Genomic DNA, 72,089 nt, shown 5'->3' with positions numbered 1-72,089 from the left:
GAAGTCCATATCTGAACATAAGCATAAATTTCTTCCAGATCTTCAAAGAAGCTAAGGGAAATTAATAAAGAGAAAACAACATGCTTCAATTCACTCAGTCTTCATTCTAATAGTGTTAATTCTATGGATATTTTCAATAATAGAATGTTGAGCAATAAAATATGAAGTCCATCATGTAGGGTTTCTGACAAACTTGGCAGAAGGAGTCTCATAACTTTCCCAACCAATATTTAGATCTTTTCCATATCACCTTTACTGAATATCCTTTCCTTGTGTTGTTACAAATAATTGTAAGCTTCATGCCTTCAACACATACTAACATCCCACATAATGTCTCACCAGATATGACCAATAAATACCTCTTACATTACTAAATTTTTGCACCCTTTTTCTTCGTACAATAAATTCTACTCACAACATAAACAATTCTACATGGCCTACCATTACCAGTAATCCCCACAGGAACACAGTCCATCCTTAAAATGATGAAAACAACTTGCATCCCTCACAACAATTTCTCGCTTGACAATCCTGGAGATGAACTTGGTGGCATTGTGGTAGTCTCCACAAACACGAAGGTTCTTTGTGATCTAGATAGTTGTCCCAGGGCATGTGTTGATAAGGCCAAAAGAAATTTCCAACTTTTTGCTATGACTAAAAAGCATGTGTTCCTTTGCCTCCTCCTCAACATCATGAAGCACAAAATTTGTGTTAGGTATATACCCTAAATCCTCCATCTGCCCAGTTAAGGTTTGCAATGTTGCATAAATTTTCTCAGATTGAGGATGAGATGTGTCCCCTATAAGGAATGCATGTACCCTATTGTTTAGTTCAATCACACTACATCCTAGTGTCTTTTTTAGACCCTTGTCTTTATCAATAACCTTACCTTTTCCATGTTATTCCACCTTCCAACCACTACATAGATGTTTGATAGCAGTACATAATATCCAACATCTTTAGGCTACCAGTTCAAAAGATGTTCAACGACATGTTCTCCAAGCTCTATATTACGGTGAATTTTGGAGGCTTTGAGTAAGGATCCCCATACAACAACATCGGGTTCTGTCAATGTCATTTTGATGAGTTTAAGTGCCTCATATAAATGGTCAACATGGCTAAGAAGTTCAACCATGCATGCATACTACTTCACTTGAGGTGTGATGCTATACTCTTGGTTCATGTAATGAAAATAGTGCCAGCCTTCTTCTAATAAACCCACATGACTACATGCCGACATACCAAAGTGAAGGAGATGTGGTTTGGTTTTGGGACTAATGGTTGTATTTGTGAAAAGAGGGAAATCACATCCTAATCATGGCTATGTACTCTATATCCCCTAAAAATTTCACTCCAGACCATGACATTTTTTCATAGATTTTGTCAAAAACATGCTAGGAATTATCTATACTACTGCATTTGGCATACATATCTACAATGTTGTACCTAAAAAATCACAAATTGTCACTTCTAGCACCATGTCCAAGGTCAAGAAAGCATGAATAAAAATATCCCTAAATTTCATCTAGCAAAAGGTCTATAAGATACAATTAAGGAGCTAAGGTTTCACCATGCACCCCGCATAGTTTCAAAACAACCCAAAAGTTAACAATTTAGGTCATGGAATCACCACTACTTATCCATTTCCTTACACAAGATCATGTGTTTTCCCTTAATTCACTCACTTCCTTTGGGAAATCCTTCCTAGCAAGGTTATCAACTCAGGTCCAAGTTGTTGATTGTCTTTTGGGAGAGATGATGTGGTAGTATGTGGGTCAAATAGAACCAATGCACATCATGAGGATCAGAGTGTCCAAGTTTGTATCTTAGCCCAAGTCTCATTGATAATACAACCATACATTTCTAATCATAATTTTTGAATTTCCATCTACTAGCCACTAAAACATCTCATTTACTACAAGTTGACATGAGGTTTCAAGATGGAAGTTGGAGATATTGTACACTTGGAAAATAATTTGAATGTCATGGAGGATGGAAGTTGAACTTGGTTGAAACCAAAATCATGCTTCATATATCTTTTTTCTTGTATGAGAGGTGTTCTCAACAAAAAATCCATTGGATTAATATTTGGATACATATTGTCTAAGTGCTAGTGAGTTCAAGAGTTCACACATTGCAAGGGAACATTCACCCCTTCAACTATCCATTTCCTCCCTTATTTTTCACTCATAACCCTCTTTTATCCTAACAAATTTCTTTGGAAATTATATTTTTTGTAAGCTTGGTAGGACCTTTCTTTTCATTATCATAAAAAACAGGCAGATTACATCCATATGCTCAATGGTTAGGTGGCCTCAATCTGCCCAATGGGAAACCAAATCTGTTGGCTGCCTAACGACATGATAATCCATCCAAAAGAAAAAGAAAAAAGTCTATCCATCCATGCCAAAAAATTATGATTGTCCTTAAACTACATAAAATCTAAATATATGTACACATACTGAAGGTATGAAAGAGATAAAAACCACTGCATATACTAATAAGTAAAAGAGAAGTGATATGCCAGACTACTCTTCATCTACTGAGTCAACCAAAGTTCGATCCTTTACACTTGACCCGAGAAGTTCACATTGTGTAATGCATGGGATATTTTTTTTGATATGGCTAAGGCAGTCGCTTTGCTACTGTAACTAAAATTTGATTAGCTAAAAATCTTTGCTATAGTCTGGGAAATCTTGAGAAGTTGTGGCCAATCCTAGGGGAATGTACTCCAGGGATTTAACCAGGATACCCTCTAACAACCAATACAAGTGCATAGTCTCCTTATATTGGGAAACCTAACCCCGAGAATGCCCCAGATTAAGCATCAGGGTCTGCCAAACATCTAAGTCAAGGTCTAACAATCCCGCTATCTCATTTAACTTTTCTTCCCATTTATCAACGAGTTGACAAAATAGGGCCAAGCCTCAGTGATACATTATAGCTGCTTCTTTAATAATCCGAGAGGTGGACTTGCGTCCACGCCATTTACTAGAATATGTGTTGGGATTTTTGGAGGTATTGGCCGAATTGGAATTCTTTCCGTGCCAAGAGAGTCCCAAATGGTCTGACCTCTTCTAGAAGCCGATCAAGCTATGATGTAATGTTGATGACACAGATTAAAAGAACTGAAACCCCCAACTTGATACCCAAAATCTTGACCCGAAACGAGCCACAACCTAGGAGCATAGTGATGCAGTGGGTCACACGTGAGAGGACCTGAGACTGATGACCTAAACTCACGGTGAATGAACCAGAGCTACGTAAATTTCTACCACAGAATTCTGCTGCAGGTTGCAGGGACGCTCAATTCCAAACTTATGCCAAGAACATACACAAAATGAAAACTTACCAGATTCAACACTGAAAAGGCTAGGAGAATGCTACGTTAAACCTACCTTGCCACCTTCATAATTTACATTGATTGCTTTCAAGCATGCTATCACCGCTCCATGTGATATGAGGATGCGGAGGGTGGTGAAGGATCACCTTGGGATCTATGATATGTCCATCATATAGTACTGACCGCTATTAAACCACTCGCACCTCGATCAGGGATCTTTTGGCATTATATTGGTTGTATCCTTATACATTTTTAACATACATCATTGAGTATCAAGGGGACACTGCCACATGGTATATAAGGAAATATAAAGCACTCTTAAGCTTAATTACAAACCCATGTCCAAACACTTAATCAAAACCTCTTTGGTGATGATCATATTGGTCATTTCTTGGATTGTACACTCCAACAACATCCAAAATGACATCTATTGTCTCCAATACCTTCGGATCCCAGGTGCATAAAATCTAGGCCCTTGAAATTTGTGAGTAAGGCATATAATGAAGCATCCAAGTGCCTCATCATAGGGAAAAGTTCCATTAAGTGTACCAATCCTTTTCAAGGTTTTCTCTACCTCTTATTTAGACATATCCACAACATTCAACAAAGAAGTCACTGTCAAAAAATGGTTGATTGAATACACACTTTTAATAGTGAAACTCCAATATGAGACTACAAATTTTATAATTAGATATAGTAGTAGAGGGGACCAAGAGAACAACTTTGTGCAACAAGAGAACATTGATGTCTCTTAGAAATATTTATAGTTTATATTACATTTATTTATGAAATAAGATGATTTTGGTTGGGCTAGCTAACATGTCTTAAAGTGAAGGACCAACATACATGTTTTTTATTTGTGTCATATAACGCTACCATGTATCTAGATGCTTTCATGTATTAGATATAACCATGTCATGCACCATTATAGAATCGACTACAAATTTATTGTCTATGGAAAGTAGTTACCATAAATAAGAGTTCCACAAGTTTAAATCTTTAAGGGAAACAAATCTGAACTTGTTTGTGAATTGTAGGCACTGATGTAGGGATGCTCCCTTACACTCAAACTATGTAAGTTAAAGATCCATACTCATAATTTCTATTAGTTTCCAATTATGGACTTCCACTAGAAGGTATATATCCCTAAAAACAAAGCAATCAGATCAATGCTTGTTCAAATCCAACAATTGTGCCGAAATTATATATATATATATATATATATATATATATATATATATATATATATATATATATATATATATATATAGAGAGAGAGAGATATATATATATATATATATATATATATATATATATATATATATATATATATATATATATATATAGATAGATATATATATATATATATATATATATATATATATATATATATATATATATATATATATATATATATATAGATAGATATATAAGGTATTTATAGTAGGTGTGAAAGAAATTTTATAAGAGACAGAGTTCTAAATATTAAGATATGAAGAGAAATTACAAGGAATACTCAAGGGGCATCCATAGTAGATTCTTCAAAATATTGTAGGTGACAAGGTCTAGTTTTGCAGCATATATACATTGATGTGCGAGAGAATCATGCATAAGGACATGGATAGTTGATATCTAACTAATATGCCATGTTATTCCACATTGGCCACTTATGAATTTTTAGTCACCGTGATTTGATTTCTTACAATGTTTCCCAATAGTTCCCACAAAAAGAAATGGGTATGCAATAATAGTGCAAAATCATTTCCTGGCTCGATTTGCATATGGTACTTTGGACAACACCCTTATAAATTTACTTTTTTATTTCTTCAAGACGATCATGCAAAAAGTGGCATCTTAAAGGAAATGTCCCAGGTTACCCTCATGAAGAGGTTACGTCCCAGGTTGCCCTCATGACTCTAATGGAAAAATAATTTTACACTTAGCCTTCTAATGCAAAGGTAATTCAAGATCTTAAAGATAAATTTTTCAAAGAGGAGATTGACAGGTTCTAGGAAGATGTCAAAATTTCATGGATTGGGAGTGATTTCATTTTCAAACTGGTATACTGTAGAGATAATAGAAAATATAAAGTTTTTTTATGACAACACTTGCAGCTTGTGGACTCCTCTAGCTTCAACTCTAGGTGATCAACAATGAAGGATGCTATGTGTGATGGAATTCTTATAGTCTTCAAAATAGTATTGTGTATTATATATATATATATATATATATATATATATATATATATATATATATATATATATATATATATAGATAGATAGATAGATAGATAGATATATATATATATATATATATATATATATATATATATATATATATATATATATATATATATATATATATAAACACATATATCCGTCAAGTATTCGACATTTGAGATAGGTTTTCGAATATTAGATGACCATTGGCCAGAGTATTCGTCAAATACTCAACGACAAATCGACAAACAAAAGTGTCAGTACCACAACACTCCCGTTAGACCGAACTATCATCCATTGTGTATCTAACGATTCACCGTCGACTTGAAAGCATAAGAGCAACAACACTCTCATTAGACATAACTCCCATCCATTGTAAATCCGACCATTCACCGTCGGCTTAAAAGCGTCGTAGTGACAACACTTCTATCGCACAATTTACTTATGTCGTCGATTATCCGATGCATAAATGTCTATTTTTCTGTCGAATAAAGTGACCTATGTTTCAAATATTTGACTACGAATTAGTGTGCGCCCTGTCGAATATCCAATATTTTTACTTCGGATATCCAACGATTTGTAGCATCATAACTTTGACTTATAAACATCAGCTTTTTAATGACCATTTCGACCTTTTATGTGTCGAATAATTGACATTTGTACCATCGCATATCCGATGGTAAATAAAGTATCAACTATTCAACCGAATTCCAACAAGATTTGATAAACATCAATGTGTCAGATATTCAATGCTAATAAGTCACATATCCGACTAATAACTTTCAGTTTTTGGCCCTATTTATACTAGTGACTCTTAAACATCTATGAATTCTCAAATTATTTCATTGATAAAGTAATTTTGATTATGTGACATTTCAAGTATTCATTAATACACTTATTAATTCCTATCCTTTAACTAATACCTACTTGTAAAAGTTTCATATGGATGAGGTTGCATTGCTTTGCATAATAATGTATTTATCTATTTATTTTCCATAGAAAAAATCGTAATATTTATTAAAATAAAAGTGAAAATCACATTTTATAGACATAGCATGTGTGTATTCATTCCTGAGCTGAAATATGTCTGATACAAAATACATGAAGTAGGTCACACAGGCCTACCGAATAAACACAAGAGAGGGCACCATAAAATCCCAAGAATAGGTAGCCATTACAATAAAAAAAAAACTATCAGTAAAACCCAACAAGGATTGTGTAGAGACCGCAAACAATGGGGCACTAACATACTATGCCAAAACCTGAGAATAGAGAAGAACAAGGATCTAAATAAAAAAGGTGATGAATCCAAAGAAATGGATGGTGAAGCCCATCGCCAGCACCAAAGAGAAGATGTTGAAAAAAAAGAAAAATGGGGCCACTGATCCCAAAAGAAATCTTGCGACAACTAACACTACAGCGAAAAACCTCAAAGCACAAAGAAAATAGTATCGAGAAGACAAAACCATACCATGAACCTAGATCAATGGTAGGTATACCCCCAACCAAAAAAGAAGGGGCCATGGGGCCCAAGTCAGGGAGCAGTGCAGAACAAAAACTACAATGAGATGTGGAAAATTGTGATTACAACCCCATGTCAACCTACAAGCCAGAAACCACACTCATAAAAGATCATGTCAAGAGAAATGTTGTAGATATAGAGATTCCCCCTAGAGAAGACAAAGAAAAAACTAGCTCCATAAAAAATAGTGAAGCATGGACTGGGGGCGAGGGAGGATAGGGTTCCATCCTCTTTCCCCTCCGCTCAATGCACAAAAACCACTTGCAAAAGAGGTAAAACATGATATAAAATACTATTACCAGTAGTGGAATAGGGATTTCCACAAAAAATTACCAAGGAAGGCACATTGTTCTGCAACACTCACTGCTCACGTTTTCTCTAGACCTCACCGATCCCCCTACCTATTGCTCCATAATAATCTACTTATTGTTAATAATAATTTTGTTTCTTTTCATATATGTTAAATTTACTTTTTTTTCACTTTTTATTGGTCACTATTAATGTATAATCAATGTAAGTTTTCAACGGATGGAGAAATTATGTTCCTTTTTAGAAAAAACTTGTAAAGTATTTTCTCCTAGAATTTTATATCAATTTAACAATTTTGAGTGTAAATCTTGAAATATATTCAAGAATATTATTGTAAATATTGAAAGATATTCAAGAATATGGAATATTATATATTAAACTAATAATTTTATTCCATACTTTTGTTTTACATTCTATTACTATTCAAACCATTGAATATAGTATTTTCGTTTTTGTAAGTAAACATATCTGCATTATATTATCAGGCAAAAAATTACATGATTTACATTCAAGAGTGCATTCTCTACATCTGTGCGAGGAAACCAGAGATGGGAACTGAAAGGATCTACCCCAAGAATGAGAAACCACTAGAGTTAAGAGTTCTTATAGTTTGCAAAAGACATTTGATAGCTAACAAGAAGTATGTGCTTTAGATCTAGCATTACATTGCTTTGCATGAGAAACCAAAACTGGTATGCAGCCAAAACCATTAGCGAGCCTCGAGGCTCTGTAGCACATGTACACCATCCACACAAAAGTGAATACTAAAGGGGCCTGGCATGAGGCCAGATCAGAATGAGAGAAACAACTTGAAAATCACAATAATATTTGTGTGCTAGACTCTGCCACACTGGTGCCACATTGGACCTGGGCATTTCCTTGACCTTGCATGTTGCTAGTGTCCACTAGACGTTCCTACAGGATGTAGCAACTATAAGGGCTAGGATGAGGAGGGGAGGAAGGAGTAACAACGATTGAGGTGATGGGAGCATAGGAGGGAGGGTATGGGCTAGATGAGGAACGAACAGGAGGGGAATGCGAAGGAGAGGGAGCAAGAGAGGAGGAGGAAGGAGTCTTTTGTGGGAATTTGATGCAAATGGCTCTGGGTAGATGTTTGAGCAAGGAGAATGAGTGGCTCTAGTGGGATGAGAGCTCTATTATTATGCCCACAACATTTAACCTCTCTTGATCTCTCTACATAAGATGCTAAACAAGGAGGTTCCACAGATCCCATAGCGTCGAGAAGCCTCTGCGGTCTCCGCCTCCTCCATAAGAAGAACATCTCTTCTAATGGACATTGGTATGTCATAATTGAACATTGCAACAATGGTAGCATTTTTGAATATGGTGGGGATATGCCCATGGTCTCTTCCTCTATTGGGGCTTCAACCTCTCCCCCTACCATAATTCATTGTTTAATGGAAGCAAAGCAGGGTCCCAACGTCAGATCTAGAGGGAGAGATGGAGGGAATGATAGAGGTAGAATGAAACATGGAAAAGCAAATGTTCATGGCATAAGTCAATTATTACAAGGGCGCAGTAGCAAAGGAGCCTAGTACGAGGACAACAAGAGATAGTGAGTTAGAGTAAAGGCCATGACTACCACTTGGAAGGGGACGCAAGCCAAGTGGAAGCTACTAACAAGAGGACTTAGGAATTGTGCCAGTGGTCTCATAAAACTTTAGATTTATGAATTTTTTTCTTAAATGTCACAGTGCAATCATTTTATATTCTACAATAGAATTGATATTTTTCTAGAAACTCATATGGAATATTATCTATTAAACTAACAATTTTTTTCCATATTTTTGTTTTATATTCTATTACTAATCAAACTATTATTTAACCACAACTTCAAATATTGAATTAAAATAGTTAAAATTCTTATAAATTGAATTATTAATATCGATTTGTTGTTTAAATGTCATTGTACAATCAATTTAGATTCTATGATAGAATTGGTGTTTTGCTAGAAACTCATACCATACTAAGTAGGTTAATGTTTATATTTTATATATATATATAATATGTAGTGATTGTAGTAATTATTATTTCTTCCTTAAGATAATTTATTATTATTATTTTAGATTTTGTTAAAATATGGTTTCAGGTTTACAACTATTAAACTAGGTACACTGGCTTTTTATCTTTTCATAATTTGTTTCTAGGATATTTAGTATAGGATAGTTTTGTAGTTTGCGCATGTTATTTTATTTTATTTGTTTTAGGAATATTTTTCTTTAATTGCTAGGATTTATTGTTGTTTTTATTGTTTACTTTTAAATATATTTTGATTTGAAATCATTTTTTCTTGTGTTGATTTAATTATTATTTTTAGAGCATGGGAAAATTCAAATTCATCATTACTTTTGAAATTTTTATATAGTTAAAAAAATAAGTACTTTATTTTAAACATTTATATTAAGTTTCCAAATTATTAAGATTGATTGGCAATTATGGTGGAACATAACCACTTTAATAAATAATGTAATAACTTTAGAGTAAAGGAAATAATCTATATGTATTTACCTTTGAATCTTACCCACCTAACCACTTAAATATAAACTTCTTCTTTGTTAGATTTTGGGGAAACCTTCAAAGTTAAGTTGTAAAAACATGGCATCTACTTAGTAAAATAAAATCTCTCTCATAGTACCACATTGCTTGCTTTACCCAATTTGAGATGTAAATTTCACAAACAAATTAAAATTGTGAGACTAAATATAAATAAGAAAGTAGAAAGCATTGTAAATAATATGGAAAGTACAAGTAAACTCTTGATAAGTATGGACACTCACTAGTTGTGGGGAAATGCTTGAATGGTACTGAGACATCTTCATTGGGATATGGATGCTCACAGGATATGAAGCAATATCAATTAAAAAGAGATGGTAAGTACATGTGGTTATATGTCAACTAATCATAAACATTCATGGTTAAAAAAAAACTATTCAATAGTGTAAAGTCATTTAGTAAATAAATTACTCCAGTTAATTAGCTCACTGATAAAGACATGTAGATATCAATTATTTGAAGTTTAAGAGTTTCATTTATTTAGAACCAACATTTTGTGGGGCACATAACCTCTAATAATGTTTGATTTTGCTAACTCTAGATGGGGTGTTAGAATCATGAGATGGTAGGGATAGGTTGCCACTATCACATGAAGCCACATACATGTGCATATATTGAAAAGGTTACATGCAGTATGCATAAGATTCTTAACACATGCATGAAGCTCCTCCCTTGTTATGGTGTTTGTTGCTCGATTAGAAGCAATACTATCCATCATTATTTTGTATCTTCAATGGAATTCATTTCACTTAAGAGATCTATCATTTTTCTCTATCCAATTAATTCAACATTCATTCAAGGGTAGGCGAAGGTGCTCAACCATGGCACTATGATCTGGGTTTTTATTATGTATGGTATATTGGGAAGTATTTGGATGGATTTCACATCTTAGATGTTTATCTATAAAATGCTCCTCCTTGGCTCTTACATTCTCATTTTCATTTGTTTCCTATGAAGAGAGAATTTAGGATTATGGTGTTATGGTTTTGTGTCCTATGGCAATTTTTGGATATTGCACACATTAGCATCAAAGTTGGACATCTAGGTTGGCATCTCTAGACTTCCTCAATGGTTTCCCGACAACCTCGTAGTCCATTGTAATCCCATACTCAATCTCAACAAGGAAGGAATGAGAAATAACTACGCTTGTAGGTGCACTTGATCCAAATTCCACTTTCTCAACTAGTGGTGGAAAGCATCCACACCATCTTTCGCAAGTCTACAATCTTCTCTTCTAGTCACTTTATTTTAATTTTCATTGTGGATTTTTGTGTTTTCTGAAACATTCGGTCAAGGGGTTAGCACAGAGCTTTCTCATGGGTTTGGGCCATTCACTCCCCTTCATCCATTGGAAAAACTCTTAGGACAATTCCGTTTATACTAGGCTCTTCGCTTCCCATCCCAAGATACTCGAGGTTATCCAACCCCTAGTAAATAGCACTTGTCCTTCCAAGAGACTACCCTAATCTGTTTAAGCTTTCAAACATATTGCGTCAACATTCTCAGCTCTGCTTAGGTGAGGCTTATTACTAGGAGCATGTGTAGGCTATGGCTCAACTGAGAGCATAAATCTCAACTATCAGGTTTAGGGAACTCACCCCTCAACCAATATAAGAAGAAATGACTCAAGTGGAATGAGAATTGGGAGAAGAATATTTCACCCTAACTAATTTGAACTGTTTTTTAACGTTGCAAAGTGGTTGTTTGATGCTAGTCACACCCAGGGAATATACAACTAATATTTTTTTTATGAAACCAGCTCACGAAAAGATAGATCAATGCCTTAGAATTCAGCCTCTTCGAGGGGTAAACCTCCTTTACATTACACAAATGAACAATTATTGGATGATTCAAATGACAAAACCTCCCTTCTATATATAGGAGTCTAAGGGGTCATAATATAACCAAGCCGACCTAACAATAATAATACAAAGGCACAAAAGAAACAAAAGAGGGATTCTATGGGGCATGATAATAACATATGGGGACAATAGGGGCACACCAATAACAATAAGGGATACAATGACAATAGTAATGGGGGAATCACTAGTATTATAGGGACCTAACATGCCCCTCCACTTCAAAAAAGTGTTGTCCTCAACGCTTGAGTAGTTCTAGATGCTTTTGTATAAAATTCTCATCCTCCCATGTGGAATCTTCAATGGGTAAGTTCTTCCACTTGATGAGATACTCTGAAATTGATCGATTTCGTAGCTGTCGAGTTCTTATTTCTTTGACTACTTCAGGTTCCAATATGATTTTTCCTTCCTCATCAAGTTCTGGCAATATTGTTTGAACTGGAAGCTTGTCACCTATAACCTTCTTTAAGCATGAAACATGGTGTTGGAAATAATACTGAGAGGGGGGGTGAATCAGTATTATCTAGCAATTAATAAATCTTCCTTATTTGATCTTTGAATTATTTTTGCATGTCAGTACCATAAAATAATGAGCATGAACAAAGAAAAACAGATAGTCACACCAAAGAACACAAGATGTAAGGTGGAAACCCAATGTGGGTGAAAACCACCTGCTGCAATATGTCTCTATCTTCTTTCAAATTAGAAACTTCTTTTACAATGATTTTGTACTGGTGCAGACCTTTACCAGTACGCAGGCTGCAACCTGCAGAGAGCTACAACTCTCTCTCTCTCTCTCTCTCGTTTTCCAGTCTACTCCTGGAAGGGAGCTACAACCCCCTACTTCTTTTCATAAAGCATCAGATGATCAACAAGTACATAACAGTTACAGTCCACTACAGATATCAGATCAGCAATAACAGAAGTAACCCAGAACACCTTATCAACAGAGAAATTCAATCAACAGAACATCTTAAGACAGAGACGCAGTTTTTCCTTTTGTGGCCTACGACCAGACGCAGTTAACCTTCTGCTCCTCTGCGTCCACACGCAGATATCCTTCTGCTGCACTGCGTGCCCACGCACTGTTCCTTTAACTGCTCTGCATTCTGTTGCTTCAGGGACGCATCCAGAAACACTATCGCGCCGCGTCTTCTTGCTACAGGGACGCACCCAAAAACACTATCGCGCCGCGTCCTTTTGCTTCAGAGACGCACCTGAACCTTGATCGCTCTGCGTCCCCACGCAGATCTCCAGTCACTGAGATGCGTGCCAGACGCACCTGAACTTTGTCTGCCCTGCGTCCCCACGCAGATCTCCAGATTCTACACTGCGTCCCGGCGCGCTTTCCTTTCACTGTGCCTGCGTCCCTTCGGGTATGAATGATTTCAAGACTTTAAGTGTAACCCAAACAGTCAGATCTACAGATCTGATCTTGTGCCAAAGAGATCTCTGTCCTTTAGTAGATTCGCCTTTTAGATCTAGACCAGATCTCACCCAATAAGATATTCAACCCAAGACATACTCAAACCAAATGATCTCCTTTGCTTTATATAGGCAAGCTCCTCCTTAAAACATGGAACAATACCACGAGCCGAAACCATAATAACACAATACCGTCGGCTAGATACCAAGAGTAAAACACAAGAAACCCCCACGTGGGCTTTTCTCTGCCTCGAAAAGTGTGCACTGGGTGGATGCACCTGCTGAATGGCTAGCCTGCGACTCTGGACACGGTCCCTGCATGGTGTACCTGCGGGTACGCACCTTCTGAACTGATATCCTGCGTCTTTCTTAATTTTTCATAAATTGAGAGCCTTGTCATGGGAGTTGCCATCAAGTACAACATCTGTAACATATAGCCATACCAGAAAACATAATGCCAACAATCTCCCCCTTTGGACTTGATGGCAACCTTACAAACTTTAGCTTCATTCTCCCCCTTTGACATCAAGGGCAAAGGGGTATGCTCCCCCTAAGATCATGCTCCCCCTGAACCAGATCTGTAACAAAGAACCATAATCCTCCATGAAAGAGATAGAGACATATTGCAGCTATTTCCAAGATCTCCTTCTGACCATCCTCCATAATGCCAACAATGCATTATATGCTCCCCCTGAACCTGTACCATCAATCAGAAAAGGTTCAACAATAAGATGATGCATCAACAACCCCCAGCTTTTGCCTGAGGTACTCAAAAGTGTCCCTGGGCAATGGTTTGGTGAGAATATCAGCAACTTGTTCCTTAGAAGGAACATACTCCAACTTGACCTTCTGTTCAAGCACTTGTTCCCGGAGAAAATGATATTTGATTGGTATGTGCTTGGTTTTTGAATGCATAACCGGATTCTTTGAGATGCTGATTGCACTTGTGTTATCACATAAGATGGGGATAGGTGGTGTACAAGTGATTTGAAAATCCTGCAAAGTCTGCATCATCCAAAGAAGTTGGGTGCAACAAGATGCAGCAGCAACATATTCCGCTTCAGCTGTAGACAAGGCAATCGAACTCTGTTTCTTGCTGAACCAAGATACCAGTCTGGAACCCATAAAGAACGCACCACCACTTGTGCTTTTCCTGTCATCCACGCTTCCGGCCCAATATGCATCTGTATAAGCATGAAGAGTAAGATCTGTATCTCTAGGATACCATAAGCCATAATTTTGAGTCCCTTGAAGATATTTGAAAATTCTCTTCACTGCCTGAAGATGAGTCTCCTTCAGATATGCCTGAAATCTTCCAACTACTCCAACTGCATGCATGATGTCCGGTCGGGTACCTGTCAAATATAGTAAACTTCCAATCATAGATCTGTAGGTTGGTTGATGTACTGCTGGAGATTCATCATTTGCACTAAGACTACATCCTGTGACCATGGGTGTACATACTGGTTTTGCATCTTCCATGCCATATTTCTTCAAAATCTGTTTGAGATACTTGGTTTGAGATAAAAAGATTCCTCCTTCCTTTTGTTGGATTTGTAAACCAAGGAAATATGTCAGTTCTCCTAGCAAGGACATTTCAAATTCTTTCTGCATGACCGAGGCAAAGCTTTGACTCATAGCTTCTTCATTGCTGCCAAAAATAATGTCATCTACATACACAACAAGTATTAGCAATTTGTCATTTTCAACTTTTATATAAAGATTGCTATCTGCTGAACCTTTTGAAAAACCTTGTTGATGAAGATATTTGTCCAAGCGGTAGTACCAAGCCCTTGGAGCTTGTTTGAGACCATAGAGAGCCTTTTTCAATCTGCATACAAGATTTGGATCATTTCCAAGAATGAACCCATCTGGCTGTTCAATGTATACTTCTTCTTCCAAGTCTCCATTCAGAAAGGCTGATTTCACGTCCATTTGAAATACTTTGAAGTTTTGAAAACTTGAGAGAGAAAGGAACATTCGGATGGCCTCAAGTCTTGCAACAGGAGCAAAGGTTTCTTCAAAGTCTATTCCTTCTTGCTGCGCATACCCTTTACAAACAAGTCTGGCTTTGTTTCTAATTACTTCTCCATTTTCATTCAATTTATTTTTGAAGACCCATTTTGTTCCGATAACATTTTTATCCTTTGGTCTAGGAACCAGCTCCCAAGTGTTGTTCTTTTCGATTTGCTCAAGTTCTTCATCCATTGCTTTCACCCAACATTCATCTTTGCATGCTTCTTTCACATTTTGTGGTTCAGTAGAGGAGAGTAATGCCAAATAGCTTGAGGCTTCTGCAATTGTTCTTCTTGTTGTACACCTGCTTCTTTCTGCCCCACAATCTGAGATTCTGGATGATTCTTCTGAACATATCTGGATGGAGTCTTTTCTTCTATTCTTGTTTGCTCCTCTGGCTCTTCTTGAGGTTCTTCTTGAGGTTCTTCTTCTTCATCATTCTGTCTTTGAGGGTAGCCTTCATCTTCTTCGATGTCTTCATGATGGACTTGCCTAGGAATGTATCCCTTCTCATCAACCACTACATCAATGCTGTCAACAATTCTGCCAAGTCTTTTATTGTAGCACTTGTATGCTTTGCTATATGGAGAGTAACCAAGAAGAATGCCTTCATCTGCCCTAGGTTCAAGTTTGCCAAGCTTCTCATCAGTATTCTTGATATAGTATTTTCTCCCAAAGATTTTGAAGTGCTTTACCGAAGGAGTCCTGCCACTCCAAAGCTCATGATGAGTTTGAGTGTTGTTCACCCGGACATTTGTTTTGTTGAGAATAACAACCGCAGCATGTGCAGCTTCACCCCAGAAAGTTGCGGGAGTTCCTGATTCATCAAGCATAGCACGAGCCATTTGTTGGATTGTTCTGTTCATTCTTTCAACAACTCCATTTTGCTGAGGAGTTCTAGCTGTAGAGAATTCTCTCCTTATCCCATGTTCATCACAGAAATCGAAAAATTCATTTGAAGTAAATTCCCCACCTCTGTCAGATCTGAGGCACTTAATTTTGTGACCTGATTCATTTTCAACCAAGGCTTTGAAGGATTTGAATTTTTCGAATGCTTCATCTTTGTGCTTCAAAAGTCCCAACCAGACAAACCTGGAGAAATCGTCAATAAATAATATCAAGTATTCCTCTCCTCTAGGTGTTCTTTTTCTGAATGGACCACATGTATCTGTATGAACTAGCTCAAGAGGCATGCTAGCTGATCCTTCTTTCTCTGGAAAGTTAGTTCTGGTTTGTTTTCCAAACTGACATGATCTGCATATGGTGTTGTCAGGAATTTTGATATCTGGAAGATCATGAACTGCCTGATATTTGCATGCTTTCCTTATTTGTGAGAAGCTTAGATGTCCCAACCTTCGATGCCATAACCAGTGCTCTTCATCCTTGCTCAGATAGCATTGTTTTTGTCCTTCTTCAAATATGTACAGATTATTTGGAGTTCTTTTGCCTTTGAGTACTGTTTTACCTGTATCAAGATCACGAACAAGACATCCATTCGATCTGAAAATAACCTTGGTTCTTTGATCACACATCTGGCTGACACTTAGAAGATTATGCTTCAATCCATCAACATACAAAACATTTCCAGCTTTGACCTTTTCTTTTAACTGAGCAATGCCTTTTCCTTTTATAGTTGCAGGAGTATCATTTCCAAAAGAGACTTTCTTTCCCTTTTCTAGAGCAGAATAAGTTTTCTTTATCACCTGTCATATGCTTCGAACATCCACTGTCAATGTACCATAGATTTTCTTGTCCCTCTGCATAAAATGCTATTCCACATCTTTCTGTTTGAGGTTCCTTTATTCTCCATGTTTTGGTGCTTGAGGCTTGCTCCTTTTTCTGCTGAAACCTGCTCCTGCATCCAGATTCTTCATGACCAAAGTTATTGCAAATAGAACATTCGACTTCATTTTCAAGAACTGAAAAGTTGTTATAGGTCCCTTTTGTAATCCCTGTCATACTTCTTTGTTTTTGAGCTTCTCTAGTCATGATTGTTTTATATGCAACACATTGAGCTGCTTTGTGACCAAAGTTATGACAAGAAAAGCATTGTCCATTGAAGAAACTTCTGCGGTTATCGAATCTACCAGCCAACTGATTGTAATTTCTATTTTCATCTATTCTTGGACCAACCTGAGAAGATTTTACTTGTGGCTGGTTCACTCTTAAGATGGATTGCCCTTGATAGTTTCTGTTTGTAATTCGTCCCTGCTTTACCTGATGATCTTCATTGTTCTTTTGCTCATTTCTTCTTGTTGCATCAAGATAACTTTTTGAGGTGGATGCTTGAGAGGTTTCTCCATTGTAGCCCAGACCTGTCTTGTTTAGAGGAGACCGCTGCACATTGATAATCTTATCCAAAGTTTCAGATCCTTTGACAAACTTAAGATTAATAGCTTTTGTTTTCTCAATCTCTTTTCTAAGACCAACAATTTCTCCTTCTAGTTTTTCAAGATGTTTTTCCTTTTCATCAATTTGAAATTGTAGAGTATCAATGATCACATTCTTTTCTTCTATACATCTCTTGAGTCTAGTGATTTCATCATAAAGGTTATCCACATCTATAGCATCCATATAATTATCATCTTCAAATGCCATTAATAACTTATATTCATTACCTCGTTCATCTTCATCACTGTTTGATAGACCATCACTATCTTCATGGGTGTAGTAGCTTTTCTTATTTGCACTTTGTTTCTTGTTCCATCTAGCAGGTTCCTTTCCTTTATCCTTATAAGGACATTTTGCAGCATAATGACCTACTCTTCCACAAGCAAAGCATTTGAAAGGTAGCTTACCTCTGAACCTTCCAGAACCCCTTTGAAGATTTCTGACAAAATTTGATTCTTCTTCCTCCTCTTCTGGAACATGGCTTGCTTCATAGTAATCTTCTTTGCCTGATGCCTTGAAAGCAGCTTCCCTTTTGTCTGATGGACCTCCCTTTCTCATTTCATAAGCAGTTAGAATTCCATGTAGCTGAGACATAGTGAGAATTCGAGATTTTCCTTTTCTTCTATTGCAGATACTTTAGATTCAAACTTGGGGGATAATGATCTTAGAATCTTTTCAACTACTATAGCCTCTTTTATTTCTTCACCCAAATTTTTCATACAATTAACAATCTCATCTACCCGAAGAAAATAATTAGCCACACTTTCATCATTATACATCTTGAGAGTCTCATACTGAATCCTGAGAGTTTGAAGTTTAGCTCGCTTTACCTGTTCATCTCCTTCATAGCTCGTGACCATTTTGTCCCATATCTCTTTTGCTGATTTGAAGTGCATTACCTTCATGAATTCCGTTTGGGATATACTTCCTAATAGAGTACTGACTGCTTTTGCATTTGTTTCATACTTCTTTTTCTCAGCTGGATCTGTAGGAGTAGCTGAAGGAAAAGTATAGCCTGTTTCTACAATGTCCCAAACTTCTGTACCAAGAGATTGAAGATATGCAGTAACTCTCACCTTCCAATAATTGAAGTTTGTCCCATCAAAAATCGGTGGCCTGATTGATGCTTCTCTCTCGTAGTTGCTCATGATGAACGATCTACCTTCAAGCGATCAAGCTTCTTGAAGGACCTTCTCTGATACCAATTGTTGGAAATAATACTGAGAGGGGGGTTGAATCAGTCTTATCTAGCAATTAATAAATCTTCCTTATTTGATCTTTGAATTATTTTTGCATGTCAGTACCATAAAATAATGAGCATGAACAAAGAAAAACAGATAGTCACACCAAAGAACACAAGATGTAAGGTGGAAACCCAATGTGGGTGAAAACCACCTGCTGCAATATGTCTCTATCTTCTTTCAAATTAGAAACATCTTTTACAATGATTTTGTACTGGTGCAGACCTTTACCAGTACGCAGGCTGCAACCTGCAGAGAGCTACAACTCTCTCTCTCTCTCTCGTTTTCCAGTCTACTCCTGGAAGGGAGCTACAACCTCCTACTTCTTTTCATAAAGCATCAGATGATCAACAAGTACATAACAGTTATAGTCCACTACAGATATCAGATCAGCAATAACAGAAGTAACCCAGAACACCTTATCAACAGAGAAATTCAATCAACAGAACATCTTAAGACAGAGACGCAGTTTTTCCTTCTGTGGCCTGCGACCAGACGCAGTTAACCTTCTGCTCCTCTACGTACACACGCAAATATCATTCTGCTGCACTGTGTGCCCACGCACTGTTCCTTTAACTGCTCTGCATTCTGTTGCTTCAGGGACGCATCCAGAAACACTATCACGCCGCGTCTTCTTGCTACAGGGACGCACCCAAAAACACTATCGCGCCGCGTCCTTTTGCTTCAGAGATGCACCTGAACCTTGATCGCTTTGCGTCCCCACACAGATCTCCAGTCACTGAGATGCGTGCCAGACGCACCTGAACTTTGTCTGCCCTGCGTCCCCACGCAGATCTCCAGATTCTGCACTGCGTCCCGGCGCGCTTTCCTTTCACTGTGCCTGCGTCCCTTCGGGTATGAATGATTTCAAGACTTTAAGTGTAACCCAAACAGTCAGATCTACAGATCTGATCTTGCGCCAAAGAGATCTCTGTCCTTTAGTAGATTCGCCTTTAGATCTAGACCAGATCTCACCCAATAAGATATTCAACCAAGACATACTCAAACCAAATGATCTCCTTTGCTTTATATAGGCAAGCTCCTCCTTAAAACATGGAACAATACCACGAGCCGACACCATAATAACACAATACCGTCGGCTAGATACCAAGAGTAAAACACAAGAAACCCCCACGTGGGCTTTTCTCTGCCTTGAAAAGTGTGCACTGGGTGGACGCACCTGCTGAATGGCTGGCCTGCGACTCTGGACGCGGTCCCTGCATGGTGTACCTACGGGTACGCACCTTCTGAACTGATATCCCGCGTCTTTCTTAATTTTTCATAAATTGAGAGCCTTGTCATGGGAGTTGCCATCAAGTACAACATCTGTAACATATAGCCATACCAGAAAACATAATGCCAACAATCTCCCCCTTTGGACTTGATGGCAACCTTACAAACTTCAGCTTCATTCTCCCCCTTTGACATCAAGGGCAAAGGGGTATGCTCCCCCTAAGATCATGCTCCCCTGAACCAGATCTGTAACAAAGAACCATAATCCTCCATGAAAGAGATAGAGACATATTGCAGCTATTTCCAAGATCTCCTTCTGACCATCCTCCATAATGTCAACAATGCATTATATGCTCCCCTTGAACCTGTACCATCAATCAGAAAAGGTTCAACAATAAGATGATGCATCAACAACCCCCAGCTTTTGCCTGAGGTACTCAAAAGTGTCCCTGGGCAATGGTTTGGTGAGAATATCAGCAACTTGTTCCTTAGAAGGAACATACTCCAACTTGACCTTCTGTTCAAGCACTTGTTCCCGGAGAAAATGATATTTGATTGGTATGTGCTTGGTTTTTGAATGCATAACCGGATTCTTTGAGATGCTGATTGCACTTGTGTTATCACATAAGATGGGGATAGGTGGTGTACAAGTGATTTGAAAATCCTGCAAAGTCTGCATCATCCAAAGAAGTTGGGTGCAACAAGATGCAGCAGCAACATATTCCGCTTCATCTATAGACAAGGCAATCGAACTCTGTTTCTTGCTGAACCAAGATACCAGTCTGGAACCCATAAAGAACGCACCACCACTTGTGCTTTTCCTGTCATCCACGCTTCTGGCCCAATATGCATCTGTATAAGCATGAAGAGTAAGATCTGTATCTCTAGGATACCATAAGCCATAATTTTGAGTCCCTTGAAGATATTTGAAAATTCTCTTCACTGCCTGAAGATGAGTCTCCTTCGGATTTGCCTGAAATCTTCCAACTACTCCAACTGCATGCATGATGTCCGGTCGGGTACCTGTCAAATATAGTAAACTTCCAATCATAGATCTGTAGGTTGGTTGATGTACTGCTGGAGATTCATCATTTGCACTAAGACTACATCCTGTGACCATGGGTGTACATACTGGTTTTGCATCTTCCATGCCATATTTCTTCAAAATCTGTTTGAGATACTTGGTTTGAGATAAAAAGATTCCTCCTTCCTTTTGTTGGATTTGTAAACCAAGGAAATATGTCAGTTCTCCTAGCAAGGACATTTCAAATTCTTTCTGCATGACCGAGGCAAAGCTTTGACTCATAGCTTCTTCATTGCTGCCAAAAATAATGTCATCTACATACACAACAAGTATTAGCAATTTGTCATTTTCAACTTTTATATAAAGATTGCTATCTGCTGAACCTTTTGAAAAACCTTGTTGATGAAGATATTTGTCCAAGCGGTAGTACCAAGCCCTTGGAGCTTGTTTGAGACCATAGAGAGCCTTTTTCAATCTGCATACAAGATTTGGATCATTTCCAAGAATGAACCCATCTGGCTGTTCAATGTATACTTCTTCTTCCAAGTCTCCATTCAGAAAGGCTGATTTCACGTCCATTTGAAATACTTTGAAGTTTTGAAAACTTGAGAGAGAAAGGAACATTCGGATGGCCTCAAGTCTTGCAACAGGAGCAAAGGTTTCTTCAAAGTCTATTCCTTCTTGCTGCGCATACCCTTTACAAACAAGTCTGGCTTTGTTTCTAATTACTTCTCCATTTTCATTCAATTTATTTTTGAAGACCCATTTTGTTCCGATAACATTTTTATCCTTTGGTCTAGGAACCAGCTCCCAAGTGTTGTTCTTTTCGATTTGCTCAAGTTCCTCATCCATTGCTTTCACCCAACATTCATCTTTGCATGCTTCTTTCACATTTTGTGGTTCAGTAGAGGAGAGTAATGCCAAATAGCTTGAGGCTTCTGCAACTATTCTTCTTGTTTGTACACCTGCTTCTTTCTGCCCCACAATCTGAGATTCTGGATGATTCTTCTGAACATATATGGATGGAGTCTTTTCTTCTATTCTTGTTTGCTCCTCTGGCTCTTCTTGAGGTTCTTCTTGAGGTTCTTCTTCTTCATCATTCTGTCTTTGAGGGTAGCCTTCATCTTCTTCGATGTCTTCATGATGGACTTGCCTAGGAATGTATCCCTTCTCATCAACCACTACATCAATGCTGTCAACAATTATGCCAAGTCTTTTATTGTAGCACTTGTATGCTTTGCTATATGGAGAGTAACCAAGAAGAATGCCTTCATCTGCCCTAGGTTCAAGTTTGCCAAGCTGCTCATCAGTATTCTTGATATAGCATTTGCTCCCAAAGATTTTGAAGTGCTTTACCGAAGGAGTCCTGCCACTCCAAAGCTCATGAGGAGTTTGAGTGCTGTTCACCCGGACATTTGTTTTGTTGAGAATAACAACCGCAGCATGTGCAGCTTCACCCCAGAAAGTTGCGGGAGTTCCTGATTCATCAAGCATAGCACGAGCCATTTGTTGGATTGTTCTGTTCATTCTTTCAACAACTCCATTTTGCTGAGGAGTTCTAGCTGTAGAGAATTCTCTCCTTATCCCATGTTCATCACAGAAATCGAAAAATTCATTGAAGTAAATTCCCCACCTCTGTCGGATCTGAGGCACTTAATTTTGTGACCTGATTCATTTTCAACCAAGGCTTTGAAGGATTTGAATTTTTCGAATGCTTCATCTTTGTGCTTCATAAGTCCCAACCAGACAAGCCTGGAGAAATCGTCAATAAATAATATCAAGTATTCCTCTCCTCTAGGTGTTCTTTTCCTGAATGGACCACATGTATCTGTATGAACTAGCTCAAGAGGCATGCTAGCTGATCCTTCTTTCTCTGGAAAGTTAGTTCTGGTTTGTTTTCCAAACTGACATGATCTGCATATGGTGTTGTCAGGAATTTTGATATCTGGAAGATCGCGAACTGCCTGATATTTGCATGCTTTCCTTATTTGTGAGAAGCTTAGATGTCCCAACCTTCGATGCCATAACCAGTGCTCTCCGTCCTTGCTCAGATAGCATTGTTGTTGTCCTTCTTCAAATATGTACAGATTATTTGGAGTTCTTTTGCCTTTGAGTACTGTTTTACCTGTATCAAGATCACGAACAAGACATCCATTCGATCTGAAAATAACCTCGGTTCTTTGATCACACATCTGGCTGACACTTAGAAGATTATACTTCAATCCATCAACATACAAAACATTTCCAGCTTTGACCTTTTCTTTTAACTGAACAATGCCTTTTCCTTTTATAGTTGCAGGAGTATCATTTCCAAAAGAGACTTTCTTTCCCTTTTCTAGAGCAGAATAAGATTCAAGTTTTTCTTTATCACCTGTCATATGCTTCGAACATACACTATCAATGTACCATAGATTTTCTTGTCCCTCTGCATAAAATGCTATTCCACATCTTTCTGTTTGAGGTTCCTTTATTCTCCATGTTTTGGTGCTTGAGGCTTGCTCCTTTTTCTGCTGAAACCTGCTCCTGCATTCAGATTCTTCATGACCAAAGTTATTGCAAATAGAACATTCGACTTCATTTTCAAGAACCGAAAAGTTGTTATAGGTCCCTTTTGTAATCCCTGTCATACTTCTTTGTTTTTGAGCTTCCCTAGTCATGATTGTTTTATATGCAACACATTGAGCTGCTTTGTGACCAAGGTTATGACAAGAAAAGCATTGTCCATTGAAGAAACTTCTGCGGTTATCGAATCTACCAGCCAACTGATTGTAATTTCTATTTTCATCTATTCTTGGACCAACTTGAGAAGATTTTACCTGTGGCTGGTTCACTCTTAATATGGATTGCCCTTGATAGTTTCTGTTTGTAATTCGTCCCTGCTTTACCTGATGATCTTCATTGTTCTTTTGCTCATTTCTTCTTTCTGCATCAAGATAACTCTTTGAGGTGGATGCTTGAGAGGTTTCTCCATTGTAGCCCAGACCTGTCTTGTTTAGAGGAGACCGCTGCACATTGATAATCTTATCCAAAGTTTCAGATCCTTTGACAAACTTAAGATTAATAGCTTTTGTTTTCTCAATCTCTTTTCTAAGACCAACAATTTCTCCTTCTAGTTTTTCAAGATGTTTTTCCTTTTCATCAATTTGAAATTGTAAAGTATCAATGATCACATTCTTTTCTTCTATACATCTCTTGAGTCTAGTGATTTCATCATAAAGGTTATCCACATCTATAGCATCCATATAATCGTCATCTTCAAATGCCATTAATAACTTATATTCATTACCTCGTTCATCTTCATCACTGTTTGATAGACCATCACTATCTTCATGGGTGTAGTAGCTTTTCTTATTTGCACTTTGTTTCTTGTTCCATCTAGCAGGTTCCTTTCCTTTATCCTTATAAGGACATTTTGCAGCATAATGACCTACTCTTCCACAAGCAAAGCATTTGAAAGGTAGCTTACCTCTGAACCTTCCAGAACCCCTTTGAAGATTTCTGACAAAATTTGATTCTTCTTCCTCTTCTTCTGGAACATGGCTTGCTTCATAGTAATCTTCTTTGCCTGATGCCTTGAAAGCAGCTTCCCTTTGTCTGATGGACCTCCCTTTCTCATTTCATAAGCAGTTAGAATTCCATGTAGCTGAGACATAGTGAGAATTCGGAGATTTTCCTTTTCTTCTATTGTAGATACTATAGCCTCTTTTATTTCTTCACCCAAATTTTTCATACAATTAACAATCTCATCTACCCGAAGAAAATAATTAGCCACACTTTCATCATTATACATCTTGAGAGTCTCATACTGAATCCTGAGAGTTTGAAGTTTAGCTCGCTTTACCTGTTCATCTCCTTCATAGCTCGTGACCATTTTGTCCCATATCTCTTTTGCTGATTTGAAGTGCATTACCTTCATGAATTCCGTTTGGGATATACTTCCTAATAGAGTACTGACTGCTTTTTCATTTGTTTCATACTTCTTTTTCTCAGCTGGATCTGTAGGAGTAGCTGAAGGAAAAGCATAGCCTGTTTCTACAATGTCCCAAACTTCTGTACCAAGAGATTGAAGATATGCAGTAACTCTTACCTTCCAATAATTGAAGTTTGTCCCATCAAAAACCGGTGGCCTGATTGATGCTTCTCTCTCATAGTTGCTCATGATGAACGATCTACCTTCAAGCGATCAAGCTTCTTGAAGGACTTGCTCTGATACCAATTGTTGGAAATAATACTGAGAGGGGGGTTGAATCAGTATTATCTAGCAATTAATAAATCTTCCTTATTTGATCTTTGAATTATTTTTGCATGTCAGTACCATAAAATAATGAGCATGAACAAAGAAAAACAGATAGTCACACCAAAGAACACAAGATGTAAGGTGGAAACCCAATGTGGGTGAAAACCACCTGCTGCAATATGTCTCTATCTTCTTTCAAATTAGAAACTTCTTTTACAATGATTTTGTACTGGTGCAGACCTTTACCAGTACGCAGGCTGCAACCTGCAGAGAGCTACAACTCTCTCTCTCTCTCTCGTTTTCCAGTCTACTCCTGGAAGGGAGCTACAACCCCCTACTTCTTTTCATAAAGCATCAGATGATCAACAAGTACATAACAGTTACAGTCCACTACAGATATCAGATCAGCAATAACAGAAGTAACCCAGAACACCTTATCAACAGAGAAATTCAATCAACAGAACATCTTAAGACAGAGACGCAGTTTTTCCTTCTGTGGCCTGCGACCAGACGCAGTTAACCTTCTGCTCCTCTGCATCCACACGCAGATATCCTTCTGCTGCACTGCGTGCCCACGCACTGTTCCTTTAACTGCTCTGCGTTCTGTTGCTTCAGGGACGCATCCAGAAACACTATCGCACCACGTCTTCTTGCTACAGGGACGCACCCAAAAACACTATCACGCCGCGTCCTTTTGCTTCAAAGACGCACCTGAACCTTGATCGCTCTGCATCCCCACGCAGATCTCTAGTCACTGAGATGCGTGCCAGACGCACCTGAACTTTGTCTGCCCTGCGTCCCCACGCAGATCTCCAGATTCTGCACTGCATCCCGGCGTGCTTTCCTTTCACTGTGCCTGCGTCCCTTCGGGTATGAATGATTTCAAGACTTTAAGTGTAACCCAAACAGTCAGATCTACAGATCTGATCTTGCGCCAAAGAGATCTCTGTCCTTTAGTAGATTCGCCTTTTAGATCTAGACCAGATCTCACCCAATAAGATATTCAACCCAAGACATACTCAAACCAAATGATCTCCTTTGCTTTATATAGGCAAGCTCCTCCTTAAAACATGGAACAATACCACGAGCCGACACCATAATAACACAATACCGTCGGCTAGATACCAAGAGTAAAACACAAGAAACCCCCACGTGGGCTTTTCTCTGCCTCGAAAAGTGTGCACTGGGTGGACGCACCTGCTGAATGGCTGGCCTGCGACTCTGGACGCGGTCCCTACATGGTGTACCTGCGGGTACGCACCTTCTGAACTGATATCCTGCGTCTTTCTTATTTTTTCATAAATTGAGAGCCTTGTCATGGGAGTTGCCATCAAGTACAACATCTGTAACATATAGCCATACCAGAAAACATAATGCCAACAATCTCCCCCTTTGGACTTGATGGCAACCTTACAAACTTCAGCTTCATTCTCCCCCTTTGACATCAAGGGCAAAGGGGTATGCTCCCCCTGAACCAGATCTGTAACAAAGAACCATAATCCTCCATGAAAGAGATAGAGACATATTGCAGCTATTTCCAAGATCTCCTTCTGACCATCCTCCATAATGCCAACAATGCATTATATGCTCCCCCTGAACCTGTACCATCAATTAGAAAAGGTTCAACAATAAGATGATGCATCAACAACCCCCAGCTTTTGCCTGAGGTACTCAAAAGTGTCCCTGGGCAATGGTTTGGTGAGAATATCAGCAACTTGTTCCTTAGAAGGAACATACTCCAACTTGACCTTCTGTTCAAGCACTTGTTCCCGGAGAAAATGATATTTGATTGGTATGTACTTGGTTTTTGAATGCATAACCGGATTCTTTGAGATGCTGATTGCACTTGTGTTATCACATAAGATGGGGATAGGTGGTGTACAAGTGATTTGAAAATCCTGCAAAGTCTGCATCATCCAAAGAAGTTGGGTGCAACAAGATGCAGCAGCAACATATTCCGCTTTAGCTATAGACAAGGCAATCAAACTCTGTTTCTTGCTGAACCAAGATACCAGTCTGGAACCCATAAAGAACGCACCACCACTTGTGCTTTCCCTGTCATCCACGCTTCCAGCCCAATATGCATCTGTATAAGCATGAAGAGTAAGATCTGTATCTCTAGGATACCATAAGCCATAATTTTGAGTCCCTTGAAGATATTTGAAAATTCTCTTCACTGCCTGAAGATGAGTCTCCTTCGGATTTGCCTGAAATCTTCCAACTATTCCAACTGCATGCATGATGTCCGGTCGGGTACCTGTCAAATATAGTAAACTTCCAATCATAGATCTGTAGGTTGGTTGATGTACTGCTGGAGATTCATCATTTGCACTAAGACTACATCCTGTGACCATGGGTGTACATACTGGTTTTGCATCTTCCATGCCATATTTCTTCAAAATCTGTTTGAGATACTTGGTTTGAGACAAAAAGATTCCTCCTTCCTTTTGTTGGATTTGTAAACCAAGGAAATATGTCAGTTCTCCTAGCAAGGACATTTCAAATTCTTTCTGCATGACCGAGGCAAAGCTTTGACTCATAGCTTCTTCATTGCTGCCAAAAATAATGTCATCTACATACACAACAAGTATTAGCAATTTGTCATTTTCAACTTTTATATAAAGATTGCTATCTGCTGAACCTTTTGAAAAACCTTGTTGATGAAGATATTTGTCCAAGCGGTAGTACCAAGCCCTTGGAGCTTGTTTGAGACCATAGAGAGCCTTTTTCAATCTGCATACAAGATTTGGATCATTTCCAAGAATGAACCCATCTGGCTGTTCAATGTATACTTCTTCTTCCAAGTCTCCATTCAGAAAGGCTGATTTCACGTCCATTTGAAATACTTTGAAGTTTTGAAAACTTGAGAGAGAAAGGAACATTCGGATGGCCTCAAGTCTTGCAACAGGAGCAAAGGTTTCTTCAAAGTCTATTCCTTCTTGCTGCGCATACCCTTTACAAACAAGTCTGGCTTTGTTTCTAATTACTTCTCCATTTTCATTCAATTTATTTTTGAAGACCCATTTTGTTCCGATAACATTTTTATCCTTTGGTCTAGGAACCAGCTCCCAAGTGTTGTTCTTTTCGATTTGCTCAAGTTCTTCATCCATTGCTTTCACCCAACATTCATCTTTGCATGCTTCTTTCACATTTTGTGGTTCAGTAGAGGAGAGTAATGCCAAATAGCTTGAGGCTTCTGCAACTGTTCTTCTTGTTTGTACACCTGCTTCTTTCTGCCCCACAATCTGAGATTCTGGATGATTCTTCTGAACATATCTGGATGGAGTCTTTTCTTCTATTCTTGTTTGCTCCTCTGGCTCTTCTTGAGGTTCTTCTTGAGGTTCTTCTTCTTCATCATTCTGTCTTTGAGGGTAGCCTTCATCTTCTTCGATGTCTTCATGATGGACTTGCCTAGGAATGTATCCCTTCTCATCAACCACTACATCAATGCTGTCAACAATTCTGCCAAGTCTTTTATTGTAGCACTTGTATGCTTTGCTATATGGAGAGTAACCAAGAAGAATGCCTTCATCTGCCCTAGGTTCAAGTTTGCCAAGCTGCTCATCAGTATTCTTGATATAGCATTTGCTCCCAAACATTTTGAAGTGCTTTACCGAAGGAGTCCTGCCACTCCAAAGCTCATGAGGAGTTTGAGTGCTGTTCACCCGGACATTTGTTTTGTTGAGAATAACAACCGCAACATGTGCAGCTTCACCCCAAAAAGTTGCGGGAGTTCCTGATTCATCAAGCATAGCACGAGCCATTTGTTGGATTGTTCTGTTCATTCTTTCAACAACTCCATTTTGCTGAGGAGTTCTAGCTGTAGAGAATTCTCTCCTTATCCCATGTTCATCACAGAAATCGAAAAATTCATTTGAAGTAAATTCCCCACCTCTGTCGGATCTGAGGCACTTAATTTTGTGACCTGATTCATTTTCAACCAAGGCTTTGAAGGATTTGAATTTTTCGAATGCTTCATCTTTGTGCTTCATAAGTCCCAACCAGACAAACCTGGAGAAATCGTCAATAAATAATATCAAGTATTCCTCTCCTCTAGGTGTTATTTTCCTGAATGGACCACATGTATCTGTATGAACTAGCTCAAGAGGCATGCTAGCTGATCCTTCTTTCTTTGGAAAGTTAGTTCTGGTTTGTTTTCCAAACTGACATGATCTGCATATGGTGTTGTCAGGAATTTTGATATCTGGAAGATCGCGAACTGCCTGATATTTGCATGCTTTCCTTATTTGTGAGAAGCTTAGATGTCCCAACCTTCGATGCCATAACCAGTGCTCTTCGTCCTTGCTCAGATAGCATTGTTGTTGTCCTTCTTCAAATATGTACAGATTATTTGGAGTTCTTTTGCCTTTGAGTACTGTTTTACCTGTATCAAGATCACGAACAAGACATCCATTCGATCTGAAAATAACCTCGGTTCTTTGATCACACATCTGGCTGACACTTAGAAGATTATGCTTCAATCCATCAACATACAAAACATTTCCAGCTTTGACCTTTTCTTTTAACTGAGCAATGCCTTTTCCTTTTATAGTTGCAGGAGTATCATTTCCAAAAGAGACTTTCTTTCCCTTTTCTAGAGCAGAATAAGATTCAAGTTTTTCTTTATCACCTGTCATATGCTTCGAACATCCACTGTCAATGTACCATAGATTTTCTTGTCCCTCTGCATAAAATGCTATTCCACATCTTTCTGTTTGAGGTTCCTTTATTCTCCATGTTTTGGTGCTTGACTCTTGCTCCTTTTTCTGCTGAAATCTGCTCCTGCATTCAGATTCTTCATGACCAAAGTTATTGCAAATAGAACATTCGACTTCATTTTCAAGAATCAAAAAGTTGTTATGGGTCCCTTTTGTAATCCCTGTCATACTTCTTTGTTTTTGAGCTTCCCTAGTCATGATTGTTTTATATGCAACACATTGAGCTGCTTTGTGACCAAAGTTATGACAAGAAAAGCATTGTCCATTGAAGAAACTTCTGCGGTTATCGAATCTACCAGCCAATTGATTGTAATTTCTATTTTCATCTATTCTTGGACCAACTTGAGAAGATTTTACCTGTGGCTGGTTCACTCTTAAGATGGATTGCCCTTGATAGTTTCTGTTTGTAATTCGTCCCTGCTTTACCTGATGATCTTCATTGTTCTTTTGCTCATTTCTTCTTGCTGCATCGAGATAACTCTTTGAGGTGGATGCTTGAGAGGTTTCTCCATTGTAGCCCAGACCTGTCTTGTTTAGAGGAGACCGCTGCACATTGATAATCTTATCCAAAGTTTCAGATCCTTTGACAAACTTAAGATTAATAGCTTTTGTTTTCTCAATCTCTTTTCTAAGACCAACAATTTCTCCTTCTAGTTTTTCAAGATGTTTTTCCTTTTCATCAATTTGAAATTGTAGAGTATCAATGATCACATTCTTTTCTTCTATACATCTCTTGAGTCTAGTGATTTCATCATAAAGGTTATCCACATCTATAGCATCCATATAATCATCATCTTCAAATGCCATTAATAACTTATATTCATTACCTCGTTCATCTTCATCATTGTTTGATAGACCATCACTATCTTCATGGGTGTAGTAGCTTTTCTTATTTGCACTTTGTTTCTTGTTCCATCTAGCAGGTTCCTTTCCTTTATCCTTATAAGGACATTTTGCAGCATAATGACCTACTCTTCCACAAGCAAAGCATTTGAAAGGTAGCTTACCTCTGAACCTTCCAGAACCCCTTTGAAGATTTCTGACAAAATTTGATTCTTCTTCCTCTTCTTCTGGAACATTGCTTGCTTCATAGTAATCTTCTTTGCCTGATGCCTTGAAAGCAGCTTCCCTTTTGTCTGATGGACCTCCCTTTCTCATTTCATAAGCAGTTAGAATTCCATGTAGCTGAGACATAGTGAGAATTCGGAGATTTTCCTTTTCTTCTATTGCAGATACTTTAGATTCAAACTTGGGGGATAATGATCTTAGAATCTTTTCAACTTCTATAGCCTCTTTTATTTCTTCACCCAAAATTTTCATACAATTAACAATCTCATCTACCCGAAGAAAATAATTAGCCACACTTTCATCATTATACATCTTGAGAGTCTCATACTGAATCCTGAGAGTTTGAAGTTTAGCTCGCTTTACCTGTTCATCTCCTTCATAGCTCGTGACCATTTTGTCCCATATCTCTTTTGCTGATTTGAAGTGCATTACCTTCATGAATTCCGTTTGGGATATACTTCCTAATAGAGTACTGACTGCTTTTGCATTTGTTTCATACTTCTTTTTCTCAGCTGGATCTGTAGGAGTAGCTGAAGGAAAAGCATAGCCTGTTTCTACAATGTCCCAAACTTCTGTACCAAGAGATTGAAGATATGCAGTAACTCTTACCTTCCAATAATTGAAGTTTGTCCCATCAAAAACCGGTGGCCTGATTGATGCTTCTCTCTCGTAGTTGCTCATGATGAACGATCTACCTTCAAGCGATCAAGCTTCTTGAAGGACCTGCTCTGATACCAATTGTTGGAAATAATATTGAGAGGGGGGTTGAATCAGTATTATCTAGCAATTAATAAATCTTCCTTATTTGATCTTTGAATTATTTTTGCATGTCAGTACCATAAAATAATGAGCATGAACAAAGAAAAATAGATAGTCACACCAAAGAACACAAGATGTAAGGTGGAAACCCAATGTGGGTGAAAACCACCTGCTGCAATATGTCTCTATCTTCTTTCAAATTAGAAACTTCTTTTACAATGATTTTGTACTGGTGCATACCTTTACCAGTACGCAGGCTGCAACCTGCAGAGAGCTACAACTCTCTCTCTCTCTCTCGTTTTCCAGTCTACTCCTGGAAGGGAGCTACAACCCCCTACTTCTTTTCATAAAGCATCAGATGATCAACAAGTACATAATAGTTACAGTCCACTACAGATATCAGATCAGCAATAACAGAAGTAACCCAGAACACCTTATCAACAGAGAAATTCAATCAACAGAACATCTTAAGACAGAGACGTAGTTTTTCCTTCTGTGGCCTGTGACCAGACGCAGTTAACCTTCTGCTCCTCTGCGTCCACACGCAGATATCCTTCTGCTGCGCTGCGTGCCCACGCACTGTTCCTTTAACTGCTCTGCGTTCTGTTGCTTCAGGGACGCATCCAGAAACACTATTGCGCCGCGTCTTCTTGCTACAGGGACGCACCCAAAAACACTATCACACCCCGTCCTTTTGCTTCAGAGACGCACCTGAACCTTGATCGCTCTGCGTCCCCACGCAGATCTCCAGTCACTGAGATGCGTGCCAGACGCACCTGAACTTTGTCTGCCCTGCGTCCCCACGCAGATCTCCAGATTCTGCACTGCGTCTCGACGCGCTTTCCTTTCACTGTGCCTGCGTCCCTTCGGGTATGAATGATTTCAAGACTTTAAGTGTAACCCAAACAGTCAGATCTACAGATCTGATCTTGCGCCAAAGAGATCTCTGTCCTTTAGTAGATTCGCCTTTTAGATCTAGACCAGATCTCACCCAATAAGATATTCAACCCAAGACATACTCAAACCAAATGATCTCCTTTGCTTTATATAGGCAAGCTCCTCCTTAAAACATGGAACAATACCACGAGCCGACACCATAATAACACAATACCGTCGGCTAGATACCAAGAGTAAAACACAAGAAACCCCCGCGTGGGCTTTTCTCTGCCTCGAAAAGTGTGCACTGGGTGGACGCACCTGCTGAATGGCTGGCCTGCGACTCTGGACGCGGTCCCTGCATGGTGTACCTGCGGGTACGCACCTTCTGAACTGATATCCTGCGTCTTTCTTAATTTTTCATAAATTGAGAGCCTTGTCATGGGAGTTGCCATCAAGTACAACATCTGCAACATATAGCCATACCAGAAAACATAATGCCAACACATGGAAAACTGGGTGCACTCGAGAAGATACAGGAAGCTCCTATTTGCATGCCATAGTACCTATCTTTTGCAACACCTTGTACGAACCATAATACTTTGGTGATAATTTATTATCCTTCTTAGCTTGCTTGAGAGACATTTTTTTATATGGTTGTAGCCATAGGAATACCCAATCACCTACATCAAAACTTCTTTCGCTGCGATGTTGATATGGCTGCAGTTTCATTCTATTCTGCACCAAGGTGAGTTTATCCTTTAAGAGTTGGAGAACTTGTTGTTGATGCTTGATGTGATCTTCCACTGCTTGAACCTTAGAATTTTCTCTTACATATGATGTGATGGATGGTGGATGATATCCCTAAAGTTCCATAAATGGGGTAATTTTTGTTGTAGTATGGAAGGAAGTGTTATACCACCATTTAGCCAGAGGCAACCATTTGACACATTGTGTATGTTTATCAGATACAAAGAAACAAAGATATCCTTCCAAACATTTGTTTACTATCTCAGTTTGCCCATCAGATTGAGGATGATAAGATGAGCTATGAGCTAACTGAGTACCGAGACAAGAAAATAATTTTGTCTAAAAATTTCCAGTGAAAATGGGATCTCTGTCGCTTACAATAATCTTTGGGTTTCCATGTAGGTTTTGAATTGTTTCCATAAATGCAGTAGAAACTGTACTCGCTTGAAATGGATGAGATAATGCACAAAAGTGTGCATACTTGGTAAGTCTGTCAACCACCACCATGATAACACTCTTTCCTTCAGACTTGGGTAAACTTGTGATAAAATCTGTTGAAACCTCCTCCCAACTTTGGCTTGGAATGGATAAAGGTTGTAATAGACCTGGGGTCTTAATTGTTTCAAATTTATTTTGTTGGAAGACCAAACATTCTGCCACAAACTTTTGAATATTTGATTTAAGGCCATCCCAAAAAAAATCCTTATTAACCCTGTGGTAGGTTTTTAGAAATCCTGAGTGCCCTCCTAAGGGAGAGGTGTGCAATTCCATTAGAATATTTTGTTTGAGTTGGGAATTATTACATAGGTATAACTGATCCTTATACCATAACGAATCATTTTTCCAACTAAATGTATCAGATGTAATGGGATCTTGTTGTATCTTTTGAATGAGTGCCCACACTTCCTTGTCATTCTTCCATTCATCCCTTGCTTCGTTTATCCAATATGGTTGGATAATAGAAATGGTGCAATGAAATGCTTCCACATCCTCATCCTTTCTTGAGAGTGCATCTACCACAACATTTTGCTTCCCTTTTTCGTAGATGATTTCAAAGTCATAACCCAACATCCTTGTGACCCATTTTTGCTACTCTTCTGAAGATAATATTTGTCCTAAAAGGTATTTAAGACTATCATGATCCATTTTTACCTTGAAGTGTCTTCCCATTAGGTAGGGTCACCATTTCTTAAGTGTATGTAGTATTACCAACATTTCCTTCTCATAAATAGCTTTTTGTAAATACTTTCCTTTGATTGGATGACTTTCGAAAGAAATGGGTCTTTCTTCTTGCATTAAAACATCACCAATTCCATTTGCTGAGGCATCGCATTCCATAATAAAGGTTTTTGTGAAGTCTGGTGTAGCTAAGATTGGTGCTTGGCACATTGCCTCTTTAAGATGTTCAAGGGCATTCGTTGCTTCTGGAGTCCATGAAAATGCATCTTTCTTCAATAATGTTGTTAGAGGTGCTACTATTCTCCCATAATTCTTAACAAACTTGCGATAATACCCTATCAACCCGAGAAATCCTCATAGATGCTTTATGGATGTGGGGATTTTTCATTCCTTAATGGATTTAATTTTGCTAGGATCTACCTTAACACCTTCATGAGATACAATATGACCCAGATATTCCACCTCTTGTACTCCAAAGAAACATTTGGAGATTTTTGCATATAATTGTTTCTCCTCCAATAGTTTGAGCACTATGTCAACATGTTGGACATGATCCTTCCAAGACTTGTTGTAGATTATTATATCATCAAAGATACTAACACAAATTTTCTAAGGAAGGGTTTGAAAATGGAATTCATCAAACCTTGAAATGTATAAGGTGCATTAGTAAGGCCAAAAGGCATGACCAAAAATTCATAATGACCTTCATGAGTTCTAAATGATGTTTTTCGAATGTCTTCAATCTTCATTCTGATTTGATGATATCCTAAACGAAGATCCAACTCGGTGAAGTAAATTGATCCATGAAATTCATCCAATAATTCATCAATAACAGGAATGGGAAATTTATCTTTAATAGTGAGCTTGTTGAGCTCCCTATAATCTCGACACATGCGCCATGATCCGTCCTTCCTATGAACCAATACTACTGGAGTAAAGAAAGAACTTTGACTAGGTTGAATTATACAAGCCTATAGCATTTGTGCAACCATACGTTCGATTTCACTCTTTTGGACATAGGGATATCTGTAAGGCCTGATGTTTGGAGGAACACTTCCTGGAATCAAATTAATAGCATGATCATGACCATGAATAGGTGGGAGGCCTTTGGGAGTCTCAAATACCTTGGAATGGTTGTCGAAGAATTTTTGGATATCTAGGGAAATGGATGATTTCAATGTGGGAACCTCTAGTGAACATAATTGTGCAATCATGCCTCGTTGTTCTTTCTTTAGAAGCTTTGTCATTCCGTTAGAGATGATTATCTTTCCCGGTTTCCCTGCAATACCCATAAATTCAACTTTGTTTCCTTTTGAAGATAATTTCATGAAAATTTCTTGAAAATTAAAAGCTATTGTACCCAAGGATTGTAGCCATTGGACTCTTAGTACAACATCAACACCACCCATTAGAATGGAAAGCATTGGGCTATTCAATACATATTCTCCCATGGATAGCTTGATATTATGGAACTTTCCTGATCAATTTATGGTTCCTCCACTTGCAACCATCACTTGACACTCTGGTGATGGATATAGGAAGCAATTCAATTCCTTGGCTATATTACAATGAATAAAATTATGGGTACTTCCGAATCAATCAACACTATTACCTTTTTCTTCTTGATATGTCCTTCTATCTTGATAGTTTAAGGATTGGTAATTCCAGCCAATGCATTACAAGATATGGTTGGATTCATTTGTTCTTTTTCTAGGGTTTGTTCCTGGTGTATATCCTCTTCTTTTGACGTTTCTTGTTCCTTTTCTTCCCCATCTTCACAATCTATGTAAAATAATTTCTTCTAGGCACACTTATGACCTTTAGTGTATTTGCTATCACAACTGTAAGAAATCCCTTTTGCTCTTTTTTCTTCCAATTGTTGTGGTGTCAACCTTGTAGGTTGTGGATGGATAGGGGTAGCAACACTTCCATCTTTATGGTTGTGAGTGGTAGGCTTCCTTGTTGCCATAATTTTTCTTTCCATTTTTCTTGCCAACCTGAATGCCTTCTCCAATGAATCTAGTTCCCAAAGGTGAACCTCATGTTGGATGTTATCTTTTAAATTCCCTATGAACACATCAATCCTATGCTCCTCTAGAATATCTTTTACCCTTATATTCAATTTTTGGAAGTCCTCAATGTGCTCCATCATTGAACCCTTTTGTTTGAGATTTATCAATTGGCTAAAAAAAGTGTTTCTTTTTGTATCCTCATAATGTGCTATCATTTCATCCGTAAAAATAGCCCAAGTGACAATTTGTTTATGAGAGAAAAGCCATCGATACCATACAAACTGATTTGGTTCCAAATATAAAGTTGCAATGCATACCTTTTGTGTGTTTTGCACATTATGGAGATCGAAAAATTGCTCCATTTGTAGTATCCATGTTCCAGGATCCTTGCCATCAAACTTCCTCATATCGATCTTTGGAACATGGTGGTTCTTCGATCCAACGTTAGAGTCTATGAAATCATGATTAACATTTATTTTGTTCTTGTCATGAATTTCCTTTACTACCCTTTCGCCATCAGTAAGCATTTCTTGTAGAAAGTTTGTCAAATCTATCTTCAAAGCTATCTTCAAATCTTCCATGCCTTTCTTTAAATCATCCATATTAGCTTCCACATCATCTATCTTAGCTTCCACGCCATCCATCTTAGCTTCAACACCATCCATATTAGTTTCCACGTCATTCATCTTAGTTTCTACGCCTTTCTTTAAACCATCCATCGTAGCTTCCATGCATTTCTTTAAACCATCCATCTTAGCTTCTACGTCTTTCCTTAAACCATCCATCTTATTTTATGTTACTTTTTGTGCAAGTGAAATTTGTTGCACTTGGTCTCATAAGTTTGATATATCATGTTGCATTTCTTCTTCTTCTTCATGAGTCATGCTAGATCTTTCAAGTTGCTTACTAGGTGTTTCCATTTTCTTTCTTCGGGGCATCAATTACTGATAATAATTCTTCACTATGCCATTTGAATTCCTTCAAACTAATTTTTCAAACCAAGCTTATGCAAATATTAAAAAAAAACTACATACCTTTCTTCACTTTGTAGGAGATCGATATTAAATCTGATGTATCTCTATAATTTTGGATCTCTCGGGTCTGAAATTTCTTCCAACAGTAACCCTCTGAGTAGTCTTTCTAACCCCACAAGTTTGATAAAGATTGGATTCTACAATGAAGAGTTATGCCAAATCTCCCACAATGACCTAAGTATAGACTAGTTCAGTAGAGTGAACTTGTACGACGTGCCGTGGGTCACTGTTTCAACCTTAGGTTCTTAAAATGATACCCAAAAAAAGCTACAGGTTGTCTTATTTCTTTAACTTCTTACGAAAATTCAATCTGATGCTAATAACAAAAGTTATGATGATTTTCCCAAGGTGACCTATTTGGAATGTAATTCAGGGGTCTACAAAAACCCTAACTTCCTTAGATTATATCTCCAAAATTATAGCGAGACAGGATCTGAAATTTGGAGCCAAGGTTCAAACCAATCTCTTCTCAAATGCATTTTTTTTAGCTTCTGAAACTTTGTAGCAAAAGAGTTATAGTGAAAATTCCACGACGACCTGTTTTAGATGAAATTCTCGAGCTTGCAGAAACCCTAACTTCCTCAGAGCATATCTTTGAAAATATAGCGAGACAGAGTCTAAGATTTGGACTCGAGGTTCAGCAAGATTTATTCTCAAATGGTTTTTTTAGCTTCTAAAATGTCATAGAGAAAAATTATAGCTAAAATTCCACGATGACCTATTTGGAGCAGCGAAACCCTAGAATCCAAAGCTTTGATACCAAATGTTATGAAACCAGCTCACAAAAAGATATAAAATATAGATCAACACCTTAGAATTTAGCCTCTTTGAGGGGGAAACCTCCTTTACATTACACAAATGAACAATTCTTGGATGATTCAAATGACAAAACCTCCTTTCTATATATAGGAGTCTAAGGGGTCACAATATAACCAAGCCGACCTAATAATAATAATATAAAGGCACAAAAATAACAATAGAGGGATTTTATGGGGCACAATAATAAAACTTTGGGGACAATAGGGGTGCAACAATAACAATAATGGAAACAACGACAATAGTAATGGGGGAATCACTAGTATTATAGGGACCTAACATATTTGTACATTGTGGACATATACTAACACCTCAAATTCTCCTTAGGGTTCTACTTGATAGAAATATAACCATATAGGACATGCTTCTCTCGTGAGATCATATGTAAATACAATTGGCTGTTATGGATCAAAGGCATGGACACACTGAATAACACATGGGCATCTCTCCAAAACTAGGTTTCTCTCTAAGCAACAACAAGGATCTCATCCAAGTCGAATCCACAAACTATGATCACTCCTCTTAATGGTTTTTTAAGTTAGTTTGTTTATCCTTATGCGTCATTTTTATATATTCCGGTTCCTTACATACCCTAGAGGCCCAATTAATTCTTCTAGACTTCTATTTATATCTAATGAGGTTAGTTTTTGGACAAAATTGTAAAGAAAAAAAATTTGTATTTGGTTGGGCATGTTTATTAAAATACTATATCAGGTCAAACATTGAAATGTAACTTTAATTTATAAGGAAATATAAAATTTTACTTCAAAAAAACAATATTTGATTTGAAAAAGTTTATTATTAATTTTTGGATTAAAATAATATAACCTTAAATTTTAAGTAGAGGCAAATGGTTCTCCAAATTAGTCAACAATTGTTATAATTGAACAAAGAACTGCATTAATTTTGAATTTTTCATAAGATAATGAGTCCCCTAACCATTTTTTCCTTATTTTTGAGTTATTTCTCTTTTTGATCTAGTGTTGTGTTTTTATTTGGATTTATTTATAATCTTAAAAGAATTTTTTTCATCAATAGACTTTATAGTTAAAGTTCAATTAATTCATAGACAAGAAAGCGTCTCAAATATTCAATTTTTTTATTAATGAGAATCAATTCTGGAAATGATTATTATATATGGGGTCTTATTAAATTGGATCTAATATGTAAACATTTTACTTTGCATCCTAATTTGGGTCATTCATAAATGGGTCATGCTTTAATACTCTAGAATATAGATATTTAGATCCAGAATTTAATTTCATCTTAAGGTCATTATTGTATCTAGTAGCTATAGCATTCAATAGTTTATTCTCTTATTTTCACTCAAATGTTGAATACCTAGATGCCTTTTGTAGAAAACTTAACAAAATGACAAAATTATATTATTGAAATAATATATCAAACTTTGGTTTAAAACATATATGGATATGGAACAAAGGAATATGTGTGTATTTCAAATGTTCCAAATGCCATGATTCCAAATATCTAGAAATTAGGGACACACATGAATATCAGATATATTTTGATAAAGACTTCAGGGAACATATCTAGATCTAAAATGAATTTATATGAATTCACCAAAGCTAACATCTGAATACCAGATTCCAAAGATATATTTCACAATAATAATTAATGGATAAAGAAATACATATTATTATTTCCTTAACATGTTTCGTGGAAAAATAATTTGTATCTAGACAAAGACATGCTACACATAATGTAGTTATCCCAAATTCCTGGATACTAGATATCTTTCCATGTTATTTCATTGATATCATATCTGTATCTGAGCCTCATGGCAATTGTTGGGTTCGGAAAATGAAATATTTTTACCACCTTTTCTCATCATTTTACCCATTTTGTTCATAACATCCAATCCTTTTCATCCATCATCGTCCAATATTTCATCTTTTTGGCTAAGGTATGCCAAGTCTATATTTTCCTTTAATCTATTAAGTCTTGCTTGCATTTATGAAGGATAATATTTGTTTTTGGACATTCATTGAAAAAAAATTTAAAGTGCCTATAGAATGACCAACTGCCACAATATTTGATACTCCAATATTTCAGGAAGTTGTTACTCCATGATTTCTACATGCTGTTACTATCAACAGTCTCGATGTTATCATTGAATGTTGTTGTCACTCATGGTGATACTCATCGAGGATATGGATGCTTGCATGCTATGAAGTAATTTCAAGAAAAAATAGTTGAGAAGCACATGTGGTTAGATGTCTCCCAATCATAAACATCTATGGTTAAAATAAACTATTTGATAACATGAAGTCGTTTGGTAAATAAATTACTCAACTTATCTAGCTCATGGATAAAGGCATCTAGATATAAATTACTTGAATTTTAAGAGTTGCATTTATTTTAAACCAATATTTTGTGGGGCACATAACCTCTAATAATGTTTGAATTTTGAAATCCTTAGATGGGGTGTTAGAATCATGAGAGGGTTGGGGGAAATCTACTACCATCCCACCAAGCCACACACCCCAATATAGGTTCTAAAAGTTACATGCAATATGGGAGTCTTAACACATGCATGAAGCTCCTCCCTTGTTATGACATTGATTTCTTGATAAGACATAGTACTTTCTAGTTCAATTTCATTTTTGTTATTGAATTTAGTTCACTCAAGAGGTCTATCATTTTTCTCTATCTAATTAATTCAACATTCATTCAAGGGTAGGTAAAGGTTCTCAACCTTGGAACTTTGCTCCGAGTTTTTATTATGTATGGTATATTGGGAAGTATTTGTATGGATTTCGAGTTGTATAAGGATGCTTACTAGAAAATGATCCTCCTCGGCTCTTATAGCCTCATTGTAATTTCTTTCTTGTGAAGAGAGAATTCAGGATTATAGTGTTATTGTTCTACATCTTGTGGCTATCTTTGGATAATGCAAAGACTAGCAGTAAATTCAAATGTCTAGGATGGTATCTTTGGCCTACCTTAGTAGTTTCCTAGTGACCTCCTATTCCATTATTAGCCCCTCCTTAATCTCAATGAGGAAGGAAATGGAAATATTTGTGCTTGAAAGTGCACTTGATCCAAATTCCACTCACTCAACCGACGATTGAAAGCATACACACCACATTTCATAGATCTACAATCTCCTCTTCTGGCCATTTTCTTTTAACTTACATTGTGGTTGTTTTTATGTGTTCCATAACTTTCAGCCAAAGGGTTAGCATAGATATTGAACTTGAGTTTGATCATATTCACTCCCCTTCATCCATTGACAACACTCTCAAAACAATGTTGGTTATCCCAGGATATTTTCTTCCCATCCCAAGATACTCAAGGTTGTCTAACTCTTATTGTGTAGCACTTTTCATTCTAGGAGACTACCCTACTCCATTTAAGCATCTAGGGATATTGTGTCAATGTCCCTGGGTCTTCCAAGATGAAACTTATTACCAAGATCGTGAAAGCACTAGTGCCAAATAGAGAGAAGAAAGTGTTATAGACATATTTGGGCACTACAACCCCAATCACATATGTCCATAAACCAAGGGCTTCTAAGTCCTTAAAAGTGTTGTTTCATACCCTAAACGAGAAAGGTTAGCTGATTACATCATCTCTTAGAAGTTCTCCATGAAAAGCTACTCAGAGTTGGTCAAAGCAGGACCATACAGACTGCCCAGTGCTAAAGGTGTGATGCATATTGGAAAGCCCTTCTATAGGGTGCAATGAGCGAGATCAGACAAATGGCACAAGTAGTTTGCTAGGTGGAAACCCAAAGAATCTTCCAGAAACTGCTCATTTGACACTTGCCTCTCTGAGTTTTCCCAAGGATGAGTAAGAGGTCTAAAATTTCCATGTGGAACCAGGAACTATCAGAGAGATGACACTAATCAAAATCCCAAAAGCTGACTCACCCCCCTACAAATATCTATAAATGGATCCCTCATCCATGAGATCCAAAGGTTGGAATTGAGTAATTTGCAAAGAGGTGCTGCTGGTTTCTCTTTGAAGACATTGTTGGGTGATCTTGCTTTGTGTGAGGTGAAGAGGGTTTTCAAGTTGGGAGGATGGTGCTGGGTCAGACCAAGTGGTTGTAATCCTCTCTTCTATGACTTTTACTAATAAAGCTATTTGAGTTTTCCTCCATATTCTTGTGTATCTCTGAATATTGTGTTGTTATATGCATTTCACACAGAATGAGTCGTTCTTGCGGACAAGACTGACCTCCCTAGTATCTAATGATATCTAGTGACAAGCAAGCCAATCAAACTCTATCTTTCTCTAAATATGCAATTTATAAACAAAGTCAAACAAGTGTTTTAGGCCTACCTTGGGTCCAATGCAAGTTTGTGGAAGCCTCGCTCCTTTGATCCAAATGAGCTCCCTTGTAGCGAATCTGCAAACACAAACAAGCACACAAATTAAATAGCACCTGAAAAGCCAATATAATAAAGCATACTTATCATGATGATCAAGGAATTCATGAAACAAATCACATAAGACAATTTGTTGAGAAAAATGAATCTGATTGCATTAATTCAAATCAAAGAAGAACTTTACAACCTGTGCCTTGATGCTGTAAAAGCTCCTCCCAGGTTCCAAAAAGAAGTCTCCTCTACTTTGACAAGTTTCACTCTCTTCGCAATGAAGCCAAAAGGTATGTGATCTCTCCTCTCAAGCTTAACTAGGAAGTCTCAATTCCACTAGCATTTACCCTCAAAAATGTTCAGCTTCTAACCTCCCTAGCAACCAGCCCAATGCCTTAATTTATAGTGCAATGGAGGGAAGTTACTAGGTCCACCTTCAAAGGGATAAAGTCCTCATTCAAAGGGATAGCTCCTCTCATCAAGGGATTAGCTCCTTCTCTTTTGGGATGCATGAACCACCTAAGAGCAAACCATCCACGTCAAAATTCCTTCTAGAATCATCTAGAATTAACCCAAAGTGAGTTTTTTAGAATAAACTTGCACCTTTTTTACTTTCACAGGGGTCTGCACCCACTCCTTTAGAGACAGAGTGGGCAGGTCCACAGGTAACATGAACAGGGGGTGCCGGACTGCAGGCAATAGTGAGAGAAAGTGCGGAACCAGAGGTTTATTGATTTTTAAGGTCTTTCTCTCATTTTCAAAGCTTGACATGAAGAGCTGAGGTTTGATACTTGCTTAGGAGGACAATATGAATGATGATAGACTCATACTGACTACAAATAGTCATGGTGACAATATTTTGTGTAACAGATTGCCCCCTAAAGTGCGAAGTCTGTAGTAGATGAGGATTTCATTTATCATCTAGGAAGAGTGAAGTACTTTATCATTTCGAGGATTATCTTGTGGAGAGCCCGGTTGGAACCTTTAAAAACATTCAATGCAAAATATATATATGAGATCATATCATCGCTGAGGTAGGCATTCCCATACTCAGATCAAACCTGACTAGAAAACTAACTACTTCTGTGATATAAGAATGATCCTGTAATACATCACAAGTATAGACACATGTAGACACAATATGGATGCAACCATCTGTTTATGAATAGTCCACAGTATAATGAATACAAAATTCCTCACAGCCTGGATGGCGGAAACTAGATCCAGGGTCTTCATTTATACTTCCCGAAATAGTACAATTCTATCCATGCAAATGAATGTGTTGAAGTCGAACATGGTAGAAACCACTTGATTACCAGTCAATGATGTAAACTATTAACAAGTGTGAGAGAAACCACCAGTGATGTCAATGGCTCTCAAAGTACTCAGTACAATCCATGAGATGTGAATAGATGTGTTGATGTAAAACATGTCACGGAATCCTTTGATCGAAGGTCAATGATGCAACCTATCGTCGAAGGCGAGAAACCTGCCATTGAGGCATGCAGATCCCAAGGTACTGACGATTTCTAGATCATCTTTCTAGATAATGAGCTAAAGTCGATAGAAAGCGATCTGGCGTAGGCAAGCCCACAACAAGAAATCATAGATCAAGTTTGAAAAAATTTAGTTGCAAGTACTGACTCAAGGATGGTCAAGATGGATGACAGATATTTTGCAGATGAATGGTTTATTTGCACTGACCTCTTGAACACATAATGACACAACAGATGGTTTGGTGACAATTGACCCAAAGTTAATACCCAGAAACCGGCTGAAGACTTTCAATATGGTTTGATCAACTGTTAGGCAAAGGATTTCCCAACCCAAGTGAATAAAAGTGTCGTGTTCAAGAGTGGTTACACAGTATGACAAACAGGCTCATTTTTCTCTATTTTTCCCCACCATTTCTGGAAAGTACCTTTTTATTTTTTACAAGCTTGAGGAGGATAACATTTGCTTGATTATAAGCTCATCCTTTGGATGAGTCCAACTTAGTTTAAATTCGAACCCTAAGAAGGAGTGGTTTGTTCCTGTTTGTAATTGAACAGGTCCTTTACTGTTAAATTTTAACGAGTCCAGTATAGGAGAAACTCGGTGTTTTTCAATTTTAGAGAGTCTGAAAAAACTTAAGAAAACTCCATGGTTGTTCTTTTTCATAAATTTGTGTCTCCCAAGCCTGAAAAGTAGAAAATAATACTTGAGAGAACTGCTTGATCATTACGACCAAGGAGTACTTTTCATAATTAGTGCCTCTGATCCGAAAAAGTAAAAAAGAGATCAAGGATACGTCGTTTCATAACCAGTATCAAATTTGAAACGACAAAAATCCAGCAATCTTTTCATGTTTTTACAGTCAGAAAAGGGCTGTAAGTGGACCGTCTTTTTAGTTCCATTTTAATGACTTTAAAAAGAAAAACTCGGTGAACTTTTCATATTTTAGGAGTCAGAAAAGAGCTTAAAGGTGACTCTAAGGTTTCACTTTTTCGTAAGTTTTAACGAGTTCGAAAAAATGATAAAAATGTACTCATATGGCTGACTTTCAATTTAATTTACGAGCAGGAAAAGACGGAAAGAACTCGGCATTTTCATTTGTTTTACGAGAATGAAAGATAGCAAAATAATCTCAGGATTTTCATGAGTTTAACGAGTCTTGAAAATAAATGAAATTGACTCGAGATAGGTTTCATTTTTACAAAAGCTTGAAACAGAGAAAAACTATGCTTCAAAGTAGTTTCATTTTTACACAAGCTTGAAATAGAGAGAAAACTGTGCTTGATGCCCCCTACGCATAACTGCTGGAGCGCATGCCCCTAAGCTTCATTTCATTCAACTAAGTCCATTAATTAATATCTGGATGGAATGAAGGTTCAGTTACGAGATCATTTGAAAGACTCGACCTAAAACTATAAGAAAATTATGCAAAAAACTGAAATAACTAACCTAAATATACAACTTAACATTTATGAGATCTAGTCAAACTATGGACTCAATTAGAGGAGGATTTGTTTCATTTTTTAACGAGCTTGACACAGGAAAAGAACTATGCATGGATCCGGTTTCATGTTTACGCAAGCTTGAAATGAAAAAACTATGCTTGTTATAAGTTCGCATGCCCCCAGCATAATGACGCAAATCGAGGTACATGCCCCCCCAAGCTTCATTGCATTCAACCAGGTGGATGAAATGAAGGTTTACTTTCGAAATCTTGGAAAGACTCGTGGGAGTTGTTCCATTTTTAGTGAGGTTGACATAGGAAAAGAACTGTCCTAATACTTACTGATTCATTTTTTAACGAGGTCGACACAGTAAAAGGAACTTTACTCGAAAAAACTGATTCATCTTTTAACAAGGTTGACACAGGAAAAGAACTGTCCTCATACTTACTGATTCATTTTTTAATGAGGTTGAAACAGTAAAAGGAACTTTCCTCGAAACAACTGATTCATTTTTTAACGAGGTTGACACAGGAAAAGAACTTTCCTCATACTCACTGATTCATTTTTTAACGAGGTTGACACAGTAAAAGGAACTTTCCTCAAAACACCCTGTTTCATTTTTTAACGAGGTTGACACAGGAACAAAACTATCCTGACGGACACCTGTTTCATTTTTTAACAAGGTTGGCACAGGAAAAGGAACTATCCTCGCACTCACTGATCATGGCTTCCAACTGGAAGAAAGACATGTCAATGGACACGCCTTGATCATGGCTTCCAAGAGGTCTTCATTAGAAGGAAGAATAGTTCTCTGGAAGGAACAAATGTCAAGGGACTCAAAAGGGATAAGAACATCACGTTCAAGTAATCCCATAGAGTTTTCCATGTCAATTACCGGATCTAAATCAAAGGAAGATGAGCAAACAGTGAGAGGCTCACTTACATCGGTAACTGAAAACATGGGACCAGCTACCACATAATTAACCCGTGGCGGGGTAGATACCACTTTAGAATTAGGAACATTTAGGGGTGTCATATTATTGGTAGTTGAAACAAGACTAGGGAACGAAAGCTGGTCTACAGTCACAATATTTCCATTGTGAGGGAAAGACATCACACGAAATAGTGTCGATACGACAGCTTTCATTGCATAAACATAGTCTCGCCCAAGGAGTAAATTGAAATCCAAGGGACCTCGAACTACCATAAAATCAATACAGGCAGTTTTACCTTCCAAGGTAATAGAAACCTAGGAAGGTTCCCTAAAGGTTCACTAATGGTTCTGTTAAAAGCTTTCAGATTCTGCGTAATAGGTGCAAGCTGAGGGGAACCCAAAGCTTTCCAAGCAGTTGAGGATAAAATACTAATAGAAGCACCTTCATCTACCTGTGTGTGATGCATGTCCCTACCACCAACCTTGAGAATGATTTGGAAAGGGATGGAGGAAGGAAGACGAGGTTCTGTCAATCTATTCCAATCAAAGGAAAAGACCTCAGTACTTGGAGGGGGTTCTATAGAAACAAGTGAAATGCCCCCTGGCGTAAAAGAATCTGATGTAACAAGAAGAACCTGAGCGGTATAAAGTTCACTCTCTAAAGGGAGAGTGGGATCGACCGAATGTGAAATTGAATCGACCACTTGATCAACTAATGGATCATCGACTTGAGTGATATGAGTTTCAGTCTCCAATGGAAGAGTGGGATCGACTGTACTTGAAATTGGATCAATCACTCCGTCAGTTGACGGTAGGTTGGGAGAAAGTTTATGGTAAGCAGTTGCAAATTCTCGCTGTGGAACAGTAAGGTTTTCCAACAAATTTGAGGCTTCATCCATGTGAGGGAAAATGTGAGTTTGATGACTCCCTTTGCATAACTTACAAGGAAACCTAACTTTACCCTTTTTCCCAAGAACCTGACTATCACTGGTTAATGGATTAATGGAAAGTTGATGAAATTTTTCTGACCATACTTCCAAGACCTTTGGAATACCAGGACAATTGATAAGGAAGTGGTCACCCTTACAAAGCCTGCAAGGGTATTTGGGTTTATGATGCATGTTGGAGGTTTCCTCAACACAACTAACACTTACAACCATGGTTGGTTGGTTGACTTCTTTCTTATCTTGCTTCTTCTTCTTCTTCTTCCCTTTCTTCTTCTTCTTAGACACCTGGTTACTAGTGTCAAGGCTTTTACCAAGTGAAGAGGAAGAAATGGAGGAAGAAAAATTAGGCGAAGAAGGTAAAGGGTCAACAGAAGGTTGGTGATGTTGTGATGGTGAACTCTGTTGAGGTGAAGCATTCGGTTGAGGTGGAACAATTAGAGTATTTGGGGCCAAAAAAGTTGAGAATAACCATATGGGTAAACCTATTGTAAATCCAGGTAATGACAAAGTAGCCATATAAGGAGGACCAACATTTCCAAAGTAAGGAAAAGTACTAGGATTCTCGTTAAGAGGGGTTCCTTGGTTGGTAAATTCTGGAACAGTTGCCATTATATTCAACTTCAGTGAATTTTATTAACAATTTAAAACTAAAATTAACAATTCACAATTCACACCTAACAATTAAAATTCACAATCCACACCTATGGTCTCTAAAAGTAAAAGCAAACAAAGCACTATCAAATCTAGGAGTCAAACCACACACAAACAGTAACTTTCCATACCGAAAACACTAGTTGGTGATGAAATCCAACGTCGTAGAATTCAATACAGAAATGGCGGTTGGAACAGTTACCCCAACAACCTGCTTAATGAATAGACTGGCACAAGTTTCTCCACTAAACCATCTCGAGTGAAGAGAACCCCCCAAAAAATCCAAGTGAGTCTAGTCGACGTCTGCTCCAGGTACAGTGGGATCTTCCCTCCACCGTCACCTTAGGAAAGAATCCTATAGATTATGGTCACTATGGTTACCAACGGAAACAAATATACCTGGGGGAACAATTTACGATTCAATACACACGCAAGGGCATAGTAACAAGATCAATCCCCTTGAAGGCTCCTTGACATAATCCAAGGTTTACCAACAAGTGACCCCAGGCTCCTCGACAATGGTCAATCCGAGGTTTACCGTTTTTAATACGTGAATATCTTCTATCGTTCCAATGAGGAAGGATTGATTCCCACACTGGTTCAGATATGATCTCGTGCTTCTCCTTTAAGAGGAGCTTTCCCAGAGCATAGATGTAACAATTGGAATTTATTTCCTACCGCAAGATCGATTACTTGTTTGTTTTACTGTCTTGGAGAGTTAAATAAAACCTATTCCAAGACACTAGCCTAAGCTATATTGGTGGAAAGATCCCTAAAAATGTAAAAATTACTAGATGAACTTTAATTAAGCGTTGTGTTATTTATGTTGTTATTACTCAAAAGGGTAAATGGATATGAAACCAATGGTGTTATGACCCGACCCAAAACTGAATGCGATCGAATATGATAATGTAATCTTTTCAATTCGATGAATCCTAACTAAAGTAAGGAGAGAGTTTCCATTCACTTCCAACAATGCAAAAAATTGATCACTAAGAGAAAATATAACAAATTCTCTAATGCACTAATTTCATCAAGAAAAACTAATGCAAATCAATTCCAAAACAGTTTTTATTTTTATTTTTGTGTGTTAAAAACAAGAATAAAAATATTTAAATTCAAATCAAAGAAAGTTGATCTAAATCTACGATTGATTTTTCAAAATGTAAATGATGCAATTGTAATCTATGCACAATTCACTTGAAAAGTATGCAAATGTAAGCTATGCACATTTTTCATTCATATTCTGAAAATGAGAATTCTAACTATGCAAATGTGATCTATGCAAGAGAAATCTCAAACACAATATGATTCTAATGTAATCTAAGAACCAATTAAGTGCAAGTCAAGAAAATTGGGTGAGAGTTCCAAAGATCAAAAAATAAAAACACTCAAAGGCGATTAACATTCATACACAATTTAGCCCCCCCTTCAAGTAATGACCAAAGGAAATCAAATTAAGAATTTCTCAAAAAAGAGACTCAAAACACCCAATTGATAAAAGCTTAAAACAGGAATTCCAATGGAATTATCTAAGAAAAGTTCCTGACAAGTCACGTGCAGATCTAGGCAAAGGCTAAAAACACATAAACAAATCCTAAGCTGACTGAAAGAGAAGATCTTAAGTTTTTCAAAATTTTGACAGGGTTCGCAGGCCCGCAGTTCACACGGGTGTGGGACCGCTCTATGTGTACAGCAAGAGTGCGGATAGGTCTGCATTGCGTTACAAGCAGAGGGTGCGGTCCTCTCCCAAAAGTATGAAAAACAAAAAATAATTCAAGATCTACTAAACCTACCCAATCCCACACACATCAAGCCAAAAACAGAAACAAAAACATAGTTTCTCAAGTCAAAGTAAAAGCAAATCAAGAAATCAAGTCCCCAGCGGAGTCGCCATTTTGTCACACGGAATGAGTCATTCTTGCGGACAAGACTGACCTCCCTAGTATCTAATGATATCTAGTGACAAGCAAGCCAATCAAAAACTATATTTCTCTAAATATGCAATTTATAAACAAAGGAAAACAAGTGTTTTAGGCCTACCTTGGGTCCAATGCAAGTTTGTGGAAGCCTCGCTCCTTTGATCCAAATGAGCTCCCTTGTAGCGAATCTGCAAACACAAACAAGCACACAAATTAAATAGCACCTGAAAAGCCAATATAATAAAGCATACTTATCATGATGATCAAGGAATTCATGAAACAAATCACATAAGACAATTTGTTGAGAAAAATGAATCTGATTGTATTAATTCAAATCAAAGAAGAACTTTACAACCTATGCCTTGATGTTGTACAAGCTCCTCCCAGGGTCCAACAAGAAGTCTCCTCTACTTTGACAAGTTTCACTCTCTTCCCAATGAAGCCAAAAGGTATGTGATCTCTCCTCTCAAGCTTAACTAGGAAGTCTCAATTTATTAATTTTTGGTATGTTCTATGCTAGAGCAATTTATTTAAATTTTCACAGTTAGAAATCACATCAGCATTACGATAAACTGCAGATAGAACATAAATATAAAACGCAGAAGACAAGCCAAGACAAGAGGACACAAGATATGGCACGAGCAAGGGACAAACCCCACAATGTGTGGGGAAACCCTTTGATCAAATCTTCTTTTATCTTCAAAGTTCAGCAGAGAAAGAGAGAGAGAGAGAGATGGTACATTTGCAACAGAAGTCAACACTTTGACTTATTTAGATCTGATCATAGATCATCTCCTATAACGATGAGATTAGTTGAAGACATTCTGCTTCAACTGATACCTATCATCGTGTGGCATCTGGTCCTCTTGCTGCATCACAGCATACTGCACCAAGCTGCACTAATCATGATTATTATCATGTTGCCCATGTCTGTGATCTTATCATGCTGCCCATGTCCATGATCTTATCATGCTGCCCTTCATGTCCATGATCTCATCCGCAACCATCATCATCATCAAGTTGCCCATGCTCATGATTACATTCATCATGATGTTGTCCATGCTCCATGCATCATTGTGCTTCCCATGCACATCATACATCATGCTGCTCATATGTCATGCATCATGCTGCTTATATATCATGCTGCCCAGATGTTGCCCATATAACAATTTATATGTTTTCAGCTGTGTGTATATATGTCCATTTTGTCAACCTCATACATTTGTTGCATATGACAATTTATATGCATTCTCGACCAACGTATATATTACTGCTCAACATCCAGCGTTTATGTAAGATTGTCCAATGTTTATAAACACTTTTATAAAATTGTCCAGCATATATGCAAGACTGTCCAGCGTTTGCTCAGCGTACAGCATTTTCCCAACGTCCAACGTTTATATTATTTCCTAGTGTATTGATTGTCCAGCATTTCCAGCGTATACCTGTATGTAGATTCCAGAAACTCAAGTTTTGTTCCTCTAACCTACAGGCTTCATATATATTAGTTGCAGCTAACAACGTTCCATTACAATGTCCTTCCATTATAGCGTATAACTGTACGTGGATTTCGGAGAGCGTATTATATGTCTGCGTGCTACAGCATGAACCACACTGCCAAATCTAGGGCTGGCGTGATATATATGCTATTATGCGTCCATGCATCTTTGCCTGCATCCTCACTGCGTTCCAATAAATATCTTCATTCCCCATATTATATGACTGTGTGGTATATGACAACGTTCCAAGTGCGTGGTCTCCACATGTTTCTTCAGAACGTATTTCTTTGCTGTGTTAATATGCCAGCGTATATGAATATATATATATATACATATATATATATATATGTGTGTGTGTGTGTGTGTGTGTGTGTGTGTGACATGACCTGTGCATTAGAGTTGTGACCGGCATATTAGCTCCAGCGTATACGTGACCTTCATTGACTGCGTGTAATCCTTTTCAGCTGTTCTATATACCAGACTGCGGCTTGGCTTCATATACCTTGGATCTCTTCGGCCCACTGATCTATGACTCCTTAACTCCTATTGACTGCGGCTTACTGCGGCTGTTCTTTGTTCCTTTGAGACTGCGGCTTACTGCGGCTGTTCTTTGTTCCTTTGAGACTGCGGCTTACTGCGGCTGTTCTTTGTTCCTTTGAGACTGCGGCTTACTGCGGCTATTCTTTGTTCCTTTGAGACTGCGGCTTAGGGCATCATCAAACTAGGGCAGCATATTCCTTTTGTGACTCTCCTTCTCAAAACCCAAGACGTGGAGAGGAGATCACATCAAGAATACATGTCTAAAATGATAACAAATCCTCATCTATTTATACCAAAACGAGGATGATGAATAGACACGTCGGTTGGGCTTCTAGAGCCTACATAAGAGCTGGTCGGCTTGATAATAATTACATAAACAAAATAAATTCATATCTCCATAAATACTTATCGGAATCGGATGATCTTTGGATCAATCCTACACCTCTCGACGAGAGGGATCCAATAAAAACATCAGTTGCCATAAATAAACCGACCCACATGGAGTTTGGCCCTAGTTTCCAATTTAACACTCCCTCTCAACTAGGGAGAAATCCATCCGCTGATCCATATGTACGATTGTACTATCTCTACCATTAGTGCCTTGCACTACACTGCCTAGCTCTGCTGGCTCTACTCAGCTCTACTGGCTTTGCTCTACTCTGCTCAGCTTTGTTGGTTCTGCTCTGCTCTGCTCAGCGCTGCTGGCTCTGCTCTGCTCAGTGCTGCTGGCTCTGTTAGCTCTGCTCTGCTCAGCTCTGCTCAACGTTGTTGGCTCTGCTAGCTCTGCTCTGTTGAACTATGAAGAAGAAGAATTGATCGAGAATGAGTCATATCATTCTCCACTAACCCGAAGTTAGTCTCATAGTGCGTACCACTGGTCCCAGACCAGTCTCAACCGACACGAAGTCAGCGTTATAGTATGTACAACTCTCACTGGTCCCAGACCAGTACTGCATTGACACGAAGTCAGTCTCGGAGTATGTACCACTGGTCCCAGACTAGTCTCAGCCGACCCGAAGTCAGCATCATAGTATGTACAACTCCTACCACTGGTCCCAGACCAGTATCATTGATCCCAGATCAATGGAGGTCATCCTAGTGTAGGGAGTATGGTAGATACAACGATGCGTCCATCGGTACTACTATGGTCCCTAACTTCATTTCCCTTCTCATTGATCAGATGAGAGGTACTTCCCATGAGTCCCAGACTGCATGGGTAGGATGCCTCAACAGGAGAACTTAATCAATCCTGTCCTCACAGGAGAACACATCAATCCTGCTACAATCGCCATGGAGAACACATCAATCCAGGCCTCACAGGAGAACTAATCATCCTGCTACACAGGAGAAGGAATCATCCTGTTCCATAAGAGAGCGAATCATCTTGTCCCACAAGAGAGCGAATCATCTTGTTCCAGTGCACACCACCAGGGGAGGGTGAGTCACCCTGTGGTCGTATGTTGCTCCAGTAGAACTGCAAGCCCCCCAGAGCTCCCAGAGCTCAATGTATGCAACATGCAGGACCCTTCTTCAAAGGTCTCTCGATGACTCCAAGTCGTTCGGGAAAATCACAAATTTGATCTTTCCTCAGGGCTCTGTCCTGTACATCATCTCAATTCGATGGAGCCTCCTTGATCATCGACTTACCATATCCCAGATAAGGCAGTATTTGATGTCTATCTGCTGGAGCATTGTCAAATACGGGATTCCTCAATAATCGAATCCCATCTCTGGTTGTCACAGAGAATCACAGTGGTATTCATCATGTGTACAAACAGCTCACTGAAGAGCTTCAACAACCAGACTACCTCATAGAAGGCCATACTATCAGCAATGTATTCTGCCTTGGTGGTGCTCAGAGTCACCGACTTCTGCTTCTTGCTCATCCAGGCTATCGAGGCAGATTCCAAAGAGAAACAGCACTGAGAAGTGCTCTAATGATCCTCCATACTGCCTGCCCACTCATCATTCGAATAATCATGTGGTTTCATATTTCTGGCAGTGTATCTCAATTCATGAGAGATTGTACCCTAAAGATATCTTAGAAGATTCTTGGCACCAACCTAGTGAGGCTCAACCAAATATGAGCTCACCATGCTAACTGCAACACAGATGTCCGGACGGAGGTTCTCCAAGAACATCAATGCGAATGAGTTTATGAAACTCAAAGGCATTTCCCAAATCTGGTCCGACATCATTACCATATAACTTCTGAAAGTTAAGATCCTCGAGGCAGTCACAAGCTTGCAGCTTATCTTCCCACATTCAGAATCCAACTCCCTCTATCTCCTATAAATGAGAGGGTCTACACCTGTCAGACATAGGTGCCGGTACGAGAGGTTTATCAACCACAACCTTCGAGAAATGGTTTGGATTGGTTTCACTCCTAGTGAATCTCAGCTGCATTAGACAACTATCAATCCTCTCATACTATGCTCAAGGTGTTTTTCTTCAAGCCATAGAGGACTTTCTTCCACCTATATACATGAGATTCCTTGATCATGATTCTCAAACTCCTTGGGTTGTTCCAAACCTGTGAACCTGCTGCATGAGGGGAATGGTCCCCTTATAATATTTTCCTTCGGTACATTTCAGACATGTACCTTCATGCTTCTTTTTGAATTCAGGCATCCTAGTCACCATCTGACTCACAGACCTCCGGCGCTGAGTCAATGGACATGGTCCCCAATGGACTTCCTGCGACTTGATACAACCCTGAACTCAAAGACATCTTTAAAAGATCTATTTTCAAACATGTACCTTTCCATCGATAAGTGCCACCTTGTAACCTTTGACTTCCATTTCCGAGATGGACATCAGGTTCGTCTTGCGATCAGTGACATAAAAGAGATTCAGGGGTTTCTTGCTTTCATGGAAGAGTCAACCATTTCCTTGATGACCTGCATTACCATTCATTCCTTTGATTATGGAAGATGTCGCAAGAATCATTGTTATCTTCATCAAGCGATGTGTCTCTGCCATTCAAACACTCCTTTGCATAACGGCCGAACAAGGCATCTGCGTTTCCTTCCACCCTTAGATCTGAACTTCCTAATGAAGTGATCTTTAGATGGGTCATCAGAAACTTCCACTGCGCCATTCTGATAACATTCTCTGCTTCGACTTCACCCTAGGTGAATTATGAGGAACCCATCGATCCTTCTGTCTTGTCCCAACTACCTTTGGTGATTGCTTTTTCACTCTTGCTTGGGCATTGTCTTCACCTCAGCTCTGATACCATGTTAATTTTTGGTATGTTCTATGCTAGATAAATTTATTTAAATTTTCACAGTTAGCAATCACATCAGCATTACGATAAACTGCAGATAGAACATAAATATAAAACGTAGAAGACAAGCCAAGACAAGAGGACACAAGATATGGCGCAAGCCAGGGACAAACCCCACAATGTGTGGGGAAACCCTTTGATCAAATCTTCTTTTATCTTCAAAGTTCAGCAGAGAAAGAGAGAGAGAGAGAGATAGTACATTTGCAACAGAAGTCAACACTTTGACTTATTTAGATCTGAGCATAGATCATCTCCTATAACGATGAGATCAGTTGAAGACATTCTGCTTCAACTGATACCTATCATCGTGTGGCATCTGGTCCTCTTGTTGCATCACAGCATACTGCACCAAGCTGCACTAATCATGATTATTATCATGCTGCCCATGTCCATGATCTTATCATGCTGCCCTTCATGTCCATGATCTCATCCGCAACCGTCATCATCATCAAGCTGCCCATGCTCATGATTACATTCATCATGATGTTTTCCATGCTCCATGCATCATTGTGCTTCCCATGCACATCATACATCATGCTGCTCATATGTCATGCATCATGCTGCTTATATATCATGCTGCCCAGATGCTGCCCATATAACAATTTATATGTTTTCACCTGTGTGTATATATGTCCATTTTGTCAACCTCATACATTTGCTGCATATGACAATTTATATGCATTCTCGACCAGCGTATATATTACTGCTCAACATCCAGCGTTTATGTAAGATTGTCTAACGTTTATAAACACTTTTATAAAATTGTCCAGCATATATGCAAGTCTATCCAGCGTTTGCTCAGCGTACAACATTTTCCCAACATCCAACGTTTATATTATTTCCCAGTGTATTGATTGTCCAGCATTTCCAGCGTATACTTGTATGTAGATTCTAGAAACTCTAGTTTTGTTCCTCTAACCTACAGGCTTCATATATATTAGTTGCAGCTAACAGCGTTCCATTACAATGTCCTTCCATTATAGTGTATAACTGTAGGTGGATTTCGGAGAGCGTATTGTATGTCTGCGTGCTACAGCATGAACCACGCTGCCAAATCTAGGGCTTGCGTGATATATATGTGTCCACGCATCTTTGCCTGCATCCTGACTGCATTCCAATAAATATCTTCATTCCCTGTATTATATGACTGTGTGGTATATGACAGCGTTCCAAGTGCATGGTCTCCACATGTTTATTCAGAACGTATTTCTTTGCTATGTTAATATGCCAGTGTATATGAATATATATATATGTGTGTGTGTGTGTGTGTGTGTGTGTGTGTGTGTGTGTGTGTGTGTGTGTGTGACATGACCTGTGCATTAGAGTTGTGACCGGCATATTAGCTCCAGCGTATACGTGACCTTCATTAACTGCGTGTAATCCTTTTCAGCTGTTCTATATACCAGACTGTGGCTTGGCTTCATATACCTTGGATCTCTTCGGCCCACTGATCTATGACTCCTTAACTCCCATTGACTGTGGCTTACTGCAGTTGTTCTTTGTTCCTTTAAGACTGCGGCTTACTGCGGTTGTTCTTTGTTCCTTTGAGACTGCGGCTTACTGCGGCTGTTCTTTGTTCCTTTGAGACTGCGGCTTAGGGCATCATCAAACTAGGGCAGCGTATTCCTTTTGTGACTCTCCTTCTCAAAACCCAAGACGTGGAGAGGAGATCACATCAAGAATACATATCTAAAATGATAACAAATCCTCATCTATTTATACCAAAATGAGGATGATGAATAGACACGTCGGTTGGGCTTCTAGAGCCTACATAAGAGCTGGTCGGCTTGATAATAATTACATAAACAAAATAAATTCATATCTCCATAAATACTTATCGGAATCGGATGATCTTTGGATCAATCCTACACCTCTCGACGAGAGGGATCCAATAAAAATATCAGTTGCCATAAATAAACCAACCCACATGGAGTTTGGCCCTAGTTTCCAATTTAACACAATTCCACCAGCATTTACCCTCAAAAATGTTCAGCTTCTAACCTCCCTAGCAACCAGCCCAATGCCTTAATTTATAGTGCAATGGAGGGAAGTTACTAGGTCCACCTTCAAAGGGATAAAGCCCTCCTTCAAAGGGATAACTCCTCTCATCAAGGGATTAGCTCCTTCTCTTTTGGGATGCATGAACCACCTAAGAGTGAACCATCCACGTCAAAATTCCTTCTAGAATCATCTAGAATTAACCCAAAGTGAGTTTTTTAGAATAAACTTGAGCCTTTTTTACTTTCACAGGGGTCCGCACCCACTCCTTTAGAGACAGAGTGGGCAGGTCTGCAGGTAACACGAACAGGGGGTGCGAGACTGCAGGCACTAGTGAGAGAAAGTGCGGAACCAGAGGTTTATTGATTTTTAAGGTCTTTCTCTCATTTTCAAAGCTTGACATGAAGAGCTGAGGTTTGAGACTTGCGTAGGAGGACAGTATGAATGATGATAGACCCATACTGACTGTAAGTAGTCATGGTGACAATATTTTGTGTAACAATGCATTTATATGGTTAATATATATCTGATCCTATATTGTTTACAGTGAAATATCTCTATACTTTGATGGTAGTATGCTGCTGTGAATCTACAGGTGCTCTTTGAAGCTGGACAAGTAAGGAAGCAATGGCAAGATTCTGTCAAAGGGGAAAGGAAAGAAGCAAAGAGCCAAGCGGAAGATTGAGGTTGGTACTCTTTGCTTCTTTCCCATCTCTCTCTCGTAAAGGAAAAACAAGTGACTTTAATCTATTTGTTTCTAAGATAGCTACCCATCTTAGTGGGACTAGCAGCTCTAAATAGACACTAGATTTCCTGGTAAAAAAAAGTTCAAAGACCAAATTAAAGGAACTCACCCTGTGGCCAATGTAATAAGAACCAACTCAAATGGAATGGGATTTAGCAGATGAGCAATGCACCCTCATGGATTCTAAAGTGTTGGATGATTTTGCAGAGTGGGTGTTTCATGATGGTCACATTTGGGGAAGATACAAATAGTTATGTACACAATGAACATCTACTCACACCTCAAATTTCTCCTTGGCAGGGTTCTACTTGACATAAATGCAATTAGAGAGGACATGCTTCTCTCCCCAAATTATATGCAAATACAATCGGAAGCTATGGATCAAAGGGTTAGATACATTGGATGGCACATGGGCATCCATCCATAACCAAGTTACTCTCCAAGCAACAACAAGGAGCCCATCAAATTCAAAGCCACAACCTCTAATCACTTTTGCTAATGGTTTTTCTGTTTGTTTGTTTATCCCTATGCATCATTTTTATATGATTCAATTCATTATAGACTTTGGAGACTTGGTTACTCTTTCTAAAATTCTTTTTATATTTGTTGAGGTTAATTTTTGGACTAAAACTCTTTTGAAAAGACTGAAATTTTGTTTCTAGTCGAGCCTGTCTAATGAAATACTTTATTAGTTCAAACAATGAAATGTAACCCTTTGTTATTAGACAATACAAAATTTTACTTCACAAAAAATAATGTTTCGTTTTTGAAAAAACTTATTATTAAATTTTGGATTAAAAGAATAAAACCCTAATTTTTAATTGGCAAAGATAATTGGTTCTTCAAGTTTGTTAACAATTGTTGTAATTGAACAATCCCTTTATTTTTTATTTTTTCACAAAATAATGCACCCCCTACAATTTTTTTTCTTATTTTCTTTAGTTTAAGGTTATTTCTCTTTTTAATCTAGTTTTATGTTTTGATTTGAATTTTTTATAACCTTGAAAGAAAATTTTTCTTCATTACAGTTTATCATTAAGGTTCAATTAATTCATAGAAACGAATGTGTCTCAACTATTCAAATTTATGGTTAATGAGAATAAATTCTAGAAATGTTTATTATAAATGGGACTCTTATTAAATTGTATGTAATTTGTAAACATTTTAAATTTTGTATCCAATCTGGGTCATTCATAAATAGGTTGTGCTTTAATACTTTGGATCATAGATATCTGGACATTAGATATATAGATCCAGACTTTAATTGCATCTTAAGATCATTATTGTATATGGTATCTAAAGCATTCATTAGTATATTCTCTCATTTTTGCCCACATGATGTTCTCATTTTTGCCCACATGATGTTGAATACTTAGATGCCTTTTGTACAAAACTTTAAAAAAGGGACAAAAGTACAATATTGAAATAATATATCAAATTTTGGTTATAAACATATATATGGATTTAGAACAAAGAAATATGTGTGTACTTTAAATGTTCCAAATGCCATGATTCCAGATATCTAGATATTAAGGACATACATGGATATCAGATACATTTTGATAAAGAAATTAGGGAACATATCCATATATGGAATGAGTCTATAAGTCTTTATCATATCTAACATATGGATGCTTGATACCTCATATATATTTCACAATAATAATTAATGGATAAAACAATACATATTATTATTTATTTATCAAGGTTCTTGCAAAATTCATTTGTATCTGGAATAAAAACATGCTACACATAATGTAACTATCCCAAATTCCTAGATACCAGATACATTTTCATGCTATCTCATTGATATTATATCCATATCTAAGCCTTGTGGAAATGGTTGGGTTTAGAAAATGACATCTTTTCACCACCTTTTCTCACCATTTTACCCATTTTATCCATACCATCCATATCCTTTTCATCCATCATTGTCCAATATAGTAATTCTTGCTTGCATTTGAGAAAGATAATATTTATTTTCAAGAATTCATTGACAATGTGTTGGGAAAGTGCCTATATAATGACTAGTTTCTACATGAGTTGATACTCCAATACTTTAGGAAGTTGTTACTCCATGATTTCCAGGTGTTGTTACTCTCAATAGTCCCGATGCTATTATTGAAGGTTGTCATCACTCATGTTGATACTTGTCAAAGGTGTTGGTCCACATAGTCTCCCATGGTAGCAATGCCTTGTCTATTTCTTGATGACATGGTTGTACCAATCACAGTCGTTATAATCATTCTACGTATGTATAGTCATTCCAACACTTGAGGCAACCTACTTTAGTACAACCTTTATTTGAATATTTTTCTTTATGAATAGTTGTAAAAGATCTTCAGTTTAAGACTTTATTGAACATCTTGAGAATTGAAATATTCTTAAGATTGTTTGTAACTACCATTTCACCAATATTATTTGTAAAGGGAGTCTTTAAAAATAGAACACCTTTCCTCTCGATGGGGATTTATATCTTATTTTTATCTAGATAATTTCATCCATACTTCATGAAGGATGATTAATGAAATGTTCAACAATTCATGTATTCATGAAATCTTGAGTTAAGTGTAGTATTTGAGTTTCTCCCAACTCCTTAATAATGAGGAAAGGTCATTCTCTTTAGGAGGGTTCATTGTAGTTGTATTAGTAAGTATTGTTAGTTCATTTAGTTCGTTAATTATTGTTTGCATTCCTATAAATCTAAATTAATATTATTGTAACTAAGTTTCATTCATTAGAAGACTGTTATTACTATCACTTAGATTTGTGAAAATTTCAAGTATGAAATATTATTATAGCAATTGGAAATTATTTTTCAAATGTTAATTAATTTAACAATTTTTCTGCTACGGAAAATATCAAATAATTCACATTGCAACCTTCACAAATAAAACTGTGAAAAATAATAGCGCTAGAAACTGAGAAATATGCTAGCACACACACATCAAAAATTAACACAATTATTTTCAGACAAATGTCCCCAAAATAAAAAAACTTGGGAAAGCTGGTGCAACAACTGAGGGTTTTATTATAATGCAACAATGTAATTCTACGTACAATATGGATGCACAAACTGGAAATCCACTATAGCAGAAACTGGTCACAAAAATTAATGAGACAAATTTTGTCTCACCTAACACTGATCCAGCTCCGAAACTGGCTCTGAATGGGTTCTATGAAACCCTTACATCAACCATTGTGTCAAAATTTTGCAGGAACTAGAGTGCTCTGCCTAGAACTGAAACTAATCAAGTTGTCTTCCCAATATAGCCTTTGAAAATGACTCACTGGCACCTTTCGAAAGTATTCTCGGCCTCCAGCAACTGAATCGACCCTCTATCTGGCCAAATCGAACTCTACCTCTGTAGATTTTGTGAACCTCACTGAGGAAACTTGACCCTCTTGTAGTTGACTCTCTGAATCTGGAAAAGAAAATCCTCAAGACTCACTATCCCTCCCCTCACTATCTTTGCTTCCTTCTCTAGCTTTCTAGCAACTGTTGCTACTCTCTGGAAATAGAATTGCCCAAGGAAGTCGAACTCCACAAGTATCTCAAGTGTGTTCTCCATCTACCCATCGACTTCTTCTTATAATCCTTTGTTGGACCTCCAATGGTCAAGATTCAAACTTCATCAAGGGCCAATATCATATCGAAGTTGATCCATGTGAGTTTCTAGATGATTCACACCTTATCTCAATTAATTTTGATTAATTAACGAGATTTCCTAAGTTTAGACTTAGGAAATATTAAAAAATAGGTTAATAATCTAATTGAGACACTTCTAGGTGGAATTTCCATAAACAAATTTTGGTTTATGGAGAACTCATATGTTTTAGCTTCTCCACAAAGTTTCGAGACTAGAATACCTTCAATTCTACAGAAACTAACACTCCAGCTTAGTGATGAAGGTGTTCTCTCTCTAGTGCTACACCACCGTTACTGCAAAACCTTGTCTCTATATCACCCCGCTATCATGCTACTAATGTCTGACCACTGCGCACCAACTGTAGAGCTGTAACAAGGGTCTTTTTCACCTCTAGTTATCTCACATTACAAGTCAATCCGGGAGCGTTTTGTTATTGTAAAGGGTATCTCAATTTGAGGCTATTTGTCAGAGTAATGCTTAGTAGTATAGGTCTAAGAAATACAAGAGTAAACAGATGCTAAGCTATGGCTAAATTACTTTTGCATAAAGGAATCACACACGGCAATTTTATCAGTCAAGGGTACGGAAGCAATAACCCATCCCTCTAGAAACTGATGAAGGAAAAGGAATTAGAGTATGGATCATGGATCTGGGAGCATAATAGCGTCTGCTGTGTCTCACGACAGCCTTGATCCTCCTCTCACACCAAACCAATGAATGCAAGTAAAAAGGAACAACAAGAAAGCAGAATGGAACGGCAATTCAGAAATGGAACAGCAGTAAAAGGAACGGCAGTAAAGAAACTAAATCTCGCGAGTTCAACACTCTCAATTCTATACAAAGAAAGAGCAACCTTTTGTACAAGTAGACAGCTTAATCAAATGGAACAGCAAATCACCATGAACAGGAAACGTCAATCATATATACACATAATCTGAAATAATCACTAGTAGCCCACACACGACATTAATTCCATCTTCTTATGATCATCACTCCATCCATATGTAGCTAAAACGTTCCACTTATAAATTCTGTAACAGAAGTGAACAGCTCAGAACAATGTTATGTGATCAATTCTGGAAATATGATGTAAACTTGTTACAAAGATTTACAAAAGGAAAACTACTGATGAACAAGTATGGAACAGCATGTAAGTATATCAGATTATTAAAAACAATAAACAAACCGCACAAAGCCAAACTGTAAATGATACAATCAGCTAGTGTCCGTTGGAGCCGGGCCCTTAGCTTCCAATGGCACACCGCCGTAACTTACTTCAGATGCAGGGAGAAAGTAACACCAAATATATTATATTAACGCATCAATGATAGTACAACAAAACTAAGTCTCAAAGAGACTCGATAGTCTGAGTTTAGCCAACTGTGAAGTCTGTAAACAAAAAGTAAAGATACAAGATAATCAAAAGTCCCTTAAGTCTTCGATGCTGTCCCTTTTTATACAAGTAATAGCGGAGTTAACTATAGAACAAAATAATTGAAAGTAACGATCCCTCAGGATCTTTACTGTTAACTCCTTTCTTTTCTCTGCCTAGCCTTCCGAACTGACAGTCCTTCATCTCGTCCCGGATTGATCTGCCTTGATTTACTCGCCCTGGTCTGGATTTTATTTGGTTTTGGAGGGACAGCCGTTATCTCCTCATGGAATTCTCGTTTTGCACCGCGCTTTCCCGCTTTTGTATTTACCTGCATAGAGAAGATAACTATTAGTGATTGGGTCATTTGTGCTCATTCTCATTACATTCTCCCTATTTTATAACAAAGAAAAGGTTACAACTATTGCTTGAAACACCACTAAGTTATTCGTTAAAACATACCTTTCCAATGCTCTACACACCCCCCGGCTTACTCTGTTTCATGGCCTCATGAAAACGTTATAATTAACATGGAGAGCGGTAAGAGAATAGGCGGGAGAGGGCACCTCGTGAGGAGGTCTGCAACCATGGTGAGCAACCAGATTATCAAAGAAGTGATTCAATTGATCTGCAGGCATATTATACAAGGCCTGGTACCCAGGTGCAGGGTGCCAAATAATCGGGCTACGGAACCGGTATCCTAACCAAGACGGCCCAGCTTGCAGAATGCGCTGGCCATAAAGGGTCAACCGTTCAGCAGCCAGCTCAAAATTCTCATATTTGAATGGCTCCCTGAGCTGGATGCTTGGGGTAGAAATCCGATAGCGGAATTTGGCAGCATCTAGGGCAAAATCCTTAATAGCCAGAAAATATTCCAAGCTACTTCGGATCAAATCCTCATGCATGGGTCCTAGCAGTTCTATGACGCCTGGGGTTCTCATAAGGCTTTTGTGTGATTTCCATAGGTGAACTGGGTCTCTAGGCTCGGCCCTAACCCATAGATCTAGGCTGTTCTCCTGCCTCTGAAAGGCATTATAAGCCCTGAGCCACTTTAACTGATTGACCCCAAATGAAACAAAGGCTTGTAGCTGTATATCTCCCACGAAAGGGCCAGGGTTTAAATCAGTTTCCTGTTCAAGCACCATATTGTGCAAATAGAATTCACACAGTAACCGTTGGACCTTAACCCCATAATGTTTGCAACAATCAATAAAATCATTAACAGTATTAATCTGAATAGGGGCACCTGCCCTGACAACTTTTATTTTCAATCTTAGGTATCTTTCAAGGAGAAATAAAGCATAATTCTTTACAGGGGCCCTGCAAGTCAAAACATCATTATACAGTGAACATACAGTGTCCAATTGTTTAATAACAGCATCTAGTCGACGCGTTACCTTGTCAACCTTTTCCTGTTCCTTCTGCCATCCTTCAAAGGCCTGACTCTCTGATTGACTCATGTTCCGCAGTTGCTGCTGCAGTTCTTCATGTTTTTCCCAAGGGATCATTTGTTCCTTTAACTGCTCAGCTTCCTGCTGCAACTCCTCGTATTTTTCCCGAGGGATCATTTGTTCCCTTAGCTGGTCAGCCTCCTGTCAGGCTTGCTTCATCTCGTGGTGCAAGGCCTTAGTTTTTGGATCCTTTTTCCATGATTTCTCAGAGGCAGGGAGTCTTACCTGGACCTTCACGTTTCGCTGCCTGGAATTCGTATCCCGAATTATCCCTAAAGGTGGTGCCTCAGTTTGGACTGCTTTGTTTTCCCTTTCTTTCTTAACATGAATAAAGGGGTACGATGGCCTCTCTGTAAATGGAATGTCGTCTTGCAGCTCGGTTTTGATTGGAACAGCAGTTGATTCCAATGGGCTATTTGGAATAGCAGTCTGTCCCTCAGCGTCAATAGGAACGTCATTTTGTCCCTCAGTGCTGGTTGGAACAGTCGTAGGTCTATCAGCAGAGTATTGACCTACGAGACGCCTATAAGCCCTTCGCCTTCTCATCTGACAGGACCTTGCTGCGTTTGTCCTTCTTTTTCTCCTTACGGTCCTTCTTATTCTCAGACTAGCTTTCAAACTTCGAATTTTCTGCCGAAGCTGGGCTATAATGTTCAGCAGTCTCTGCTGTTTCTTTCTCAATTTCTTAATTTCTCTTGCCTCGGCAGTGGGCGCATGAGTGGCCCTCAGTTCTGCTCCTCTTTCATCGAGGATTTCTTCTGGCATTCTGGGAGCGAACTGTTCCCGACAAGCATTTTCATTCTCCACGTCATCAGCAGGTGGGTTTTCTTCTGGTGTCTTGGGAACAGATTGTTCCTGGTTGATATTTACATTTTCTTCGTCATCAACAGGGGGGTTTTCTCCTCCTGCCATTTCTTCATGCAATTCTTCATGCGTCTCTTCCCCAGAGGGTCCTTCAGGAGGGTCTGCTGGACTGGAAGGTGAAGCATAATCTCCCAAGCTGGCCAAGATGGTGGTCAGCTCTTCTTCCTCCGCGTGGTCCTGTGGCGGGCTGTCCCCCAATTGTTCCATTTCCTCCTCCTGAATTGGCTGCTCAACGGCTGCCCCTGGATAGTCGGCCTCGGCCTCAGGGTCAGAATGTTCATTTCCTTCCTTGGCTTCTGCTTCGTTCTCAACTCGTTCCACATTTTCCCTCGAGGGTTCCTGTTCTGGCGCTGGTGGCTCATATGTTATTTCGATCGGCTGGTCAATGCTTGGCTGGATTTTCTCCAGCCTGCCTTTTATCCTTGCCAACCGAGCTGACTTCCTAGGCCTTTCGGGCTATTCGGGTGTGCTGGCCACCTGCTCTTCCACCACCACCTTTCTGCGTTTTTCAAATTGTTTAGGCGTGCCAGAGGAATGCCTACGTTTCGAGGCAGCGCGCTCTTCTATGGCCAGTTCCTTATGTTTTTCTGCATGTCCAGATGCTTTAGAGGAATGTTTTCGTTTTACTGACTCCGTGCGTTTCTCGGGTTGCTCGGGTGTACCCGAGGGATGCTTGGGTTTTGGTGATTCTCTGGGCTTCTTGGGAGTTTCAGAGGTACCAGCAGGATGCTTAGCCTTTGGGGATGGTGATGCCATTCCCCCTCCAATTGCTGTAATAAGCTCCCCCCAGCTACTCTGCTACTAAGTGAGACTGTGGCTCACTATCAGGCGGATCAACCCATGGTGGCTAACCACTGCGTCTTCATGGTGTGCCTTTTTCAGGCTCCGAGAGGCATCATGCAGTAATGAATTTAACAATGCAGGGAGATTCACAGAACATTTTCCTTTTAACACAGCCAGGAGCTTAAGGTGACGCGGTCTTACCACATCTTTTCGCCCCTCGCAGGTGATGTAGCTCTGCACTACCTTTGCCAATTCGCTCCAAGGCTCTCCTAGCGTTGCCGGCAACACTCCTTTTCCCTTCACTGTTAGATTCTGTCCTTCGTCTTGGAAAATTTCTATGATCTTTTGCAACCTCTCTTTCTTTGTCGTCCATATTGGTCCTGAGGCTGGTAATCCTGTTACTTCCGCGATTATTTCCTTCGTGACCATTATCTGCTTCCCTCCCACTACGGAGTGTTCTTCCTGCAAATTCTGCAGGAATTCCATGGCCACAGTTTCATTTGATTTACGCGGGCGGCTAAAATAAGTTAGCCACCCCGCCCTTTCTAGGATTTCCCGAGCAGCTTCAGAGACTACTAGCTTACTAGGCTCGCTTCTGATAGCCTTGCCTCCCATGGTTCTGTTTCGGGATCCTAGATGGAACAGCAATTATCTGTCGCAAAAAACGTAATCACAGCCGAGAGAAAAAAACACAGAGCATGCATGCATGAAAATAAATTGTAAATAACAACTTTTTGCAAAAATAGCATTGTCATGCCATTAACCCATACCGTACCTTCGTACCATATCATTTCCGAATGATGTGCTAACACGTGGCCGGTGGAGTAATGAGGTCACCTCCCCCCTCGCAATATGATAGGCTGTCCCAGCCGTCAAATGGAGGAGGAGCCGCCATCCCGTCACCAAGTCGTAAAGGAACAGCATATAGAATTTTGCCATGTTTCAGATTAGACAAGGAAGTACCGAGATCGAGGCAAAAGGTAGATCGCGTTTTGCATAAGCCTTCGTGATGTGATGCAAGACAGGAGGATAGGACGTCTGGCACTCATATAAAGTCTGAGGTAGTCATAGTCAATACCTTTGCCATGATTGGTGGTGATAGATATTCATGCGACGTATCCATCAAAGTGTAAGATATAATTATTACGAGGATAGAAAGAAGTATTTGATATGATCCAAATTGGTGTATATATTATGACTTCGATACCATTAACAGAGCTCTGCTGCCGACAGGTGTTCATAACCTTGGCAGAATTGTTTATTTCACCCTGGAACCATGGTCCTTTGTGTATTTTTTGAAGAGCAATTCTTGTCAAAATGCAGGCCATCATGCCGGCTTGGTAACCAAATACCCATGATGCCATTCACCAGAGAGGCGCGAAACGTGGGCAGGCCGGCTCGTAATGAGACCCCCTGTTCCAAGGTTTGTTTATGTAGTGAACCCGTTGGACCATATCCCTGGTGTGGTGGCCATGATGGGAATGCCACTTTGCTTCCAATCTTATGATCATAGTAGGCTGGTTCTTTAATGAAACCCCCTATCCTGCATTTGACAAATAATTTTATTTTATTTTATTTTTTTTTTTTTTTTTTTTTTTTTTTTTTTTTTTTTTTTTTTTCGCTTTTGCTCTTTTTTCTTTTGAAACAAACTTTGCTCTTGTGTAATTACACATAAGGGTGGTTCAGCCCTCCTTAAGAGTGGGAATGGCGGAAGAAGTCTTGTCATCCCAATAGGAAGATATAAATCTTCTATTCTTATTTCCAAGTAATAATAGAAAAAATTGTAGGAACTTAACATGATGAAATTTTCCAACAAGGCAGAGGAGGTGAGACTATGACAGCAAAAATGATGAGTGTGTGGATCCTTCCTTTGTTGTTGCATCAATGCTAGGGCTTGTTAAAGATGGCGATTTATGATATGCTGATCTCGATATATCCTGACTTTTATATTCAGTGCATAAATGTATAGCTGCTACTTATGGCCTTGGAAAGAGGATGGACAACACATCCTTTATATGAAAGGGACAAGAGCATACTACTCCTTTTTGAAAGGGAGGGTGAGGAGGAGTTCATCTGATGCATTGTCTTAAAAAGGACAGTAAAAGCACACAAATGCTGTTTCCTTTGAAAAAGGAACAGCCAAAAATACTCAAGTGCTGTTCCTTTTGAAAAGGAACAGCAAAAACACTAGTGCTGTTCCTTTTGAACACTCAAATGCTGTTCCTTTTGAAAAGGAACAGCAGAAACACACAAGTGCTGTTCCTTTTGAAAAGGAACAGCAAAAACACACAAGTGTTGTTCCTTTTGAAAAGGAACAGCGCGCACAAATGGTAAAAACATATATACAAAATTTACAATCTTATATACAAGATATGGTAATAAAAGATGAATTTTTTACTGATCTATAGGTGAGGAAGTTTTTGCTTCCTCGCCCATAATCTCAATGTTAGTATCTTGGCGTAGCTGCTGACAAAAAGATTCCCGAGTGAGCGGTTTGCGATACAGACGAACTCGGTGGCCGTTTACCTTAAATGTATGTCCAGATCCGTCGATTGTGATCAGAGTAAGGGTCCCATTGTCATGGACTTTTTGAATCTCGTATGGTCCCAACCAACGAGTCTGAAGCTTCATCGGGAAATCCTGAAATCTAGAATCATATAACAGAGCCCAGTCTCCTTCATGAAATATCTTGTTTTTGATGAGCGCATCATGCCATTTGGCTCGCTGTTGTTGAATCAGTGCTGTATTCTGTAATGCAAAGAGCCTTATTTCATCTAATTCATTAATTTGGTGTAATCGATTTTTTTGTGCTTCGCTTAAATCCAATCCGACTTCTTGGGCAGTTCGCAGCGTTTGGATCTCGAATTCTATAGGAAAAATGGGCTGCTTTCCAAACACTAAGTGATATGGTGAATAGCCGGTGGTGCTCCTCCATGTGGTTCGATAAGCCCACAGTGCTTCGGGAAGTCGGGCGGCCCAATCACGCCGATGTGAGGCAACGGTTTTTGTCAAAATAGACTCTATTACCTTATTGCTGCTCTCCACTTGCCCATTTGCCTGCGGATGGTATGGGGTAGTAATTTTATGCTGGACACTATAGTTATTGAGTGTTGCAGCTAATTTATGTCCCACAAATTGTGGTCCTCCGTCTGTAATTACTTCTCTTGGAAGACCATAGCGTACAAACAAATGGAACAAGAATTGTATTACCGAATCTTCTGTAGCTCTAGGCAATGCCTCCACTTCCACCCATTTGGTAACATATTCAGTTGCCACCAAAATGTAGGTTCTTTGGTTTGATGGCGGGCTGATGGGTCCGACGAAGTCCAGAGCCCAGCGTTCGAAAGGTTCGATCACTAATTGAGGCCGCAAAGGCATTTCGTCGGCTGGACCAGGTCGTCCTGCACGTTGACAGCTATCACAGGCCTGGACAAATTTTTTCGCATCCTTGAAAATTGTAGGCCAGTAATATCCCATTTGTAATACTTTATGTGCTGTTCTTCGGTCAGCAAAATGTCCTCCACATGGCCCATCATGGCAGGCTTTCAAGATATCAAAGATTTCGTCCTCTCGAATACATCTTCTGATTTCCATATCTGCGCCTGTGTGAAACAAATAGCCCCCAACCCACGAAAATCGAGTGCTTTTCTGAACAATCTGCTTCCGTTCATTGGGGGTTAAATGTTTTGGAAGCTTACCTACTGCAAGATAGTTAGCAACATCAGCGTACCAGGGAGTCTGAACAGCGACAGCAAATAAGTGTTCGTCTGGGAATTGGTCCTCAACTGCTGCTGCTTCAACTGATTTTGGTATTCGTGAGAGGAAATCAGCTACAAGGTTTTCTTTCCCCGGTCGATCTCTGATTGTAATATCAAACTCCTGCAACAGGATCAACCACCTGGTTATTCTTCCATTTGTAACGGGCTTATTTGCTAAATACTTAATAGCAGAATGGTCTGTATACAAAATAACGGGATAGCCTGTAATATAGTGTCTAAATTTATTAACAGCGTGTATCACAGCTAAAAATTCTTTTTCGGTGACAGTATAATTTAATTCAGCCGGAGTCAAATTTTTGCTGATGTAATAGATGACGTATGGTCTTTTATCCTCTTCTTGGCCCAAAACTGCACCGATTGTTGTGTCTGAGGCATCAGTTGAAATTTGGAACGGTAAATTCCAATCAGGTCCTCGGAGAACTGGAGCTGTAGATACCAGCTTCTTTAATTCTTTGAAAGCTCGATCACATTTCTCTGTCCATAAGAAGTCAACATTTCCAGTTAATGCATGTAAAGGTGCGCAATATGTGAATAATGTTGTATGAATCGTCTATAATACCCAGAAAAACCAAGAAAACTGCGTACCTCTGTTTGATTAGTGGGGGTCGGAATAAGCAAAAGTATTTGAATTTTAGCCGGGTCTACCTGAATACCAGCTGCTGAAATGTAGTGTCCCAGAATGAGTCCTTCGGTCATCATCATGTAACACTTTTCGTGACTCAAACAAAGTCTGGTAGCAATGCAGCGCTGTAGGACTTTTTCGAGAGTATCTAGAGCTGGATCAAAGTCATCTCCATATGGTGTGAAGTCATCCATGTAGACTTCCAATCCATCATTAATTAAATCTGCAAAGATGCTAAGAACAGCCCTTTGGAATGTGGCTGGGGCATTACATAAACCAAAAGGTAAGACTCGATAAGCGAACGTTCCCCAGGGACAAGTAAAGGTAGTCTTATCCTGGTCTTCAGGGGCAATCTGAATCTGATTGTATCCGCTGAAGCCATCCAAGAAAGAAAAGAATTTCTTGCCTGCTAAGGTGTCCAGTACCTAATCTATGAATGGGAGAGGGAAGTGATCTTTTTGTGTGGCTTTGTTTAATTCTCTATAATCCACACAGATCCTCCATTTCCCGTTCTTTTTAGGTACTACCACAAGTGGAGAGACCCATTTGCTGTCAGAGATAGGATAAATAAAATTAACATCTAAAAGTTTCTGAAGCTCAGTTTTTACAACATCTTTTAAATGGGGGTTGAGTCTTCTTTGTGGTTGACGAACAGGTCTTGCATCTTTTTCGATATAAATATGATGTGTGCATAGCTGGGGATCAATCCCTTTCATATCGGGATAGTCCCATGCAAATGCCTCCTGATACTTTCGTAACAGCTGGATGAGTTTTGTCTCTTGATCTGGTGTCAGACTAGCGTTAATATTTAAAGTTTTCCCCGGTTCAATTTGCACTATTTTGCTATTAGCGACAGAAGTCACAGGTATAATTTGGTCATGTTCGTCTTTCAGAGGATCCTCCTCTAATTCGTTATCAAATGCCGCTTTTATCATAAAACATTGTGTATACGATGTGGATTCTGTTTGATTAATGAATTTATTGATGGCATCGTCTTCCGTTTGATCTTTGAAATCTAGCGCTTCCTGGACTGTTAATGGGGGTCTAATATTGTCAGTGATATATGAGGCAAGGCGCAGGTTGGTTCTCATCATCGTGATGCTTGGCTGCGCTGGAGGGTACAAGATTAGATTTTTGATATCCGGCCCTCTGG

This window comes from Pinus tabuliformis, chromosome Q (genome assembly GCF_031772625.1).
Source record: "Pinus tabuliformis cultivar Carrire ecotype Pingquan chromosome Q, CPIR1, whole genome shotgun sequence".
Lineage (NCBI taxonomy): Eukaryota > Viridiplantae > Streptophyta > Pinopsida > Pinales > Pinaceae > Pinus > Pinus tabuliformis.
Note: the sequence above shows the minus strand (reverse complement) of the source record.